General features: G+C 33.3%; 1 pseudogene; it reads right to left on the bottom strand.

Moving 5' to 3' along the window:
- Window positions 1–17,708: 17,708 nt before the first annotated feature.
- LOC105786949 (uncharacterized) lies at window positions 17,709–66,195 on the bottom strand (annotated as a pseudogene).
- Between the last annotated feature and the right edge of the window lie 5,894 nt (window positions 66,196–72,089).

Genomic DNA, 72,089 nt, shown 5'->3' with positions numbered 1-72,089 from the left:
GCAAAATATGAAATGTGGACTGAATTGAATAATAGAAGTATTAAATGGATTTAATTTATCTATTTAGATAAATATAAACCTATACGGATTTAGATCAGGGAAAATTGAAAGCCTTGGATTGATCGACTACGTTTTGACGCTTTGTTTATCGAGGTAAGTTCATATGATTAAATATCGTTTTAATTTTATAATGATCTATATGTTAATGTATTTTTTTCCATGTAACCATATGATGTATATCCAATGATTTCACGATGATTATCGAGCCTCGTTTGAACCTTTGGAATTCGTAGGATACAAATGACATGTCATTAGGGTTTTCATGTTTCGGGTATTGGTCTTGAATGTCCTACCGATGGCTGAAGTCCTACATTTGTTGCGGATACTCCACAACTCGTGTCAACAGCATCGTGCAGCTTACATTCTGACCCACAACTCATGTGAGTAGGCCCATTTTACAGCTTGTGTGAGCAACGATGTAAAGCAAAAGGAAAGGTTATGGTTATATGTTTAGCACGCTTCGTGTGAGCTTTCCCGCGTATTCGATGTTATTCTAAATGGTTCAACGAGCATGAAAAGGAAAGGAATGGTAAGTGTTCAAATGAACTATGTCATAAATCTATGAAAAGGTTTGAAATGAAAATGTTCAATGAAAGCATATCTATAAGGATGAATTCAAAACTAGTACGTTCATGTACACTTGGCTTACCTTATGATAGTTCAAGTGAATTATGTGTTAATGCACTAGTATGTGTTGTTGATGGTGCTTAGGCTTGTGCTAAGCTTATGGTTGGATTATATTATGCTTAATCTTAATGTTATACATTGAAAAGGTAAGTTATGTTCATGTTTTATGAACTTACTAAGCATTATGTGCTTATGTAGTTTTCTTTCCTATGTTTTATAGATAATCGGAAGCTCGATCGGTTTGGAAGCTCATTGGAGATCTATCACACTATCCAGTGATTATATCTATAGTTTTTGGTATTTTGGCCAAGGTTATAATGGAATGTATAGGTGGACTTGTGTTTGATGTTTAGTTGAATGTTTAGTTGAATGCTTAGATGTTGAATTTGGTATGTATATGTTGCTTTGGCATCATGTGCTGTGATGCCTATTTAGTATGTGTTAATGTAGCAATGGTTTGATGCATGTTTCAATGACCAATATGGTATGTGATGGATTAGTTTAATGTAGTCAAGATAAGGTATATTTTGAAATGGTATTGGACATGATGTGTATGGTTGAAATGTGGTAATGTTTACATGTTTAGGAAGGATTTGAATGAATGCATTTGATGTGCCTTGTTTGGCATATTGGTTGGATGTATTTTGGTCTATTGAATTGGTCATTTCATTCATGTTTTGGTAAGGCTTTGAAATTTTGAGGTTTTGCACAAAATGCTTTTAGGTACATGTTTGAGTTGGTCATGGAAATGGCTTGATTTTGGCCAATTTCATGTCCACACTCCCTGAGATATTGGTGTGTGACTTAGCCGTGTGAGACACACTACCATGCGACACGGCCATGTGTCCCCTATAGGTTTTAAGGCATGCAAGTCAGGCTGCTACACGGGCTAGCACATGGCCTGGAACACTGGCGTGTGTGGCCATTTTGAGAGTTACACGGCCTGGCACACAGGAGTGTGGCTTGGCCGTGTGACCCAACTTAAAGAGTTACACGGACACGGTCTGGGACATGGCCGTGTGTCCCTATTTCATTTGTTACACGGCCTGAGACACAAGTCACACGGCCTGGCCACACGGCCGTGTAACCTCTATAGTTTAATTTTTCCAACTTTTTTTCTAAATGTTCCAAATGTTTCCAATTTAGTCCTGAATTGTTTCTAACGTGTTTTTAAGGCATCCAAGGCTCGATTAAGAGACGATATGCATGTAAATGAATGATTTAAGCTAAGTTTATATTAATGTATGAGATTTATGTTTTAAAGTTATGTTTTTACAATAATGCTCTGTAATCCTATTCCGGCGACCGATATGGGTTAGGGGTGTTACAAGCTTAGTAAAAGCCTATACAACATCATCAAACTCACAGATTAGTACTTGTCCATGATACAAATGAAATCAACCAAAAGATATGTAGTTTACCATATATAAACACATCACTTAACTCATCAATGTTACTATAAGATCATGATTCATTCCATTTGCATACTTATCATTTCATTTCCTTTTCATACCCGTTGAACCATCTAGAATTACATCAGATACTCGGGAATGCTCACACATAGTATGCCTTTCGATATAACTGTAATCTTTCCTTTACATTAATGTTCACATGAGCTGTGAAATGGGTGTGCTCACATGAGCTGTGGGTCAGAATGCAAGCTACACAATGCTGCTCACACGAGCTATAGAGAATCCGCAACAAATGCAGGACCTTAGCCATGGGTAGGACATTCAAGACCAACACTCGAAACATGAAATCCCTAATGACATGTCATTTGTATCCTAAGATTTCTTAAAGTTCAAACTAGACTCGTTATTCATCAATTATCTGTACGTCGATACATTTACAATTTTAGGTTCATTTATATTACAAAACATAGGAAATAATAAATTTAACTAACATCAATATGATCATAGTTCATACGAACTTACCTCGATAATTAGGGTCGTAATAATAAAGTTAAACTAATCCGAAGCTTTAGCTTTTCCTCGATTTAAGTCCAATTATGGTTTATCTTGATCTAAATAGATAATTTCAATCAATTAAGTACTTCTAGTATTCAATTTAATCCACAGTTCATATTTATGCAAAATTAACAAATTAAACTTCAAAATTTCTTAACGAAACTTTAATACGACCTTAATAAAATCTCGTAAACATTAAATAAATATTAAAATAATAATTCACTCATCAAAATTTTGGTCTCGAAACCACTATTTTCGACACTAGTGAAAATGGGCTATTACACAAATGGATATTGAGAACAACTTTAATTTTTTTTCTGAAACATATTGTAACACCCTTACCCGATCCGGTTGCCGAAGTTGAGCTATAGAATGCTACAATAGTTAACAAGATCAAACACATACAATTTTCACTTTAACATTCAATAAATTAACAAATTAATTCATAATCCAAGTTTAGCATGATTTACAAACAATTCTGAGTCTTAATCGAGCTTATGAAAGCTCTTACATTGACCCGAATGCAAATAAGATCTAAATTGCAAACTTTGAATCAACTAGGAAAAAACACACTTTCAATCAACTAGGAAAACACAAAACAGGGTCACATGGTCGAGTGCCTAGGCCGTGTTTTAAACTTCAACTGTGTAAGCTGGAGTCACATGGCCGTGTATCCAGACTATGTAACTCACTAAAATTATGTGGACCAAAGTGCAAAAACTTACAAACAGTTAAACGACAGTGTGAGTGGGTCGTGTGAAAAACCATTGACCATATTTACAGTACCACACGAACGTGTGGCTAGCCTTTGTAACAAACTAGGACCGTGTTTAACCAAAACCTCCCAATTTATCAAGAGCAGATGGTCGTGTCACATGCCCTTGTGTGACACACGATCGTGTGTTTGCCCGTATATGCTAATAGGTACCTTAACATGCAAGTTACAAAACCAATTTTTTAGATAAGACATACGTATGTACTTAACTAATCTTTAGACCTATTCAAAATGCACAACAACATGCCAAAATATATCATTTTCCTGCTTCTAACCAATATGCCTCAAGGCATTATCACAAATATGAATCAATACTAAAGTTCAACTCCATTCATGCCAAGATAGAAAGTAACCATACATGTACCCTCTACACAAACAAAATACAACTTTCAATCATCTAACATTGACCAAAAATACCAAATCTATAACCTATAATAGACCATATTACCATAACCAACAAAATCTTACCTATTCAAACATTCCATATCATCTAAACATGCCAAACATCCATATAAGTCTATCACTTTACCCATGCCTTATAATCTTCTTCAAATTACCATATCAAGCCATAATTAAACATACCAAAATGCCACCAAACACATATGCTTATACATTACCATTCACACTTTGTTTCCACAAAACGTTTATATACAATTCAACCCCTATTTACTTGCCACATAACTGAAATAAATGATTAAAAGTCTACCAAGATAGGGGTTGCTATTGTGATCTTCAGGTTGATTTGATCACCGAGTTCCTCAAAATGATAACAACATAAAATAAAAAATGAAACAGAGTAAGCTTCTAATAAGCTTAGTAAGTTCATAGGTTGAAAACAATGCAACTTACCTAAATTTCCACATTTACATAACAAAACAGTTAACTAAACATTTTACCATGTTACCACAATTCATGTCAATAGGTGAGTTCATCACATTTGTAACATCCCGATTTTGGGCCTAGCCGGAATAGTGGTTTCGAGACCATAAATCCAATGAGGAAAAATTTATTTTACTATATTTTTATGGCCTATAATTTCACAGAATATTTTCGTGAAAATTTCATTCAAAAATTTTGACGTTTGGGCACTCAATTTAGTCAAAAGGACTAAATTGTAAAAAGTTCAAAAGTTGAGTTCTACGTGTTAGAGGTGTCTAATTGTTATAAAATTTTAAATTGGAGGTCTTTATATGGTAATTAGACCATTATGAACATGAGATAAGTGAAATAGGAAAATTTTAAGTTAGGGGCATTTTGGTAATTTGGTAATTAAAATGAATTAAAAGGGAAAAAGATGGCAAATTGTGCTCATCTTCTTCATTTGGCCGAAATTAGAAAGGGGGAAGCATATTTAGGGTTTTCAAGCTTCCAAGCTCCATAGTAAGTGATCCCAAGCCTCATTTTTAATGTTCTTTACGTTTTTGGAGTCCCGATAACTTGATTTAGCTTATTCTAACAATAATTTAACCTAGGGTTCATATTTGGAAAAATACCCATAGGTGAAATGTGTTTATTTTGATTTTTTATGGTAGAATATGAAGCTTGGAGTTATGTGAAACAACTTTTGCTAAGCGATTTTAAGTGTAAACGAGTAAAACGACATAATCGGTAAAAATACCTAAAGTTCATAAGTAAGTGTTAGAGTGGGAATTTGATGTTGCCATAGAAGGGGAAAATGTTCAGGATGTCATAAAACATTAGAATAATAGATGAAGTTTAATTTCTGAGCTTTGGAGAAAAAGTGTAATTAAGCAAAAGTTTAGGGGCAAAATTGTAATTTTTCAAAAGTTTGAGTCAAGGATTTTTTTTATGAATGTGAGTATTAAATGAGATAAATTTCCTATTATAGATCAAGAAGAATGAAATACAGAGTTAGAATAGGGAAAGAAAAAGGTTGAAGACTAAAGTGCTAGATTTGATCATATTTTGTACCGAGGTAAGTTTACGGTAAATAAATGAAATATTTTGATAATTATTATTAATGCTGTTATTTTTCAGAAATTATGTATTTATTCCATGAAAATATCTAATGTTGTGTTAAGTATGAGGTGATAGAGAATCAATGATAAAAGCCCCGTTGAAACATTGGGAATGTATCGGATACAAATGTCATGACATTAAGGGAATGAGATCCCATGTAAGACCATGTCTGGGACATGGCATTAGCACTGAGATGAGAGGTCCCCGTAAGACCATGTCTGGGACATGACATAGGCACCGGTATGAGAACTCCCATGTAAGACCATATCTGGGATATGACATTGGCAGTACATAAAATATCCAATGTAAGACTATGTCTGGGACATAGCTTTGGCATGTATTATTAGACAAGAGACCCGAGTATCCTTAGTATTCCTAGTGATTCAACGGGCTAATAAATAGACCATGTTACTTGAAAGTTCAGTTAAAAGCATAATAATAAATTCAGGTGAGTTATAAGGATTGAGAATATCTCAGTTATCAGTTGAGAAAGAAATTTCAGCAAGGGAGGAGTAAGTTATAATCATGAGTTATTTAAGTAAGCAAGTAAGTAAACAAGTAAGTGAGTAAGTAAAGAAGCGAGTAAAGATTCTAATGTTTAATGAAATTTATGAGTATGATTATTTATGATAAATGTTGTTATTTATTTACTTGTAAAATTACTAAGCTTTATGCTTACTTTCTTTATTTTCCTTATTTTTATAGTATCGCCAAGTCAGTTCGAGGATCACAAGGACGTCGGAGTTCGTCTCACACTATCTACAGACATCTCGGTATTATGTGATTTCGAAACGTGTAAAGCTATGGCATGTATAGAGACTTAGTCATTTTGAGTGTGTTTATATGATATGGCTAATGGTTAGCTATTGAAATGTCTAATTAAGAACATGTGTGGTGTTATGAATGCCTAGGTGATAGTTTATACATAGAAAATATGAAAGAGTAAAAATTTGCAATGAAACAGTTTTGGGACATCAGCGGTGACGTGACTTTGAAAAATCGCCAAGGAAAGTATAAAATGAATTAGAAAGTGAATGATATATATAATTAAATCTTATCGAGCCTATTTTCATAGAAAAATAACGGTGTGGGTAAAGGAATTTTATATTCTGAGATATTTGAATTTTGGTTAGACAGGGCAGAATGGTCTTTGGAGTCCCCTATTTTGACTTTAGAAAATAATTAAAAATTGTACAAAAATAATTATGAGTTATAATTTATATGTCTAGATTCCTTAGTGAGTATATTTTTGTAGAAACAAGTGAGAACAACATATGAAAATCATACGATGAGAAAATTGATTTTTAGTGAATAAAGGTCAGAACCGTCAGACAGTGAAACAGGGGAGACTTTAATGAATAAACTGTACTAATTGGATAATCAAAAAAATACTAAAAATTTTATGGTAAGATACTATATGAGTCTAGTTTTAGGGAAAATTTATGGATCTAAATTTTGAGTTTCGTAACTCGAGTTATAATTAAATTAGTGACTGCTGCACAGGTGCACAATATTATGGTGAACAGTGAAATAAATTTGAAAAGCAAATTTTTATGCTCTGAACTGATAAGTTAAATCAGATAACGCCTCGTGCAAGACTCCGGCAACGGTCTCGGGTAAGGGGTGTTACAACATTCATATCATATAACCTTACATACTATACAATTTTATCCAAAACCATATCAAGTCATCATATCATTGAACATAAACATATTTTCAAATAATTCATCTATGTTTTACCACATTATACCCTTTTACGATTCATCATATCTATTAACAATAACAGTTTAACCCGATGAACTATAATGAATAGATACGGATACGCGGGTAACCACCCAAAACACACCTGATTGCTTAAATGAGCAATACCATCCATAAACACACTTGGGCACTAAGTGCCAAGCCTGTAGGCTGCATAACCTCCTTAGAAACGCACCTGGTCACTATAAAGATAACTCGATAATCCGCAACAAATGCTGGATCTGGTATGAGCAGTAAACAAATAGTACATCATCATTTCATTTCATGTCAAACCTATATAGCGTGCAAAATAACCTTACTGGCATGCCAATTGTATCCTATCCTATGTTCATCTGGGCCAATACATATAACAATATAACAGTTTTCAATTCAGTCATTTTTCTCACCTTAGAACCAATTTGTAACGTTTTAATATACATTCAAACATTATAAGATAAGCAATTCAATATAAACAATACAAAAATACTCATAACTATACCATATAAACTTACTAGGACAAATAACAAAAACATAAATGTCAAGGACCAATATGCAATTTTCTCTTTTCCTTAATAATCTATCGATTCCTAATCTATACAGTAATTTATTTCCAATTATCAATTCCAAACACTTTAAATCATATCATTTAATGTATCGACATCTTTTATTCATTTTCACAAATTTTCTAAAGTTTTACTTTTTATTCAATTTAGTCCTTAAAATCGCAACAAACATATTTTACACATTTAAACCCCAAAATTTTAAAATCATCCTTATAAAGCTCCCAAGCATCTATATTTATAAGAATTTATGACAATTTTAACATATTTTCATTTTAGTCCCTAAGCTCAAAACTAACAAAATTCACTTTACAAAATAGTTCTATTTCATATCAAAGTTTCAAATCCTACCATTTAACATCAAAACCTTGAAAAATCATCAATTTTAACTTTTGAAAACTTTGACAGTTTTACGATTCAGTACCCGAGTTAGCTAAATTAAGCTACAACGATAATAAAAACACATAATTTATGAAATACATACTCTGAATTCACTTACATGCAAGGACTTAAGCTTGGTCAAATGCTGCTGAGTTAAAAAAAGGTGGTTTCAGGTGGGAAGAAAAAGAAATGGAGAAGATGACTTAGGATTTTTATGTTTTAACTTTTATTATTATTACGTTTAACATTATTTTACATATAATTTAATCAAAAACACACCCAATAACCGTCCACTATAACAAATATGGCATAATTTTCAATTAAAACCATTCAATTTTACTTTTAAACTCATTTAGCACATATAAATTAATAGCGATTAACTTTGCAATTTTTACGATTTAGTCCTTGTACTCTAATTAGCTAGCCGATCAATAAAATTACCAAACAAAAAATCATTATAACACTATAAATGAATCTTAAATATTAATAAATAGTATTTACTGACTCGTCCATCAAAAAATAGGGTGCCAAAACCATTATTCTGGTACCACTAGAAACGTGCTTTTACAACTCTCTACCTTTAAGAAATTTCTTCCTCGAAATTTTTACCTGAGAATAAATTTGGGTATTGAGATTTCATCGATTCCTCTATTTCCCATGTAGCTACCTTAATATCTTGTTGGTGCTTGATTTGACGCAATTTGGTGTTGCAGATTAAACTAGTTTTCACATTATGTTTTAGTTAAGTTTTCATTTTCTTATTTACATTCAATAAAATGTGCAAATTGAGTCTTTTATTGACCTTAGAAGCCGAATGAGGCCTAAGGTTGAGCTAACACACTTTGTGAATATGTAGTAGACCATTAGAAGGTGCACTAAATGGATACTGGTCGCTGTGTTACAACACGGATGACTCGACACCGCAACATAGGGAACATAATAGAGAAAACTTAAGACTACCTTCGATGTCGCGACATAGATTAAGGGTTTCGCGACATCGACTCTGTGACGGAAACAACACATGAAGCAGGGGCATTTTGATATGCACAATCAAACTTTAAGCTCGGGAACATTAGCTAACCTAGGGTTAAGGATGACGACCACCTGAAGGCTATAAATAGGCTCATTTGTCACTTGTTATGGACATTATTCCTTTGGCCTAGATTCTCTATTTTAAATTTAGTTTAGCTTTCTTTCTTTCTTAGAGTTTTAGATTTATTTCAATTGTTTTTGTTGATTTCAAGATATTTGAAATGTGGAAGCATTCAAACTCTATGGATTCGTGCTTAATTTCAATACAACCAGGCTCTTTTATTTACTTTATCTTGTCGATGTAATTAGTATGCTTTCTCTTTGCGTCGATTATATATTGTCTATGGAAGCCATGAGGAACTAATCCCTCTATGGGCGATTAGCGAGTGGAGGTATGATCTATTAACTATTTTGTAGGGTTACTCAACGGGTCAACTATTTGGGAAAGGAATAAAGTGAAACAAGCCTTAGGCCTGACAACCCCTAGAAGTCATCAGGGTGAGAATTAACCCAAAATTGGTATTGCCTATCTGTGAACACCTTAACCCCAAACCCGTTTGAACTATGAGGTCAGAAGATAAGTATTTGTTGCTGACTCATTATGTTAGTGGAAGATCGAAAGATCTTACTGGGGTAGCAACTAGTTGATTGACGAGGAACCTGAAACAATAGTTGATGGAGATTATCGAAGCAAACTAATCACCCATAATCAGATTTTATTTATTCTCCCTTTTTAATCTCTTGAATTTTATTTTTTATGTTATTTTGTTAGATATTTTAATATTTAGGTTAGAATTGACCTGGCACTAGCCTCCCTTGGGTATGATCCTTGGAGTACTCACATACTTTGTTGTAAAACTATATTACAACTCGACCCGTATACTTGCTGATACCGCCTTGTCTTTCTATATTTTATTGCAATATTCACACTCTGGATGTTAGTACATCTGGAGGTGGTTAAGTTGGCTCTGTTGCTGTGGAGGCAACATCACTAGGTTAATTTTAGTTTTTGCATGTAAAATGATAATTAGGAAATTTCTCATTTATAGATACGATTCACACATAAGTTACTAACAATATGTAGGTCTTGGGGACATTATTTGATGTACATTGGCTAAGGTCTAGCATTTCCCAGCCTGTTATCCATAGTTCACATTTTGAATTAAATCTTGCTCTACTAACATGGATCTATAATAATGTTAGATTCCCCCCAATCATGTCAATGAAGATCCCATAGCATTCTTGCAAAAATTTGACCTTATATGCAACACTATTAGTTACGCAAGAATTTTATCCGAGACTATCAAGTTGTTATTGATTCCATTTGTGTTAGAGGGAAAGTAAAAAATGTGGCTAGAGACACTTCCTCTAGACAGCATCACGACGTGGACCGACTTCGTGTAGTTATTCCTTTGCCGATTAAGGTACTAAGCAGTTACATGCAGTTATTTTACTTCTAATAGAGTATCACTGAAAGTTTGGGACAAGCGTGGGAAAGGTTCAAGGCAATCCTTAGATCTATATTAGGTGGAGGAATACATTTCGCAGTTCAAATACAACATTTTTACTGTGGGTTGGATAGTCAGAATAGACGAAAATTTGATATCATGGAGGGGGAAGTATTTGGATTAAAGCCGAGCAGGAAGTAATAGAAATATTGGAAAGATATAGCATCAATGAATCAACCTAGGAAGAATGTCCTGAAATAAAAAAATCAAGAACTAGAATCTGTAGGACATAAGGAGCAAGAATTTAACCAATTGGAGTTCAGTACAAAAGAATCAACGAGATATGAAATACAAGAAGAAGGGACAGTGCGTAACAAGAAAACCATCATATGGTAACTCAATTGGACTGGTAGAGACAGAATAAGGAACAACCAAAGCATATTATCCCAAACTCAGTGAAAATGGTGCCATCTACTGTCAAACCCCTAGAATTAGTACTAAAGCCATTTCCCAACCATTTAAATTATGGATATCTGGGGAAACACAATACTTTACCAGTAATTATTACAGCAAGTTTAGATGCAAAACATGAAGAGACCTTATTAAGTGTCTTGAAAATGCATAAAAAAGTGATAGGATGAACAATTGCTAATGTTAAAGGAATCAATCATGCGTTTTTTCAGCACAAGATCAAATTAAAAGAAAGAAAAAGACCTGTGGTAGATGCTCAACGTAGACTTAATCCAGTTTGTAAGCTACAAGACCAATTCTCTTGATAATTTCATACGGCCCAATAAACAATAGAGTAAGTTTCCCTTTTTCACAAAATCATAACACATTTTCCACGGGGAGACTTTTAGAAACACTTTATCGTCAGTCTGAAATTCAATTTCTTTTCTTTTCATATCTGCATATGATTTTTAATGATCAGAGGCAACTTTCAAACAATAACGGATAATACAAACTTAACCTTTAATTTCTCGTATCAAATCTATCCTGACTAATTTTCTTTTACTCAATTATGACTAGTATAACGGAGTACTACATTTTCGTCCGTTTAAATCTTCAAATGGTGTCGTTTTATTACTGGATTAATAATTGTTATTATAGGCGAACTCGACCAATGATAAATATTTTTCCCAACTGCCTTTAAATTCGATAACACAAACATCGTAACATGTCTTCTAGAATCTGAATTACTCATTCTGTGTAACCCCTCAAATTGGGCTTAGACGTTACATCCCAATCTAAGTGATTACATGGGCCATAGGTATGGTGAAAACTTGAGTTGAAGTAAATTGGGTTAATCTTTGAAAAATACGTATTAGTAATTCTCTTAAATACGATGTTTTTAATGTAAATTTGAAAAAAAACCTTGTTTAATATTTGTATGACAACTTGATGATCTTCAAAGACAAATTCGATAATTTGAGTTTGTAGAAAATGATTTTATTAGGAAAAATACCAAATTATTTAGTCCGTAATAAAGAGTCCATGCAATTTTTCCAATGTTCAAAGTTTAAAAATCTCATGCCATAGTTCAATAGTCTATAACAAAATAAAATCCCAAAAAGAAATCATAAAGTCCATAAAAGTCCAAAACATAAGAATAATCCATAATCGTAAAAGAAACATTTTCGAGATCATCACCAACGACCGAATCTGAGTTTTAACCACAAGGATTATCTAAAAACACATAATAATATGGGTGAGCTTTAAAAGGCCTAGTGTGAGATTGACACAAGTGTATTCACATACATACCAAAATATATCAATAACATCATATCAAAGATCAAAATATTTAAAAATTATAACACTGATATTTATGCATGGACATATTGATGCATATTTTAAAATGATGCACATTTTATAAACTTTCCTACCCATCTCCGCTACACACCAAAATTGAGTTCCCTAAAACTCGTCCATCTGAATCACCATTTGTGGACAAGCGACCACTGATTTACAGATAAATTGCCACTGATAACACTTTGTGCACAAACCACCACTGGTATGTAGGTATACTGCCACTTATAACACTTTATAGACCAACCATCACTGATATGCAAATATACTGCCACTTACTTCCACCTTTCCCAAAGTCCTACCCCATGGATATGACATGGCAATTTCACTTTTAAACACATGTGAATCACTTTAAACACTTAGGCATGTGGACATGCTTACATAATCACAATTCTCTAATCATCACTTTAACATGTTTAATCATGCTTGCCACATTAGATCACAGGTCTCAATATTCACATACTTATATATATCACATACTTGAATCACCAAATATATAACATAAGCTATGCAACACATGTCATGAGAACGAGATCTACACGTACATCATTATTTATAACAATAATCACATCATATCACATATCTCATGCCTTTCACAAAATGTATTTCGGATAGAGTCACTTACTTGGGTCCTTTGTAATGAGTTTTTCAACTCTTATGTGAATACTTAGGGCATGTTTGGTTTGACAGAATGGCCATTCCATTCCGTCCTTATTCTACACGCTACAGTGATACATTTGTTTGGTTAAAATTTTACAATCAAATCACTATTTCGTACAGGCTCTATTACGCGTAAACACTACATATCTATTCAGAGGGTCGGGCTCTGAATGCCTATTCAATGCCTCTTGTAATAGCTTTTTCAGACGAAAATCTTCTCTCACCTCTGCTCATCATTCTGGTCACAATAGCAAGAAATCTTCTTGGGTTTTCCATCAAATGCATAGAAGGCTCTCTGTTTTTGGATTTTGCGTGTGGCGAATTTGCGTGTGGTGAAAAATATGGAGAAATTGATGTTGAAGGTGGAGCTTTCCAAATAAATGCACGTGTCTCCCACCGTGCATCCCAGCGATTGCGGGAATAGCGATGCTCCGATCAATTATCAACGATTGTTGTTAGTCTTCTTCCCTTTGCCATCATCTCTGGATTTTTTAATAAACAAAACCTCTGAAATATTGGATTTGAATTTTTATCCTACCAAGCTTTTAGTGAGTTTGCCTTATCTTTCCTTTTAATAAACAAGAAGTTGAACTTTGATGATCAAGATCTTTCCTTTTCCAGTAGTTTATGTTTTGCCTTTGTTAAATTGAATACCCAAAGTCATGATATTTAGTCAAGAATATGTTGAATTGCCTGTTTGGGTATGCTTTTTTACATAAATCTGAAGCTTTTCAACTAGATTTCTGTTATCATGAATAATTATCCATTTGGGTCAAATAGTTCTAAGTCCTTCAATGCCTATCCAGTGGGTGACTTTGATATTGAATCAGGTAATACCAAAAGAACCAGAAGGTATAAGGTTTCTTCGTTTTACCCTATTTGGAATGATTAACTCCTTAGATAACAGGCTTTACTACTATTATAAGTTACATCCACTCTTTGTTTTATTTATTTCTTTGGCATAGGTTTATCACCATATGAGCATCATTATAGGATGTTGAGAAATTATGGGAAACTTGATGAGGGGTTCAATAATTACTATCCGTATGCCAAGCTTAAGAATCTTGTAATGGTTGTTAAGCATTCAATTTATACAAGCAGTAGTTGAAAGAAAGTTGATAAAGAGGATTCTTGATTTTTGGAGCCATAAAATGGATTATGTAATATGGCTTCTTGAATTATGTGTTCATTTTATAGTTTATGTGTTCCTTTGGATTCTTCTATTGATTTGGGGCTTTTTTTGGTAATTTTAATTTTTAATTTTGCCTCTTTTTGTTTGTTTTGGGTTTGATGTTCAATAGCATTTCATGTTTGTAATGAAAAATGTGTACAGATATCATTGTAGGCTATCTTTCATTTTTCTAATGTTAAGGGAGTTTTTGGGGCTAACTATTCATGGGTATCACAGAACTGGAGATTAAATGTGTTGTTACTGAAATCCAAAAGGACAGAAACACTCCTCTTGTGCCAAAGGTTTTTCTTTTTCCCTTCCATCTGTAAATGCATACTATCTAACCTGCAAACTTGTTGTGCTATTGTTTTTTCTCTGTTTATTTTTATTTTTAATTTAATGTTGTATTCTTTACTTAAAATTAAAACATTCAATGTTTCTTTCATTGATAACTTATATCTTGGCTTAGAGGGCGTGATGTATAGCACATTATAAACAAAAATACATTCACTCTCAAATATGATTTAGGTTGAATTTTTTACCATCTTAATCACAAATGTTTGCAATTTACTAAAATCAAGCCAACGCACAAGATGTCTATTATGTTAGTCCAAACTTGGAATAAACTCTTGCTGTGACTATGATACAATTAACCTTCCAGAAACTTTTATGATTGCTCATATCAGTGCCAATAAAGAACTATCCTTTACTTTTTTTCTGGAAAAAGGAAAGGAGTCCGATTTTACTTGCATGCTTTTCAGCTTGAAGCCCTCACCCGTTTTCTATGTTATTTTTTCTCCTAGTACTAATTGCATGCAATTCTGATATCCTCTGTGACACAAACATTCAAGATGGTTGGGATCAAATAGTTGTACGTAATGTGAGACACTTTCTTTTCAGAGAGATGGGAAAGGAAATCTTTGACTGTAATACAACTTACATAATGTATTAATAATTTTTGCCTCTATTGGTTATCAGATGAAATTAACTTTGCATGTTGCATATTACCATGCCATCAGAAGTTAATATCTTTATCTTTTGTTCTTTGTCCATGTTTTCACCACAGAGAATTCTCTAATATGTAAACTTTCAGATTACAAGAAGCTTTATAGAGAATTCTCTATATTGGGTATAGTTTTTAGTTATAGTATGTATTTAGTATTTAAAGATAAAGATATTCACTGATTCTATATGTAAAAGTAGGTTTCTCGACTTCCTAATGAAAAAGAGACAATTTATGGAGCATTGGACAAATGGGTAGCTTGGGAGATTGAGTTTCCATTGATTGCAGCTGCAAAAGCTTTACGAATTTTTAAGAAGAGGAGCCAATAGTTGCGCGTTATTCAAGTATATTGGTATTCTTGCTTTGTGTTTTCCAACTTCTAAAATACATTTATTGATGCAGGGAAACTTTATATGTTCAATAATTTTCCATTAATATATATTATTTTAAAATGGCCTTGTATTATCATATTTGATTCTATAAAATACTCTCAATTAGTATTATAAAGGAGCTTTAATGCTATTCTTTGTGAATAGGTACTTTCAATCAAGATTCTTTGTGAAGTTTGGCTCATGTAAAAATGAAGTTGCATGAGAGTTTGTGATTACATACATTAAATCTATATTATCCATTTTACTTTTATATGAGATTCTTATATTATACACATCTAGTAGCATAAATAAATTAATAAAAATATGTCAAAAGCATATATACAATGAACAAATTCATTAGTTCTTTTCTTTGAACTTCAACATCTGTCTTATGAGTAAAAATATTTGAGACAAGATATTCTTTAAATTACTCTTTTAAATTATTCTTTAAGTAATATATAGATTATGGCATATATGCTAAATTATTTGTTTCAGCGATATTTTAGCACATTAAATATGCATTATATTTTAAAAATAATAAAGTAGGCTATATATTATTTTTGTAATATTATATATTATTTTATTAATTCATATTTTAATAATTGTTATATTAAGAATATTATTAAATTATATATTATTATTGTTAAATTATATTTAATAATAAATTTATTAAAATATGATTAAATTATTTATTTTATTAAATTATATTTGATAATAATCCTATTAAAATTAATAACAATAATCATCCTTCTAACAAAATTTACGCTAAGGGTACTCGGTCATTTCAAACTTCTTTTCTTATGCTATTATAACTTTATTCCATTCAACCAAACACAAGAATACTATTATAGATCTATTTCATTCCATTCAACAAAATAATTGAATTGCTATTAAAGTTCTATTCTATTACGGTTTTATTCCATTACAGTGAACCAAACGTTGTGTTAGTGTACTCATAATTAATTATGTTTAAGTTATTAATATAACGAAAATAATTATATAACATATAATAAGTAGAATCGATCCCACACCTTTTATTGAAGATTCTAAATACTACAATCCTTAGTATCGATTTTGCTTTGATCTAACTCGAAAGAGCTATCTAATACATGAATAATGCTTATTGGTTAGGATCCGTTTGAAAATAATTTATTACTAATAAATTGGTTACTAATAGCCTCACCAACACTTACCGCATAGTTTTGGACTCTCAAAAAGATGATTTCCAATGCGAAATTAGGGGTCTCCCCTATGATTATAGTTTGGTCCTTCAAAGATGGTAAGAAACAGGATTAGCACAAAAATAATTCTATTTTTTTTCCCAATATCCTTTTTTTTTCAAGTTTTAATTTAAAATTAATATAATATTGACGTCACTTTTTTCACTTAAACAAATTACATTATGCTACATTATATGTTTAAAATAATTTTAAAAAATCTTTAATTAGAAAATGAAAAATTTTAAAATAGATAAATAAATAAATAAACAATTAATTAATTAAAAGTTCATTAGATAATTTAACATTATTTAAAATATTAAAATAATACAATTTACGCTTAATATTAAAATATTTGTTGCATAACGGTAAAATAGAAATGATAAAATTCAATAGTAAGTAAAAAGAACTCATTTATCTGGCTTAAAGTTAAAATATTTTATTAAAATGCACCAATTAAGTTATTTAAACATGAAATAATAATTACAACACATAATTTAAATATAATAATTTTAGAAATCAGAAAAAATATAAATTAAAAATATATTATAATTTTTAAAATGTGTTAAATAATAAATAAAATATAATTTTCAATAAAAATCATTGAAAAAGATAAATAAATAAATAAAGTATATTGAGTCAATTTATGCTTTAATTTTACCCTTTAAGTTGCAAATCAATCTACAATAACTTCGATGAACTGTTTTTATTATTAGTTTGGAAATGGTTAAAGATATAATTGTTTTTAATTTTAAGATATGATACTTTTTATATTTAACACTTTCTCTTTTACAAAAGATTTTTTATATTCAAATTAAAATTAATGGTAAAAATATAACATTTACATTTATCACATTAAAAATTCAACAATGTTTGCATTGTCAAAAGATTAATTAGAGAATAGAAATAATTAAGTCAAGATTTTCTTGCAAGTATAGTCGAAAATAGCCTGTAAAACGCCTCTGGATTCTTGCTCTTGGGGCAACTTTAGAAGGCGAGCAACTTTGGAGAATCCGGCATGGTGTTTACCTACAGAATCTGCCTCTACTTCCGGTTTCGGCTCTTGCTTCGGGAGTTTTGGTGTGGATAAGGCCCATTGCATTGCCCATATGGCGAAGGGGCGCATGTACAATAGAGATCTGTATTGATCATCTATGTTCCAAGCTTCAGGAGTTTGAAATGAGTAACTGTTGACAGAATTGGTAAGAAAAAGAAGATTATTCAACCAGCCATTAAAAGGAGGAAAACCATCTTACCCAAGCCCTTCTTCAGACCAGGCTGCTTCAAAGATTCCACATGCAGTATGAAATGCCATATCCACCAAACCTTCATGGATCATTGATGCAGCCACTGCATATGTAACACCAGATCATATTTCTCTTGATTGCATTGATGACATATCAACTGTTCCATCAGGCAGCATCCCATTTACAGTCCCCCGCTTTCCACATTTCACTTTCAATACATTATAATTGTAAACCTTGTCCAGTGTTCTTCTTGCTTTATCTTCATCAACTATTGGCAATAGACCACATGCCCTTGCATACCTACAATCATCTTCTAATTTATTCCCGCATTATCAAAATAATATGAAAATGATTTAGCTGGGTGGAAAATGCACATGCAACAAAATGAACAAACATATGTCTCAGGCCTACATGGTTCCATTCCAATTAATCAAAACCATCTGAAAGTAACTGCTGAAAGTAGAAGTTATATCCATCATGACACACTATTGTCCAGCCAATTGATCAGACTGTATAGATGAACTTGTGCGACTGCCACTGTTATCATAATTGAAGTAAGAGCCATTCCACAATTTCTGATACACATCTTTTGCCTTGAGAAACTTGTACCAAAAGTAATCTTCAGAATCCTTGTCTCCTACTTTGCATGCTAGGGCAGATGCAGCCTGTAAGGCTGCCACCCATAGCCCACCACTATAGGCACTTATACCAGATACAGACCATGTGTCATATGTCTGATCAGGAAAGCCTTCATTCTGAATCATCCCATCACCATCCTTGTCAAATTGATCCATGTAAGCCATCGCAACATAAACCGAGGGCCAAACAGCTTGCGCAAATTTCTTGTCACCAGTGGCAACAACATCCCTGTAAACTTGGAGAACGAATTTTGGATTCAAGTCTTTCCATCGATCGGTGTTGTAAAGGCAATATGCATTTACTTCAAACCATGGGTCATCAATTCCAATATCATGTGGAACAGCACCAAGAACCTTCCTTGAAACCAATTGTCCATCGTGTAAAAGTTTCATTTTATTAGAATCATGCATCAGTACAGCGGCTGTAAAGTCTCTCTGGATGCTAAGCTGAAGTTTTGGAAATAACATGATTAGAGCAAAAGACATAAAAATGAACGTCATAGGTGTTCCACATGTGATACTCAGTTCCTTCAAGATAAAAGGAATTGACCAATGTTATCTTCTCCTTCTTGTAGCAAATTTGTTCCAAAAGCAGAATTCGACGCATTTGGAGTGTGCATTGTTTGCTCAAGTATAGAAGTCACCCTTCCCAGAATGTCAGTGGTAGTATCATTTTGACAGGGAGTATCAATAATGCTTTTCAAACCTAACTCTGATCTGTCAAGGGAACAATTACTTCCTCCAATGCTTACGGAACTACGGACTGGAGGTGATCCATCTGCACAACTAACAAAAAGGGATTGAATTAGTACAAGTCCTTCTTAAATTAAATTCCAACAATTGAGTGCAATATCTAGGCACCTGTCCATATTGTTCACCCAGAATTAAGATAATAGACCTCATTGAATAATGTGACAGGGTACCTGTTGAGGGGATTCAGAAATACTAGACCATGTTAGCATAAGCAATTGCAAATAGTAAGTCTGAGCTAACCATTCAGGAAGCCTCTTGTTTTCAAGTGTAGGCCTTTGCCATGCTTCTATCAGTGACTCCCAGTTGCTATTCTCTATGTTTCAGGGAAGAAAATAAAATGCCAAAATAAGTACAACAAGCAATTAGTTTGTGAGAGACTGGTAAACTAAAAATTTGCTAACAGTCTTATTTTCTAAAACTTTATAGAAAAATAATTACTCTTATAAAATTAAAAACCATGACTAACATAGTGAGAACAGAGAATTAGTACCAAGAATAGCATCATGTGCAATATTTGCTACAGCATCCCCATCAGTTCCATAGAATTTCGTATAACGCCTGTATATACATACACCTATTCAGTATGTAGCTAATTGCTCATCTTCGTTGCACAAGTATTTGATCACACCTGTGATAAGTCTTTCCACCTAGAAAGTTTGCTACAGGGCAGTCCCATGCCAAAGAAAAAGTAACAGTACGTACAGCATTAGATGGAATTATCATAGCAGCTGCTATGGCTGCCCCAATTGAGGACCATGACTTTGAATATACTGGCTCTTCAGTGGACTCGAAATGCTTGAAGGAACCATGCTATAAAGAAAGTTTGAGAACTCTCAACTTAACTGAAATTATACCTAAGAAACTCGGAGCAATTGGGAAAAATGCAAGCAGCAAAAAGCAACCAAAGAGAGCCAAAACATCTTGCTGGCCTAGTAATTTTAGAACCATGCTCAAGTATCTCTTAGGCTTTGAATTGGAAAGATAGAAAAATAAAAAAAAATGTGAAAAATATTTTTTCTAGAAAAATAAAAAGATGAAAATATTTTTTTTTCTTTTAATAGGTGTGTTTGGCAGAGAAGATGAAAAAATAAAATGTAATTTTCTTTTCATCTATTGCAAGAGTTGAAAAATAAGAGAAAAGAAAATGAAACCTTCAAAAATGCGTAATTTCAAATACACACTTCTCTTATTTTCTTCCCTCTTATCATTCCAATTTGAAAGGATTAATTTTTATGCATTAGAATAGAAAATGATCATCTTTCTTATTTTTTTTCAAGCATATTTAAAACTTATTTTTTTTCTACTTTTCCACTCAACCAACTTACACCCTTAGACACAGGCATCACATCCACAAATATTTAAGAACATAATTATTGTAGGGCAGCAACAATGTCAAGAAAAGCTACGCATGATTGTATCATTGCTAAGCAATGAGCTTGTGGACTATATTGTTTACAATTAGGGATTTAATTTGCATTTGTGGTTGTGTTTTCGGTCACGTCACGTTTATCGCGACCGTGAGTATAACGGATGCTATTGTGATTGTGATTTTTTTAAATTTGCACAAAGTTCAATAAAATATAATAATTAATATTTCAAGCATATTTGAAACCCTATTTACAATGCAAAAATAGGGGAATACGTATGCTTCTAATATTGCATAGACATAATACAAACTTATGGCACGTTTGATTGGCATGAATAACCAAACGATTCTTGGATGATTTGACGATAAGAAATTATTCATTAGTTTATGGAATTTCATTCATCTCCCATTCCACCTTCTCTCGTAATAGCCATTTCCCACAAAGCTTCCATCGAATAAGGAAAAAATCACAACCTCCCATTCTTGCCCTTTACCACTCTCCCTCAGCAAACACCTCAAGCCACCACACCCCAACCCTGTCTCTTTGTTCTCGTTCGATTATTCTTATCCCACGACAATCACCGACAGAGATCTCGACATTGTAAAAAGCTTCCCCAAAGTTGAGCAAGTAAGGTTATTATTCCCTTCAATCTCACTTCCATTGTGAGAATTTCATCTCTTTGCTTCTCTGCTTGTATTTCGCTCGTAGAGAGCTGTGAAAAAAATGAGTTTTTGAAAAAAACTTTTGGTCGATTGGTTGATCGGATTGTTTTAGGATAATTTAGGGTTAGAAATATAAGCTTTTTTTAAAATTGTTGGGCATTTCTGTTTACTGTAAGGGATTTCAGGTTGCTTGTCTCAATAGCAAGGGATTTCAATTTTAGGTTGGAATTTGTTGCTTGTGGTAAATGGGTAATTGGGGTTTTGGATTTTGAGTTTTAAATCAGTTACAGAATTTTTGAGAAAGAAAAAGAAAAAGAAAACAGAGGCAGAGGAGATGAAAAAATCGTTCAAGGATTCTCTCAAGGCTTTGAGCTAATATTCATTTTGCCAATACCCTATAATTTCTTCTTTCTTTTTTCTTCCTTGATTTTCTATAGATGAGCATGGTCAGTATTGATTCATGATGATTCTCTTTTTTTCTTCTCTAGATAGCAAGGGATTTCAATTTCAGGTTGGGGTTTGTTGGGATTGTATCTGCAAAGACTACAATTTTCTTCTATTCGTTAATTGCTCTATCAGTGCATCAGTGATTTCCCTTTGGATTCTTCTCTTGATTTTGATTTTCCTTTCTTTTGTAAGTTTAATTTTTTATTTTTAGATTTTTGGTTTGTTTTGGTTTTGAAGTTAAAATTTTAACAATAATGAAGTTTATTATTCTGCTGCTTGGATTTGCTTGTTTGCTTTTTTGTTTGTTTGGGTGGGAGTTGTTGGAACTAGTGTTTTTGAGGTTTGGTCTGATGTGATTTTGGTTCATTTCTTCTAAATAGGTTGTTTTATATTTAGATATAGAGTTTATTTTTCATTTTATTGGTAAATTTGCCTTTGCTTTGCTTTTTTTTTTTCAATTTTGATTCTGAGATGTTGGGCTAGTTACAGTGTAAGTTGAACAAAGCATTTCAGTTGAGAAAATCATTGAAGTTAAATTAAAGAGAAATTCGACATATGTGCTAATATTGTTTGTTTATTTTTGAATCTTAATGCTTAGAGAATCATAATTGCATAGAGATTTAGCTATTGTTTCAGGTTTTTGAACAATGTTGAACTTATCTTTAGCTTTAAATATGTAATGGCAATTGCAGTACTAGATTGCTTTAAGATTGTCAATGTCTGAATGCCGCTCTTCACTTCTTTTGGTTTCATGTAATTTCAAGCTTTGCTGCCTTTTGCATGCTTATTTTGAGGATGATGTAGGTGATTGTGGTTGTTTTTGTCTTCTTTTTCCCCCTTACAGTTACAGTTTGAGTTATTTTGGGTGGTGTTATTATTTGTCTACTTATTTTGTTCATGATGTCAATTATCAAATGTATGTGAAATTTATAAATCTGCATAGTAATGAAGTAATCAATTTGCCTTTTTCCCTAAATATTGAGAATGTTTATGGGCTTTTAGTTTATCTTTCTTTTGCTTCTAAAAAATATTTCATGTATGTTTTGTTTAGCCTCAAGTTTGCTTCTATTTGTATTTAGGTTCTTCAATTTTGATCTTTTTTATATCCTAGGAAGGTTGTTGAACTATGGATAACAGAGTGGATAAGGCTGGATCATTGTGGAACATGGTTTTACATACACACAGTCGCTCTATCTCAAAGCGGTTGTTTTCTAGGATAATTTATTTATTTGATCATATAGCACGCTAGATAAGATAATAGAGGTATGCCAGTCACCATCTCGAATGCCATACACAGCCAATTTGATGTGTTTACTTGATATTACTATTTTGTTTGTGAGCATTTGTATCAAATGAAGCACAATTATGTTGGTTCTGAGTTATTAGTTTTTTTAAAGGTATTTGCAGACATGGAGGAGTTATGTGTCATACAAGATGAAAACACAGTCAAGAAAGTAGCTTGTGCCTTTCAGGAACTCGACCAAGAAGACAAGTAGAAGTTGGTTCTTAGAAGATACATGAGCAAATAAAAATACATCCACTTTAATGTCGAATGAGTTAGAGTGAAAAGATATACATCAGATGAAGATTGATGTTCAATTCAATGAGTGTATTCTCTTGGCATCAATGACATAATATGAGTATGTAACTGTTGTGTTGGACCTTGCCAATTAGGTATTGCAGCAACAAGGAATATTATTCACTTTCCTTGAAATAGGCAGCATACACTTGAATGCTATATGAATAGTTTATCATTCCTGGGGGTTGTTCCCTATATATAAATGTAACTTGGATGTTGTAAACCTCTTCTTTAATTTCTAGGGATATATATGTTGTGAGATGGTCGAAAAGGGTTTTTGCTGTTAGTGTAGGATATTGTTTTGAGATTTTTATCCTTATAAGAGCCTTATGTCTTTAGATCATCATTGATTCAATTGAAATATTAAATAGTCTTTGAAGAAGTCTCCACTATGAATTATTAGTTATTTTCTAGGTGTTATCATAGTGTTTCTAGAGTGGCATAACACAAATTGATGACTATGATGAGTGCTTGCAATGCTAATGCACTAATGGTTGATAATGAATGTAACACCTCAGATTTTGGGGTTAGAAGATTTGAGGTTTGAAGTAAGGGTTAGTGAGTAGGTTGAACAATTGGGTTAGTTTCCGAGTTTTAGTGTCAGAATGGGCCTGCTGGTCTGGTGGTTGGTTGTGTGTTAGTTCGCCTTTGGGTTCTAGGTTTGAATCCTCGTGTGTGTTTGAGGGAATAAATTTATTTCAGATTTAGTTTTTGTAAGTTGCTAAAATATCTATTTATTTTTATTTTAATTTTTTTAAAAGAAAATCCCAAAAAGAGTTGCACGTTCTTTTTCTTCTCCTAGATTTCCTTTATCACGTTCTTGGTTTTTTCTCCTTCCTTCTCTCTCTGTCAATTGGAACTCTGTTCCTTAACTTCTACTCCATTTCTTTTGCTTTAACTTGAAATTTTGTCGACAGTGGTTCTGGAACTGGTGGATTTGAGGCGTTGATTGTGTGGGCATTTTAATCGTGTACCAGGTGTAGGTCCGAAAAATTTTCCTTTTCATTTTTTGAAATTCTAATTTGGTCCCGTGAGATTTAGAAATTACGGGTCTATTTTTGAATGGTTTAGTTTCGATGACAGATTGTTTGGAATTTGGTTATATTGTAACATCCCGAAATAGGGCCTAAACAGAAAAGTGGTTGCGAAACCATGAATTTGAGATAGAAAATTTTATTGTGATTAATTTTTATGATTTACCGATTGATTTGATGCATGTGTTAGAATACCGATAAGAAATTTAAGCGATTGCATGTGTTAATTGCATATTAGGGTTTAATTGAAAAAATGGGTAAATATGAGCATTAGATGATAAAGGATTTATTAGAACTGCATAATTGAACTAGAGGTCCTTAAATGGTAATTAGACTATTAGATTTTCATGGACAAAAATGGGCATGCATAGATAAAAATAACTAAAGTTTTAATGAAGGGCGTTTTAGTCATTTGGTAATAAAAAGAATTATAAGGGAAAAAGATGGCAAAATGCACTCATCTTCTCCATAAGGGCCAAAATTTCAAGGGACTCCATAGCTAGGGTTTCTTCACTTTCTCAAGCTCATAGTAAGTGCATCCAATCCCGATTTTTAATGTTTTCTACGCTTTTGGAGTCCTCGTAGCTCGATTTAGCTTATTCTACCATTAATTCATGTTAGGGTTCATATTTAGAAAAATGCCAATAGGTGAAATGTGTTTATTTTGATGTTTTATGGTAGAATATAAAGCTTGAAATTATGTTAAACAACTTTTTCTAGGCGATTTTAAGTGAAAACGAGTAAAACGACATAATCGGTAAAAATACCTAATGTTCATCAGTAAATTTTAGAGTGGGAATTTGATGTTGCCATAGAAGGGAAAGATGTTCAGCATGTCATAAAACATAAGAATAAGGGATGAAGTTTAATTTTCGAGCTTTGGGAAAAAAATATAAATATGCAAAAGTTTAGGGACAAAATCATAATTTTGCAAAAGTTCGAGTCAAGGACTGTTTTGATGAATGTGAGTATTAAATAAGCTAAATTTGCTAGTATAGATCAAGTTGCTAGATTTGATCGTATTTTGTACCGAGGTAAGTTTACGGTAAATAAATGCAATATTTCAATAATTATTATGAATGTTGTTATTTTCCAGTAGTTATGTACTTTTTTCAAGAAATTATTTAATGTTGACTCAAGTATGAGATGATAGAGAATCAATGTTAAAAAGTCCCGTTGAAACATTAGGAATGTATCGGATACAAATGTCATGACATTAAGGGGGATGAGATCCCATGTAAGACTTGTCTGGGACATGGCATTGGCATTATTGAGGTTATGAGAGGTCCCACGTAAGACCATGTCTAGGACATGTCGTTGGCACCGAGATGGGAGGTCCCCCGTAAGACCATGTCTGGGACATGGCATGGGCATCGATATGAGTACTCTCATGTAAGACCATATCTGGGATATGGCATTTGCAGTACAGGAAACATCCCATGTAAGACCATGTCTGGGACATGGCTTTGGCATGTTATTATTAGACAGGAGACCCGAGTATCCTTAGTATTCCAAGTGGTTCAACGGGCTAGTAAATAGACTATGTTACATGAAAGTTCAGGTAAAAGCATAAGAAGTAGATTCAGGTGAGTTATAAGGGTTAAAAATATCTCAGTTATTAGTAGAGAAAGAAATTTCAGGAAGGGAGGAGTAAGTTATAATCATGGGTTATTTAAGTAAGCAGTAAGTAAACAAGTAAGAGAGTAAGTAAAGAAGAAAGTAAAGACCATGATACTTGATGATAATTTATGAGTATAATTATTTATGATAAATGTTGTTATTTAATTTCTTGTAAACTTACTAAGCTTTACGCTTACTCCCTTTATTTTATTTTTATATAGTATTGCCAAGCCAATTCAGGGATCGTAAGGACGTCGGAGATCGTTTCACACTATCAGCAGATTATCTCGGTATTTTGTGAATTGGAAAGTTTTAAGTTATGGCCTGTATAGGGACTTAGTCATTTTGTGTGTGTCCTTATGATATGGCTAATAAATAGAATGTAAATACTCGATAATGATTAGTTATTGAAATGGCTATTAAGAACATGTTTCGGTGTTATGTATGCCTAAATGATAGTTAATACAAAGAAATTATAAAAGAGTAAAAATTTGCAATGTAATAGTTTTTGGACAACAACATTGGTGTGATGTTGAAAAATAACCAAGGATAGTAGAAATGGAATTAGAGAGTGAATGAGATATAGAATTAAAACTTATCGAGCCTATTTTCATATGAAAGAAATGGTGTATGCAAAAGAATTTTATATTTTGTAATATTTGAATTTTAGTGAGGTAGGGTCAGAATGGTTTTTGAAGTTTCTTGTTCTGACTTTAGGAAATCATTTAAAATTGTAAAGAAAGAATTATGAGTTATAATTTATATGTATATATTCCTTAGTGAGTCTATTTTCAATAAAAACAAACGGAAGCACCATATGAAGCCCGTACAATGAGATAATTGATTTTTAGTGAATAGAGGTCAGAACCGTCAGACAATGAAATAGGGGAGACTTTAACGAATAAACTATACTATTTGGTTGTCCTAACAATTCTGAAAATTTTATGATAAGAAGATATTTGAGTCTAGTTTTAGGGAAAAATTACAGATCTAAATTTCGAGTTTTGTAACTCGAGTTATAATTAAATGAGTGACTGTTATTGAAGTGGACAGTTTTATTGTGAATAGTGAAATACTTTATTTTGAGTTGTTTAAGTATTCAGAAAATTTTTAATGCTCCTGGTTTGGACCCGAACCATTTTCGTTGCATGTTTTAGGGTCTCAAGGGTCCTTTTTAGGGAGATATTGATTGAACGTAAGCAAATTAATTTTAAAAGCAAATTTTTTAGCTCCGATCTAGTAAGTTAAGTCAAGTAACGCGTCGTGCTCGACTCCGGCAACGGTCTCGGGTAAGGGGTGTTACATTATTGGTATTAGAGTGAGAGTTTAGTCAGTTTTTAGAATAATTAGTATGAATAAGAGTCTAGCTATACATGCCATAGTTGTATTTTGATAGTGTGACAACTCTTGACGATTTTAAAATGTTTTTCTTTTATAGTTATGGATCCTGAACGAGCTGGTGCAGATGATGTAAAAAGTAATGCGCTCGCTCCTATAGAAGGGACGGTGCCACTAGATAGTAGTGAAAGGCTCGTTACAGTTAGTCAGGGAGGAGGGGCTTGAGAAGTCTTCTTCCAAACTATGAATGAATGGTTTGCCGAGTTCGTTCGTACGAATTCGGCTGTCAGAACTCCATCCCCTCATGATTCTCCGATCCCCCATGTAGCTCCTCCAATCACAGGTACAGTTATAAGAGAAAGGCTACCAGTTGATAAGATCAGAAAATAAGGGGCTGAAGAGTTTCAGGCTACTAAAGATGACAATGCAGAGAGAGCATAATTTTGGCTCGAGAATACTATCAGAATCTTTGATGAGTTATCTTGTACACCTGAGGAATGCATGAAGTTTGTTGTCTCACTCATTAGAGATTTGGCCTATCATTGGTGGAAGACTCTTGTGTCAGTTGTACTGAGTGAGAGAGTTACTTGGGATTTCTTTCACGAGGAGTTCCGTAAAAAGTATATCAGCCAGAGATTTATTGACCAGAAAATAAAAGAGTTCCTTGAGTTAAACTAGGGTAACACGACTGTAACCGAGTATGAACGTGAATTTATTAGACTCAGCAAGTATGCTCGAGAGTGTGTCTACAGAGGCTATGCTTGAGAGTGTGTCTACAAAGGCTATCATGTGCAAAAGATTTGAGGATGGGCTCAATGATGATATCCGATTGTCAATTGGCGTTCTAGAGATAAAAGAGTTTGTTGTTCTAGTTGAAAGAGCCTGTAAGGCAGAGGAAAGTAAAAAATAGGGCAAAGCTGAAATTGAGGTTCAAGACATGAAGAAAAGACAGATGAGCAGATCATTTCAGTCTACATCCAAGAGGCCTAGAGAGTTCTCTATTAGATCGAATTTTTTAGCCAGGTATCCTAGCCGAAACAGAGGTAGAAGATTTGTGGGTTCAAGAGCTCAGACTACTACAGTCGCAAGTGTGGTAGTACTCGACCACCTAGACGAGAGTGTGCTCAATGTTTTAGACATCATCTCAGTGAGTGCCGAGCAAATGAAAATTCTTGTTTCAGATGCGGTGCACTAGATCATTTTTTTTGGGATTGTCCCGAAATAGTTAAAAGAGAAGTAATACCGAGTGAAAGATCGAGAAATGCTCCCACTAGAGGTAGACCACAGAGGAATCTGGGAGTTGGAGCAAATGTGGGGTATGTCCGAGACTCAAGACTAGACCAGATGTTAGAGCACCCGCAAGGACTTATGCTATTCGCGCTCGCAAAGAGGCATCCTCCCTCGATATGATTACGGGTACATTTTCTCTCTATGATACTAGTGTTATTACTTTGATTGATCCGTGTTTGACCCATTGCTATTTTTGCATGAGATTGATGCCTAGTATGAACATGCCCATAGAATCTATCGAATTTGTGATTAAAGTATCGGATCCATTAGGCTAGTATGTGTTAGTAGACAAAGTATGTAAAAATTGCCTTTTGATGATTAGAGGTCAGTTTTTCGGCCAATCTTATGCTATTTCCATTTGATGAGTTTGATGTGATTCTTGGTATGGATTGGTTGACTGCCCATGACGTGATAGTGAATTGCGAAAAGAAATACATTGAGTAGAAATGCAAAAATGGTGATATTATCCAGGTTAATTCAGATGAGTCAGATAGTTCTCTTGCCATGATTTCTATTATGTCTGCTCAGAAATGTTTGAGAAAAGGTATGAAGCTTATCTTGCTTTTATATTGAATACTAAGGATCCAGAGTTGAAAATTGAATCTGTTGGATCGCCGGCACCCTTATGGCGCAGCGAAAAATAAAAATCCGGCGATCCTAACCAGAGATCCATGTGTGAGGAACGAATCAGGGTGAAAGAGGTTGCGAAATTACCTAATGTTTATTCAGAGTAGACAACAACACCTCAACAACGAGTAGTCGATCTGTTTGTCGAACCAAACCGCAATCTATCGTGATTCCAAATTTCACGTAATCCACCCAGTTGACTACTTAACGGAAGGAATCCCCAAAAGCAGTTTTGAGAGTTATTTTTCTTTGAAGGTCGCTAGACTTAAACAAAGAAAAACGAGATTATATATATCCTTTTGTTTTAGGGTTTTGTTTTTAAGAATTAAATAAATATAATAATATTTTAATCCAAAATTATAATTACATTAATTATAATATAAGTTCGATAAACCATATATTTATTTGAATTCTTATGCTAACCAAATTCATGTCCTCACTATACGTACAACAACCTTGTACATAATGTGTTGAAATTTGATTACCAAATTAAATTAATTCTATAATTAATTTAATTCAAGCGACCCAAAAACAATACCAACTATGGTTTATTCCGTTCATTTCAACTATAGGTGTGACCACAGAGGTTCTTGTAACGTTAGCGTAACACTAGAACGATTCTAATGCTACGAACAATGAGTGGCATCTAGCAATGCATCATTGCTACCTAAGTCACAAGAGATCATGATTCGACATAACCTTTTTATGATTAACCTTTTATGCAATAATCCTTAAGTCCTTTATCTCTAGATTGGACACAAGTCATGGAATAGTCACACTTGCATTGTCCATTCCATGTTCCTTGATATCTTAAGCAGACTACGATATACAAATAAGTATGACATCTAATATCAACTTATTTGAGCATGGCCATGCATTTCTAGTCTCACTTAATCAAGTGGCCTAAGATATTACTCCCATTATGTAGGAGGGACTTATCTTATATCGACCAACCATATCCCTCTACATAGATTTGGTATATCCAACATCAGTCTTTATAGAACAACCAGTTACGGTGTACGTTTGACTGTATCAAAATATACAACTCATGATGTTGGGATTATGATGATCTCAAGTTTGAGGATCATATAAATATTAATCATTATGAGTAATGTCGTGACAATTACATAATAATCCAAGAAACATACTCATAACGGTCACCCAATATGTTGTTCTCTAACACACATATTCATGTAATGATTCGACATTCCATATCAATGACAACTATTTATCATCAATCAACTACACGTTAGTCTTAATGCATTATCGTTGTCCTATCCAACAATAATACTTGACTAAGGAACTTTTAAGAATAATCATATTATTCTCAGGATATTATTATAAAACAGTTTATTTATATATACACAGAAAAGAAACTGAAATAATAATGGTAACGCCTTATATTAATAAACATGATAAATCAAGTATGTTATTACAACCATCTCATGATTGATCTTTGGGCATACTCTAACAGAATCAGTGCCAGTAGTTTGTGTTTTTTCGATGTGTTTCCGGAATAATTGCTAGGTTTGCCTCCTATTAGGGAAGTTGAGTTTGGTATTGAGCTTGTTCCAAGTACCACTCCCATCTCTATTTTTCCTTATAGAATGGCCCTGTTGGAATTGAAATAATTGAAAGCTCAGTTGTAGGAATTAACTGATATAGGTTTTGCAAGGCCTAGTTGTTCTCCATGGGGTGCGCCAGTACTTTTTGTGAAAAAGAAAGACGGTTCGATGAGGTTGTGTATAGATTATTGCTAGCTTAACAAAGTAACAATAAATAATAAATATCCCCTACCTAGAATTGATGATCTGTTTGACCAATTGAAGGGAGCCACTGTGTTCTCCAAGATAGATTTGAGATTCGGTTACTATCAGTTGCGAGTTAAAGAGTCAGATGTTCCGAAGACTGCTTTCCGGACTAGGTATGGTCACTATGAGTTTCTTGTAATGCTATTTGGCTTGACTAATGCTTCTGCCATATTCATGGATTTAATGAACCGAATCTTTCGGTCGTACTTGGACAAGTTTGTAGTTGTGTTTATTGATGATATTCTGATTTATTCTCCTGATGAGATTGAACATGTCAAACATTTGAGAACAATTTTTCAGATTTTAAGAGATAATCAGTTGTATGCCAAGTTTAGTAAAAGTGAGTTCTAGCTTCGAGAAGTCGGATTCCTTAGACACATTGTCTCAGGTGACTGTATTAAAGTTGATCTGAGTAAAATTTCAGGAATTGTTGAGGGGAAACCACCAAGAAATGTGTCAGAGGTTAGAAGTTTTCTTGAATTAGATGGTTATTACAGACGATTTGTAAAGGGATTTTCCATGATAGCTACCCCGTTTACAAGGTTGTTGTAGAAATGTGTCAAGTTTGAATGGACTGAGAAGTGTCAGCAGAGTTTTGACAAGTTAAAGGAATTGTTGACTGAAGCTCCTATTTTAGTACAGCCAGAATCGGGTAAAGAATTTGTTATTTACAGTGATACATCTTTGAATGGATTGGGTTGTGTACTTATGTAGGAACGTAAAGGAATAGCTTATGCTTCCAGATAGTTACAGCCACATGAGAAAAACTACCCGACGCACGATTTAGAGCTAGCTACCATTGTATTTGCGTTGAAGATTTGGATACATCACTTGTATGGTGAGAAGTGTCGAATATTCACTGACCATAAAAGTTTGAAATACTTGACGATCTAGAAAGATTTGAACTTGAGGCAAAGAAGATGGCTAGAGTTGATTAAAGATTATGAGCTAGTGATCAACTATCACCCGGGTAAGGCAAACGTTATCGCTGATGCCTTGAGTAGAAAGTATTTATTTACATTGAGAGCTTTGAATACTAGTTTGGATTTATCAGATAAAGATTATATTTTAGCTGCGTTGAGAGCTAAGCCGATGTTTCTTGAAGAAATCTGTAAAGCTGAGAAAGATGACAGTGAGTTGCAAGCTAAAAGAGTTCAATGCGAATTAGGTGTAGAGTCTGATTTTCAGATAAGTTTTGATGGTTGTTTAATGTTCAAAAATTAGATATGTGTACCGAAGAATGATGAGCTTATTCGAAAGATCTTACAGGAATCACATAGCAGTTATTTGTCTATTCACCAAGGTAGTATAATGATGTATAATGATTTGAAGAAAACGTACTGGTGGGCAGGAATGAAAAGAGATATTTCAGAATTTGTTTCTAGATGCTTGATTTTTCAAGAGGTAAAGGCCGAACATCAGGTCCCTTTAGGTTTATTACAGCCTGTGTTTGTTCCTGAGTGGAAATGGGACCGAGTTACCATGGATTTTGTGACAGGGTTTCCGTTGACACTGAGAAAGAAAGATGCAGTATGGGTTGTGATTGATAAGCTAATGAAGTTGGCTCATTTTATCCCAGTTCGTATGGATTTTTCACTTGAAAAATTGACCGACTTGTATATTTCAGAGATAGTCAGACTACATGGAGTACCATTATCGATTATCTCAGATAGAGATCTGAGATTTACTTCGCGGTTTTGGAAGAAATTGCAGGAAGCTTTGGGCACAAAGTTGAATTTTAGTACAACTTTCCATCCTCAGACCGATGGTCAATCAGAGAGAGTTATTCAGATACTTGAGGATATGTTCAGATGTTGTGTTTTAGAATTTCAAGGTAGTTGGGAGAAATATTTTCTGTTGGTAGAGTTTGCCTATAATAATAGTTATCAGTCGAGTTTGAAGATGGCACCTTATGAAGCTTTGTATGGACGTAAGTGTCGTACGCCTTTGTATTGGACAGAGCTTAAGGAAAATAAAATTTATAGGGTTGATCTAGTCAAAGAAACAGAAGAGAAAGTAAAAGTCATTAGAGATTACTTAAAAGCAGCTTCAGATAGACATAAATCCTATGAAGATTTGAAAAGAAAAGAGATTGAGTTTTAGGTTGGTGATAATGTATTTTTAAAAGTATCCCCGTGGAAAAAATTTCTCAGATTTGGCAAGAAAGACAAACTAAGTCCACGTTTTATTTGACCGTTCGAGGTGGCTGAAAGAATTGGGCCCTTAGCATATTGGTTAGATTTGTCGAATGAGTTAGAGAAGATTCATTATGTATTCCATGTGTCTATGTTAGGCCGTTATCGTTCAGATTCGTCACATGTGATTTCTCAGACAGAGGTTGAGATTCAGCCAGACATGACTCACGGTGAAGAATTGATAAAGATTCTAGCTCGAGAGGCCAAGTAACTAAGGAACAAAAGTATTGCACTTGTGAAAGTATTATGGAATAGACATGGGGTAGACGAGGCTACATAGGAGTCCGAAGAGGCTATGCGAAAACAGTACCCAAATCTCTTCACATGTAAGATTTTTGGGGACGAAAATCCCTAAAGGGGGAGAAATGTAACATCTTGAAATAGGGCCTAAATGGAACAGTGGTTGTGAAACCATGAATCTAAGATAGAAAAGTTTACTGTGATTAATTTTTATGATTTATCGATTGATTGGATGCATGTGTTAGAATACCGATAAGAAATTTTAGCGATTGCATGTCTGAATTGCATATTAGGGTTTAATTGCAAAAGTGGGTAAATATGAGGTTTAAATGATAAAGGATTTAATAGAAGTGCATAATTGAAGTAGAGATCCTTAAATGAAATTAGACCATTAGATTTTCATGGACAAAAATGGGCATGCATAGATAAAAATAACTTAAGTCTTAATGAAGGGCCTTTTAGTCATTTGGTAATAAAAAGAATTAAAAGGGAAAAAGATGGCAAAATGTGCTCATCTTCTCCATAAGGGCTGAAATTTCAAGGGACTCCATAGCTAGGGTTTCTTGACTTTCTCAAGCTCATAGTAAGAGCATCCAAGCCCCGTTTTTAATTTTTTTACATTTTTGGAGTCCTGGTAGCTTAATTTAGCTTATTCTACCATTAATTCATGTTAGGGTTCATAGGAAAAATACCCATAGGTAAAATGTGTTTATTTTGATGTTTTATGGTAGAATATAAAGCTTGAAATTATGTTAAACAACTTTTTCTAGGCAATTTTAAGTGAAAACGAGTAAGACGACATAATCGGTAAAAATACCTAATGTTCATAAGTAAATGTTAGAGTGGGAATTTGATGTTGCAATAGAAGGGAAAGATGTTCAGCATGTCATAAAACATAAGAATAAGGGATGAAGTTTAATTTTTGAGCTTTGGGGAAAAAGTATAAATATGAAAAGTTTAGGGACAAAATTATAATTTTGCAAAAGTTCGAGTCAAGGACTGTTTTGATGAATGTGAGTATTAAATATGCTAAATTTGCTAGTATAGATCAAGAGGAATGAAATCCGGAGTTAGACCGAGGAAAGAAAAAAGGTTGAGGACTAAGTTGCTAGATTTGATCGTATTTTGTACCGAGGTAAGTTTACGGTAAATAAATGCAATATTTCAATAATTATTATTAATTTTGTTATTTTCCAGCAATTATGTACTATTTCAAGAAATTATTTAATGTTGACTCAAGCATGAGATGATAGAGAATCAATGTTAAAAAGTCCCGTTGAAACACTAGGAATGTATCGGATACAAATGTCATGACATTAAGGTTGATGAGATCCCATGTAAGACCATGTCTGGGACATGGCATTGGCATTATTGAGGTTATGAGAGGTCCCACGTAAGACCATCTCAGGGACATGGCGTTGGCACCGAGATGAGAGGTCCCCCGTAAGACCATGACTGGGACATGGCATGGGCACCGATATAAGAACTCTCATGTAAGACCATATCTGGGATATGACATTTGCAGTACAGGAAACATCCCATGTAAGACCATGTCTGGGACATGAATTTGGCATGTTATTATAAGTTATGGCATGTATAGGGACTTAGTCATTTTGTGTGTGTCCTTATGATATGGCTAATAAATAGCATATAAATACTTGATGATGATTAGCTATTGAAATGACTATTACGAACATGTTTTGGTGTTATGTATGTCTAAATGATAGTTAATACAAAGAAATTATAAAAGAGTAAAAATTTGCAATGGAACAGTTTTGTGACAGCAACATTGACGTGATTTTGAAAAATCACCAAGGATAGTAGAAATGTAATTAGAGAGTGAATGAGATATAAAATTAAATCTTATCGAGCCTATTTTCATATGAAAGAAATGATGTAGGCAAAAGAATTTTATATTTTGTAATATTTGAACTTTAGTGAGATAGAGTCAGAATGGTTTTTGAAGTCTCCTTTTCTGACTTTAGAAAATCATTAAAAATTGTATAGAAATAATTATGAGTTATAATTTATATGTCTAGATTCATTAGTGAGTCTATTTTCAATAGAAACAAGCGGAAGCACCATATGAAGCCCGTGCAATGAGATAATTGATTTTTAGTGAATAGAGGGCAGAACAATTGGACAGTGAAATAGGGGAGAATTTAACGAATAACCGTACTATTTGGCTATCCCAAAAAATTTTAAAATTTTATGATAAGAAGATATATGAGTCTAGTTTCAGGAAAAATTTGCGGATCTAAATTTTGAATTTCATAACTCGAGTTATAATTAAATTAGTGACTATTACGCAAGTGGATAGTTTTATTGTGAATAGTGATATAATTTATTTTGATTTGTTTAAGTATTCAGAAAAATTTTAATGTTCCCGGTTTGGACCTGAACAATTTTTGTTGCATGTTTCAGGGTCTCGAGGGTCTTTTTTAGGGACATATTGATTGAACATAAGCGAATTAATTTTAAAAGCAAATTTTTATGCTCCGATCTAGAAAGTTAAGTCAAGTAACACCTCGTGCTCGACTCCGAAAATGGTCTCGAGTAAGGGGTGTTACATATATCTTGTATGTTATTGTCATTAAACCATATATTTTTGGGATTAAAGCATATAGGAATCATTTTGATGATGGTTACACTATTTTAATCGGTTTAAGAGTGGGTTTTAAAACTACAATTGTTAGGAATTCATTTCAGGGAATAAAGGCTTATTTTACAACCTGATTTGGTGTGGTTTCGTGACCACATGGGAGGCCAAACGGGCATGTACTGCATACGAGCGGTCCACATGACCGTGTGCAATTGAGAAAGTAGGGATTTTGACAAATTTTGGTGCCACACGGCTGTGTGGCTGATTTTGGTGATTTTAGTCAATTTTAACACGGATGTGTGTTCTGGACACACAGCCGTGTCACGTGGGCAAATCGGCGTATGAGACTTCTACACGGCCGTGTTTGCTCTTCACCTTGTTTGAGCCAATTTGGACAGAGAGTTACACGGGTTGTTCACACGGCCATGTCCTGCGGACACATGAGTGTGTGCCTCCTTCACATGGGTGTGTAGAGCCCCATATGGCCTAGGCACTTTCACACTACCATGTGGCCCAGTTTCGCAAGTTTTCGTTCTATGTCAGATTTTGACCTGTGTGAGTTTCTTTGTGTTCTGACCCTTGGCTAGGTCTTAGTAAGTGTGGTTGGAACTCTGTTTTGGCCCGAACTTATGCGTTACTTGTATTCGTAACACTAATTTAATGGTTTGATTAAGTGTTAAGTTATGTTATCTAGTGATTAAGTACCGTTAAAATTGATTCTGAATTTGGTCAATGAAAAATGTGTACCTTTGATCCTGTTTGACTGATGTACGACTGATTGTAAGTTGTGTACATTGTTTCTGTAAGTTTATTATTGATCTGTTCGTATACATACATTTGCATAAAATTTTGGGTTTGGTTGCGAAGAAAAGGAAGTCTGATCTGATTTGGCAGCTTTAACTGGAACATATTTGTAGAACAATTTACCGTAATGTACTGTACATATGCTAGCTTAGCTGTATATTGATACTTCAGTGGCTTAGTTCCACATATATGGTGTGTAGGGTTGGATGGGTCTTTCAAGGTCATTTGTGGTGTGCAGGGTTCTTGATATAGCTCATATGTTTTGTGCTGTGTGGTCGAAGTGGTGTTCGGTTGGTTAGGCGGGATTTCTAATTTTTTCATAATTCACACTTCTGATTCTATGTTTGTTTGTTTGGTTAATTAGCATCTTAATGAAATGCTCTGATTAATCCATATCTGTATGGGTACATGTGTGCTTGAAATGACAACATATTTGAGTTAGGTTTGTTAATGTTAACTTTCAGTTTAACAGATTATTTTTAGTTATCCGTATGTGATTTGTAAGCATATGATTCGTTTTCTGAACCATTCGTTGGACTACCATTTTTTGTTTTAATCTATTTCGAACTCACACTGAGCTCGTGTAGCTCACTTCCCTTAATTTTCCCTTTCAGGTACTCTAGCGTTTTGAAGCTGGACTTGGCATTCCGGAGGCCTCAGAGTGATAGGTTTTTAGACAGGCTAATAAAGTATTTCATTAGTTTTGAGTTTAAATAAATGGTTTTTGAGTGTAAGTACTGTTTTGAAAACTATGGTACGAATTTTATGTCATATACATGTAATGTTATGTGTACCAAAGTTGGGAATTAGGGATTTTATTTTTAAACATGTTTCATCGTATCCTAATTATCATTTTGATTTCAGCATATTTTGTTAAATGATTGAGCTCGATTAAAGTAACGGTTTTCTGACGAAGTCTAAAATAATTCGTTTTGTAAAAACTTTCTACGATCACTTCGGTGATCAATGTAACCTCCGAGATTCGGTCTAAACTTCTAGGCCTGGTTTTGAGGCATTACATTTTATGGTATCAGAGCCAGGTTTGTAAAAACTCGACTTGTGTATTTAAGTATTCGTGTGTGCGTGTTTTCATTTTTAAATTTTTTTATTTTTGATAAACTGTACCATAGTGTTTTGAAATGATTTGTGTCTTAGAAAAAGTTTTTGTGAAAATGAAATGTCCAAGACTCTGATGCCGGTTCATGCGAAACTAAGGAAGTTGTAAGACTAATTCCGTACAATTAAAACTTTACTGTTTAGGTATTTATTTGTGTTCAATGTTGGAAAATGTAGACTTCTTTAAAGATTGTTACGAGGTTTGATATGGATTCTGATGGTAAGTCAGATTACGAGGATCAGTCTGGTGAGACTTTCGAGGGTTTATCAGCTTCTCTAGGACGTGTGCCTCTTTAGGAGTCAGAAGTCAATATGGTTCCGCCAGCTTCAGGTAGCGATAACCCGAAGGTTGGTATCGAGGTGTTGACTCTAGTAGTGAGAGTGGTTCTAGAAAAAGTTTTTGAGGCTAGTTTAGAGGGAAATAAAGAGTTGGTTCAAGGTAGGTGTGTGGATTGAAAGAAGAAAAGGGATTGTAGTCCTTCGAGGTTGGAGCCTCGGTCTGCGAAGTGTGTAAGAACGCAATTAAGTGTCAGTAACGGTAATGTTAAAGGTTCAAGTAGTGGCCCAGACGTTCTGATTTGTAGCCACTGTAAAAGGTGCCATCTGGGTTGTTATTGGAAAAAGTCGAGAGCGTGCCTAAAGTGCGGGTCTAGGGGGCATCGGATTAGGGAATGTCCTTGGCGACGTTGAGGCAAGTATTGTTGTAGGTTGTTGTGATTCTGTGTGTGTTATTTATTAGAATGATATTGACTGTTTATTCGTTGGATAATGTTTGTAAGTGTGTATTCAGGTGATGAGTATCTACTTCAGTGGTTAAGTGTTTGGGCTATATGTGTGAGTTTTTAAGGTTAGAATATAGTATGGTAGTTTTGGGGTTTAGAGTGCGCGACGGGAGCATTATGGTAGACCCAGGGTTAAGCGTCTATTCTTTTAGTGGGAAATTTTGGGGACAAAATTTCTTTAAGGAAGGGTGAGTTGTAACACCTTGGATTTTGGGGTTAGAAGATTTGAGGTTTGAAGTAAGGGTCAGTGAGTAGGTCAAACAATTGGGTTAGTTTCCATGTTTTAGTGTCAAAATGGGTCTGCTAGTCTGGTGGTTGGTTGTGTGTTAGTTCACTTTTGGGTTTTTGGTTCGAATCCTCGTATGTGTTTGAGGGAGGAATTCTATTTCAGATTTGGTTTTTTTTAAGTTGCTAAAATATCTATTTATTTTTATTTTAATTTTTTAAAATAGAAAGACCCAAAAAGAGTTGTACGTTCTTTTTCTTCTCCTACATTTCCTTTATCACGTTCTTTTTTTTCCCTTCTTTCTCTCTTTGTCAATTGGAACTCTGTTCCTTGGCTTCTACTCCATTTCTTTTTCTCTATTTTGCAATTTCATCGATAGGGGTTCCAAAATTGGAGGTTTTGAGACATCAATTGTTTGGGCGTTTTAATCGTGTATCAGGTGTGGGTCTGGAAACTTTTCCATTTCATTATTTGAAATTCTGATTTGGTTCTGTGAAATTCGACAATTAAGGGTGTGTTTTTGAATGGTTTAGTTTCGATGATGGATTCTTTGAAACTTGGTTATATCTTGTATGTTACTGAAATTAAACTGTATGTATTTAGGATTAAAACAGATAGGAATCGTTGTGATGATGGTTACATAATTTTTAATTGGTTTAAGAGTGGGTTTTAGAACTAATATTATTAGGAATTAATTTTGGAGAAGAAAGACATGTTTTGCAGCCTGATTTGGTGTGGTTTCGTGACCATACGAGTGGCCACACGGGCATGTGCCGCATACTGGCGGACCACATAGTCGTGTGCAATTGGAAAATTAGGGATTTAGAGGAATTTTGGTGCCACAGGGCCGTGTGGCTGATTTTAGGGATTTTAGTCGATTTTCACATAGGTGTCTGTTCTGGACACACGTCCGTGTCCTGTGGGCATACGGGCGTGTGAGATTTCCACACGACTTTGTCTAGCTTGCACCTTATTTGAGCCAAGAGAGTTTCAGGGTTGTTCACATGGCCATGTCCCCAGGACAAACGGGCGTGTGCCTCCTTTACATGGGCGTGTAGACCCCCACATGGCCTAGGCACTTTCGCACTATCGTCTGCCCTGTTTACAAAGTTTTTATTCTATGTCAGATTTTGACCTGTCTGAGTTTATGTATGTTTCGACCCTCGACTAGTTCTTAGTAAGGGTGGTTGGGACTCTGTTTTGGCCCAGACTTATGCATTACTTGTATTCGTAACACTAATTTAATGGTTTGATTAAGTGTTAAGTGATGTTACCTAGTAATTAAGTACCGTTGAAACTGATTCTGAATCTGGTCAATTGAAAATTTGTACCTTTGATCCTATTTGACTGATGTACGGCTATTTTTAAGTTGTGTACATTGTTTCTGTAAGTCTGTTATTGATCTGTTTGCATACATACATTTGCATAAAATTTTGGGTTTGGTTGCGAAGAGAAGGAAGTTTGATCTGATTTGGAAATTTTAACTGGAACATTTTTGTACAACGATTTACTGTAATGTACTGTACATATATGCTAGCTCAGCTGCATATTGATACTTCAGTGGCTTAGTTCCACATATGTGGTGTGTAGGGTTGGATGGGCCTTTCAAGGTCATTTGTGGTGTCTAGGGTTGGTTGGGCTTGATATAGTTCATATGTGGGGTGTTGGGTGGTCGAAGTGGTTTTCTGTTGGTTGGGTGGGATTTTTGATTTTTTCATAATTCACACTTCTGATTCTATGTCTGTTTGTTTGATTAATTAGCATCTTAATGAAATTCTTTGATTAATCCATGTCTGTATGGGTACATGTGTGCTTGGAATGACAATGTATTTGAGTTCAGTTTGTTAATGTTAACTTTCAGTTTAGCAGATTGTCATTTGAGTTATTCGTATGTGAATTGTAAGCATATGATTCATTTTCTGAACCATCCGTTGGACTACCATATTTTGTTTTAATCTGTTTCAAACTCACACTGAGCTCGTGTAGCTCACCCCGTTAGTTTTCCCTTTTAGGTACTCTCTCGTGCTGAAGCTGGACTTGGCATGTTCGAGGCCTTACAGTGATAGGTTTTTAAACAAGATAATAAAGTATTTCTTTAATTCTGAGTTTAAATAAATGGTTTTGGACTGTAAGTACTCTTTTGAAAACTGTGGTACGAATTTTGTGTCATACACGTAAGTGTTATTTGTACCGCAGTTGGGAATTGGGGATTTTATTTTCGAACATGTTTTATCATATCCTAATTATCATTTTGATTTTGGCATATTTTTTTAAATGATTGAGCTCGATTAGAGCAACAGTTTTCTGATCAAGTCAAACAACTCGTTTTGTAAAAGCTTTCTACAACCATTTCAGTGGTCAATGTAACCTCCGGGTTTTGGTCTAAACTTCTAGGCCAGGTTTTGGGGCATTACAATGACGACTGTGGTGGTCGGCGACTCCTGGTGGTAGTTTGGCCTCAAAGAAGTATATATCGTTGTATCTGGCTTAATTTTATTTTCAATGAAAGGTGGTATAATTGGTAACTGCTGTAAAAATCCATTTCCAGTTACATCAGAACAGTGGTTTGGAGACCACAAATCTAACAAGTAAATTTTTATTTTATTATTATTTTAATGTCTATGGGATATTAGAAAGGTTGTATTAACAGTTCGTTAAGAAATTTTGATGTTTGCATGATTAATTAAGTGAAAAGGACTAAATCGTAAAAAGTGTAAAAGTGGATTTCTATTAGTTAAAAGGGCTAAAAGGTTATGGAAATGAAACTACATGGACTTGGTTGGTAATCATACCATATATATAATGATAGTGGATGTTTATGGCATGGTTTAATTGAAATTAATAAAATTTTTAAAGGTTAAATAGGTAATTAGGTAAATAATGTTAAAACAAAACAAAACAAAAATGATATCATCTTTATTTTCCTTGCCCTAACCGATTTTTAAGAGTAAGAAACCTCCATGGATGAGTTTTTGTTCAGTCAAGCTTAGATTGGTGCATGGTAAGTGTTTTTAATCTCGTTTTTAATAATTTTTATGTTTTTGGGGTCGTCGCTTAATCAAGCTAGCCCGGGGGTCAGTTTGTAAACTGTTAAAAGTTGAGGGTTATGCCATGAATGTTCTTGCATGATTCTTGATAGATAAACAATTTTTGTAAAGTGAATTTTTGATGAAATTTACATTTAGGGTTTGATTTGTAAAAATAATAAAAGTTCATGGTAAATTTATGAAATAATGGTTTTTATGGGTTGTTATAAGTCCCTAATAGATTCGGTTAGCTTGAATGGGGGATCAAAATGCTTAGATTTATTTGTATGAGCTTAAAGACTAAATTGTAAAAAGTTAAAATGTTGGGGGTAAAATGATAATTTTGCATAAATTAGAATTGTGGACTGAACTGACTACTAGAGGTATTAAATGGATTGAAATTGTCTATTTATATCAAGATAGACCACATACGAATCTAGATCAGGGAAAAGCTAAAGCCTCAAATTAGTTCAACTTTGTTTCTACCCCCTTAGTCGTTGAGGTCAGTTCGTATGAACAGTTATCGAATTAATTTTGTTTAATTTGAATGTTTACTATGTTATTTTAATGTAAATGGATTAATGTGTAATCGTATCGATGTTATGATGAAATGACAGATGCTGAGTTTCGGTTGAACCTTAGGAATTTGTAGGGTAGAAATGACATGTCATTAGGGATTTCATGTTTCGGGTGCTGGCCTTGAATGTCCTACCGATAGCTGAGGTCCTGCATTTGTTGCGAATACTCCATAGCTCGTGTGAGCAGCATCGTGTAGTTTATGTTCCGACCCACAGCTTGTGTAAGCAGACCCATTTCATAGCTCGTATGAGCAATGATGTAAAGGAAAGGTTACAGTTATATGTTTAAGCACACTTCATGTGAGCTTTCTTAAGTATTCGATGATATTATAGATGGTTCAACGGGTATGAAAAGGAAAGGAAATGGTAAGTGTTCAAATGAAATGTATCATGTACTTATGAAAAGGAAATGGTGACTAAGTGAGATGAATAAATGTGTAAGTTACTTATTATGGATGAATTCATTTGAACCATGTATAAATGCACTAACTTATGTATTTGGTGATGTTGTATAGGCATTGTGCCAAGCTTATGGTATTAGTTGGTGTTATTATTATGCTACTTACATTATGAAAACGAAATGGTAAGTTGTGTTTATGTTATACGAACTTACTAAGCATTAACTGCTTACGTAGTTTCTTTCCTATGTTTTATAGATTATCGAAAGCTTGACCGATTTGGAAGCTCGTCGGAGATCTATCACAATATCCTGCATAAATATTGGTAGTTTTTGAATGTTTTGGTCATTGTTATAATGGCATGTATAGGTGGACTTAAAATGATGTTAGTTGAATGTTTAATGGATGTTTTGGTATGTATAAGTTGTGTAAGTTTTCTTGGTTGGTACCATTTGATACCTTGTTGGTTTGTGTCATTTTGATTAACTTGTGATGCATGTTTGGAAAGGCTCATATGGAATATTTTGAAATGGTATAATAATGGTCATTTTATGGCATGTTTGGTAAGTTTTAAGCTAGTAAATGATGATAGAAATGTGTTAAAATATGCATGTTTAGGTAAGTGTTGTTGTGTGTGTTTCAGGTTCCTTGAATGACATAATAGTTAGTTGATTTAGGACTCTTGAAATGGTCATTATATGTATATTTTGATATGATCTTGATGCCTTGATTATATGCACAAAAGACTGAAAGGTTAATGCATGAAGTGGTATAGGAAATGGTTTGAATTTAGGCAAATTTATGTCCACACGGCTTGAGACACGGGCGTGTAACTCAGCTATGTGTGACACACAGCCTGGCAACACGACTGTGTGTCATCTGAAGCTTCCTTTGCATGCAAGTCAGTGAGTTACACAGCCTTGCACACGGCTTGTCACACAAGCGTGTGGGGAAATTTTGAGAGTTACACGGCCTGGCACACGGACGTGTGATACGGCAGTGTGACCCTACTTAGAGAGTTACACGGGTGAGGACACGGGCTGGGACACAATCATGTGTCCCTAGTTCGAAGGTTACACGACCTGAGACACAGGTGTGTGCCTCAACCGTGTGAGGCACACGACCTAAGACATGGGCGTGTGTCTTGGGCGTGTGCCTTAGCCGTGTGAGGCACACGGCCTGGCCACACGATCGTGTGACCCATGTAACCAAATTTTTGTAACTTTTTCCTAGACTTTCAATATATTTTCAATTTAGTCCTGAATTGTTTCTAAGTTTTTTCTAGGGCATCGAGGGCTCGATTTAGGGACTATATGTATGTGGATGATTGGTTTATGATATGATTATGATAATGTATTTATTTATTTTTAAATGTTTTATTTGTATGGTATTGGTCTGTAACCTTATTTTAATGATGGATACGGGTTAAGGGTGTTAAATTTAGTGGTATCAGAGCTACGATTTAGTCGGTTTTCAGACTGAACGTAGCATGTATGAAGTCTAGAAATACATGCCATTATATAACCTGTGATAGTGTGATAAATCCTGACTCAAATTGAACTATGTTTTTATATAGATAAGATTCCATCCAACCGAGCTTTCTGACGAAGTAGAAAGTAATGTGCAAGCCTCAGTTCACTGGACAACTTCTAGTGGTAGTAGGCCTGTATCTGATGGCCAGGGAGGAGAGGCTAAAAAAGCCTTCTTCTAGGTGATGTTAGAGTTGTTTTCAGAGTTCGTGAGAATGAACCCTATAGCTCAATGACCTCAACCCCCACCTGTACCCCAACTGATCCCAGTAGTTCCTTAAGGTTTGGAACCAGTGCGAGTGAGTAAGCCTCCAGTTGATAAAATCCAGAATTATAGGGCTGAAGTGTTTCGAGGCACAGTTGAAGATGATCCCAAAGAGAGCCAAGTTCTGATTAGAAAACACGGTGAAAAGTTTTGATAAATTATGGTGTACTCCAGTTGAATGCTTGAAATGTGCTATTTCTTTGTTGAAAGACTCGACTTATCAATGGTTGAACACCTTGGTTGTGGTAGTATTGAGAGGTCGAGTAAACCGGAAATTCTTCTAGATAGAGTTTAGAAAGAAATATGTAAGTTAGATGTTTCTAGATAAGAAATGCAAAGAGTTTCTTGAATTGAAGTAAGGTCGTATGTTAGTAGCGGAGTGCGACAGGGAGTTTTTGTGACTCAGTAAGTATGCCTGGGAATGTGTACCAACAGAGGTGGCTATGTGCACTTGGTTCGAAGACGGTCTAAATGAGGATATTAAACTGTTAGTTGGAATTCTAAAATTGAAAGAATTTGTAGTTCTGGTTAACAGAGTGCACAAGGCTGAAGAACTCAGCAAAGCAAAAAGAAAAGCCGATTTGGAGACTCGTGATACGGGAAAACGACCTATGGGAAAATCATTTTCATCTCCATCGAAGAATTCAGAAGAATATCATAGTCATTCATCAACTTTGGTGGGTTATTCTGGAAAAGATAGAGGAAAACAACATTCGAGCTCGAAACCTCCGGTTATGTCTGTAGCGAGAGTGGACAGTGTCGGAAATAACAAGCCTGAATGTCAGCAGTGTAATAGACGAGACTTTGGTGAATGTAGACTGAAAGATGGGTGGTGTTTTAAATATTGTTCCTATGATCATTATCTTAGAGACTGTCTTGAAAGGTCCGATAAAGAAAAGGCTCAAAACACTCGTTTAAGTAACACGACTGTGAGAGGGAGACCACCCCAAAACACTAGAAATACGGGTAATAGTTGTAGTGGGACGAAAGATTCTGCTTTGAGATCTGAAGCACAAGCACCAGCTAGGCCTTATGTGATTCGTACTCGATAGGAAGCTTCAGCGCCTGATGTGATCATCGGTACATTTTCTATATTTTGACTCTAATGTTAATGCTTTGATTGACCTGGGGTCAATGCACTCATATGTATGCACAACTTTAGTGTCAGATAAGAAAATTCCTTTTGAGTCTACTGAGTTTTTTTTTCTTTCATTTAATTTTTTTACAAATATGACTAGATTCAATACCAATAAAGATAAAAGTGTGTCTGACACTAAGAAAGGGGATTCCATCCCCTTATTAATTGATTCCCTCGCAGGTCAAATGACTCATTTACAAAAATGAGAGATGAAATTTGAAGAGAAAATCAACATAGTTCTAATAGAGCAAAGGGAGCTTTTGGCTAAGTCCCTTAGCCAGCTTGAAAGGACCATTGTCGATAACTATCAAAAGTTAACATAGGCTTTCTCTAATCAAGCCATTTCAGGGGGACAATCTTCTAAAAGAAAAGAGGTTGATCTAGATTTTCAAGATGAAGAAGAGTTTGAGACTCAACCTGTTCACAAAAAGAGGAAAGCAATCAAAATGCTATCAAGATGAAACTGTCTCCATTTCAAGGACTGAAAATCCAAACTCCTATCTAGATTGGGAGCAAAGAGTTGAGGTAGTATTAAAATTCCACAACTATTCTAGAAAAAAAAGTCACATGTTGTCGTTGTTGAGTTAACAAATTATACACTAATTTGGTGATATCAGTTGTGTACTAGCATGGTCCTAAATAAAGATAGACCTACTCATACTTGGGTCAACATGAAGAGTATCATGATAAAGAGGTTTGTGATTCCCTTTTACATTAAAAGGCTTCATCAGAAACTCTAGTTCCTTACTCAAGCTAATAAAGTACTATAACGAAATGAAGAAAATCATAATCTAAGCCAATCTAGTTGATGAGTAAAAAGGATTGTGGCTAGACTCCTTACAAGTTTGAATTGTGAAATTGCAAATAGAGTTGAATTGCAAATAGATTCCTTCACCATTGAAAAGTAGTTGCGAATTAAAGGAGTACTAAAGGGTGCTAATTCTATTTCAAATCTTGCATAACAAGGAAATTTGCAAAGAAGAGATGATAGATCATGGAGTAGCAAAGATAAAAAGCTTAAGCCAAATTAGCCTAGATATATAATCTAAGAAAAAGGTATGCCTAATTCATTTCAAAGGTACTACTTCTACTAATAAAGTTACATCGAATTTTTTTTTCTCCAAGTGCCACTAAGAAGCTTAAGGACATCACTTGCTTCAAGTGCCAAGGAAGTATCACAGGGCTAAAACTTTAACATAGAAAATCATGTGGCTTTAGGCGATTTCTTGGGTTTAAATCTACCTAGGTCAACATTACTCTTGAAAAATGAGAATTCTCACAAAAAATTCTCTAAGACGCCAAAGAAAAGCGGAAGCAAACTCGAAAGAGAAAAAAAGCAATGAACAATCATAAATGCCACAAGAAAAATAGCACACACCAAGGGTCTGAGTAAATGCTTTCAAAAATATTCTATTGCTTTAAAGGTTTACAAATGAGCCTATATAAAAGAGAGGGAATACCTCTATTTATAGTTGAACCCTCCCAGATCGAACGATACAGATCGAATTACATCAACAACTGATATTAGTGCCGATATACAAGATGAGAATCTTAAGTGATTTAAAATCTATATATCTTTATCCCTTAGGATTTACAATAATTACCCTAGTAAATCTAGTTTTGTTGGAGTGTTTCATTGGACCACCAAGGCTTTAAATAAATGGGCTTTTCCATCTGTTCCATAAATTGGGTCAATTCAAGTGGATTAAATGAGCCTTATTTGATTAGTTTACCTCTATGGGACATTTCGTGTGCATTCATCATGGGCTTAGATTAGCATCCCTTGACATTCTCCCCCACCCATTCTCACAACACCCTCGCTGTGTCCTCGAAATGACACTAGGTTGACTTGTCTTGGAACTGCCTCAATGCCTCGACTGACTCCCAACTAGTTTCTTGCTAGGTAATTTCGCCTCTTAAAATATTTTCCTTGGTTTTTTTCTATGTTTTCATCTAAATCGAACAATATCTTTCTCTTGTACATCTCAATCGTAAGAGGGCACCGCTCTTACTTGTCGTCACCATGACTTGCCTCGACTAGGATCCCCTTGATCCTCACAAACATGCTTTTGCACACCCACATTGAACATTGGGTTAACCTTGAGTCTTGTCGTTAAATCTGGTTTGTAATCCTCTTGACTTATTCGCTTCAAAACTTTGAAAGGGCTCTCGTGTCTTTATCAAGCCAACAGCAAGTCAATGGAAAATACTAGTAAAATGTTTTAGATACACCATGCTCATAACATTTAATCTGTTCAACTGTCTAGTTTACATCACTACTTTTCCCCGAAGGTTTGATGCACAACCCATCTCTCTCATAGGTGGTAGCCTCACTGATAACTCAACAGTCTTTACATACTTTTTTGCACTTCTAGAATTTCTAAGAGGGTCTCCTTAGCACTTTGATCTATCAAGTCAATTTTCTTCCCACAATGAACATCATCGGCTAGCTGGATTGTCAATAGTACCTTGGTTTCGTTTTTCATGTCTAAACTCATTGACACAACGCATTGTTATTTCTTGTTAAATAATTTTACTTGAAAGAATTAGTAAAATTGTTTTCACTACAAGAATTCTTCAAGAATCTAAACTTTTGTTCTTTTCAAATTCTTTCTAGAGCAAGGTCTACTACTTAGGGATAAAAGTACCATGGAGGTTCTTATGTCAGAGGCTGCAGTTCAAAGCTCGTGACCATTGCTCATAATGTATCCCATGAAGGTCTATCATTTAGATGGAATCATTTGACCCATGAGAGTTGACCCGATTTAAAGAGCTGTTGAAGAAGCCTGTCCATTTGAAGCCTGGGTAGCCTAATGATGTGAATATGGAAAATTATGCTATATTGGTAATTAGGGAAACTAATCTTAGAAGATTGATGGGAATAATATCTTGTAAGATTAGATTAGATTTGATTATGTAATCTTGTAAATCCCTTGATTGTAGGGATAGGCTTAATCTCTTCTGTCAATATAACTTGATCTAGATCGTCGATTTTAGGGGAGCTCAACTATAAATAGAGAGTCTTGCCCTCTCTTGTAAATCATCCATTTGTATCCATTATATCCTTGTATTCTTTGAGAGTGAATACAATTTGGAGCATTACTCAAACACCACTCGTGTATTTTTTTTGTGGCTATTCTATACATTAAGCCTTCTTTTGATTTGTACTGCTTCCACTATATAAATTGGTGCCTTAAAAGAATTCTTTGTGTATCCTCAATTATTTGGTTGTTAGGATGACTTACGCATGTTTGAAACAAAAGGATCGCCTAAGGCCACACGAGTTGCGAGACTAAAGTTCTAACCCCTAACAGTTGGTATTTGAGCTTGGGTTATGAAGGCACCGTCGAGATGTCGAAAGAAATTTTCGATCAGAGTGAGTCAATGGAGACCCATGGGAGGGCCAGAAAAGCAAGTCGAACGAGAGACAAGTTGTCAACTTTGAAAATTTGTGTGGTTGATCTCGAGGAGTCCATTAGGGATGTGAAGGAGACACTCAGGGAAGTAGAGGGAGGACTCACCGAAGGGTTGCAATCCATGAAGGAGCAGCTCAAGGATTATGTGTGGGATTCTCTTAGCTTCTTAGAGAACAAGCTGATGGGAAAAGATGATGCTCTCGAGGTTATGGTGACAGTTTTGAAGGAGGAGATTGCTAAGCGTAAGGGGGAGCTCAAGATTTACAACGCTACCTTGGGTAATGGAATGTTGGCTTCGAGGCCGAAGCAACAAGCAACGGATGTGCAAAAATTGAAAGATTTCAACGGGGAAAGGTCCACAAGCAAAGTGAACAACTTTCTTTGGGAATTGGAGCAGTACTTCGAGCGATGAGCATCAAGGATGATGCTACTAAAGTAAATATTTTTGCTATGTATTTTACTGACGTTGCTTTGTTATGGTGGCGTTGTAGGTTCACGGATGCGAGACGTGGTGGGACCAACATTGGGACTTGGGTGGAGTTTCAAAAGGAATTCAAGATAGCTTTATCTAGAGTATGTATAGGACGAAGCTTGAGCAAAGTTGTGGCAGCTTACGCAACGAGGCACAGTTAGGGAGTATGTGTGGGAGTTCAGTGAACTCATGCTCCATATTTTTTATTTCAGTGAGTAGAAATAATTTTTCTCCTTCATGGATGGGTTGAAACCATGGGTGAAGTAAGAGTTGCAACGCCGAGGAGTTCAAGAACTTACCAAAGTTGTGATGGTAGCAGAGTCCTTAGTTGAATTTGTTCCAAAAAGAGACAAGTTCGAGTCTTCCAAGCCCAATGGAAAGGGAAATAGTGGAGGAGACCATGAAGAAGATGAAGAGGTACACAATGGTGATGGCAACGATAATAATAGCGACGGTGGTAATAGGAAACCACAAAATGGGAAGTGGATCCCAACAACCCAAGAGAGAAGAGGAGCAAGATGAGATGCTATCTTTGCAATAGACTGTATATGATAAAAAACTACCTAAATATATCTTTGTTTTCGGCTAACAAGGGAAATGATGAGCTGGAGGAAGCGCCCATGAAGCTTGGTGCAATCGTGATTAAAGACGATGCTAAGAGGGCTAAAGAGAGCGAGATAAAGCCATTGACGTGCTTCTCTTGTTGTGGTCCATATGAGAGGCAAAACTATTCAGAGCGAGTTAAGTAGTCCGCGACCAGTGAAGGGGAGGAAGCAGAGCCTGATGAGAAAACGGCATCGAAGCTTATATTAATGATAATCATTCTTGTGAAGAGGAATGACAGGGAAGGGTTGATTGATAGGGGGTTGCGCGTGGACCGAGATTAAGTTGTCAAGTCACGGGAAAAGTCCTACGAAAACTACAGACACTTGGATCTGAAACGAAAATAGAAAATGAACATTAGCATCAAAAGATCTATAAAGAATCACCCCAAAATAAGAAAGAATCATCCAAGAGTCAAAACACTTATTAATAGGGTTTCTTGGAAGCAAAGAAACAGAAATTTAACTCAGAAAGACTCCCAAAAATTGAATGTTTATTGACGCTAAAGAATGTTGCCAAAACAGATTCTTGAAGCTTGGAATGGCTGAAAACGCAACAAGAACATTCATGCCAAGTTAATCAACAATTCGGCACAAAATAAAAATAATTAAAGAAGAACAAACAGCAAGAAAGATAATTAAGTCCTAAGAAGCCTTGAACTCAAGAAAGATTTCACAACTCCCTTCAAACGGCTCGAATCTACCCTCCAATGTAAAAACACGGCAAGAAGAAGGTTGAAGATGGCTCCCATAATAAAAAAATTGTTAAAACTACTTCTAAAGAAAACTCAAGAGAAAATTCTTGGAGAAACTCAAAGAGGATTTTCACTCAACAAAAATCTGAATTTAATGTGATATTCAATGTAATCCTCTTAAGGGTGGCCGACCAAGCCATACATATAGGCCTTCCAACTACTTTCCTAGTCCTACTAGGAAAACTAAAAAAAGCCTAATTGTTGACTATCAAGGGAATTTCGTCCAAGGCCTTTAAATGGGCCTCTTGGACTGAATTTTTACATAGAAATTTATTCATAGGTCTAAAAATTAAAACTAAGTATTTAAAGAATTAAAATTTAACAAATTGGGCCACTTTGACAATTTGGCCTGATTTTCAACTAAGTTTAATTTAAACTTTTTGGTTGGGCTTGGAACATTTTATTGGGTCGTATCTTCAAGAACTTGGGCTTGTAATCCGTTCTCTCCCGAAATTGGTTCGTTGATGCGTGTAACTGAGATCCCATGCGCCTTAACTGCAAGATTCGGTTTCTTGGACCAAGATTTCCAATATTTGAAATCTTGATTTTCTTGATTCTTGAAATTGCTCAAAACAGCAAAATTGGACCAAGATTCAGTTTCTTGATTTTCTTGAAAACAAGAAAGTGAATCTTGATTTTCTTTTTCCTTTGTATATGCGTCTAAGTCTTTGCTAATGAAGTCTTGAATAGTTCCATTTAGTTTCATACGCATTTGCCTGGCCTTTGACCTTGTTATTGAGCCTTGTGGTAATTTGAGCCCATCACGTTCTTGAGCTTGAGTTGGGCCTTTGTGACTCGTACCATTGATATTTGTAGACATCAACATTGCAGGCCAAAAGAGGAGTGTCTTGTTGATATGGGAGCATCGTACTTATTCATATCAGAAAAAGCTGCGAGGAAACTTGGTCTCTCAATTAGGAAATCAAATAAAAAGATCAAGATGGTAAATTTCAAGGAGGCCTTAATTGTTGGAGTAACTCGAGGCTTGGAACTACAAATTGAAAAATGGAAGGGTAAGGAAGATTTTGAGCTAATCTAGTTAGTTGATTATGGTTTTGTACTTGGCTTAAACTTCCTTGGTAGGACTAAGGCAGATTTTTTCCATGGGTCGATCAAATTTATATTATTAATAGTTTGTTATCACGAATCATGTGTAGGTGAATTGAGATATGAAGGTTGAGACCAAGGTGTTGTCATCAATCTGACTAGTTGAGGATGTTTTGTATGACAGGAATATTGACTCGATAGAACGAAGTTCTACGAAAGGCCATTTGAAAATACTTGTAACAACCCATTTTCAGTAAAATCAAAACAATGGTTTCGAGACCACAAATTCGAGCCCGAAAGGAAAATTGTTTTAATATTTTTGCATGGTCTGCATTATGATAGGAAAGACATATGAAAATTTTGTTATGAAAATTTTATCGATTATATGTTTAATTTTATAAAAAGGACCAAATTGCATAAAATGCAAAGGTTGAATTCTAGTAGCTAGAGGGATTAAATAACTATGTAATTCAAAATTTAAGGTCCTTATAAGGCAAATAGACCATTAAGAGTAGTTAGTAGATATTTGAAATTCAATAACCTCTTCTCTTCTTTACTTTAATTCAATTTTTGAAATTTTCATAATTCATTGGGGGTTTTTGCAGAAGAAAGAGCTTTCTTACATTTGAAATTCAATAACATCTTCTCTTCGTTACTTTAATTCAGTTTTTTGATTAATTTCTCTCTTAATTCCATTGTTTTAATTAAGTTTTCTTTTTGGAAATTTCCAAAATTAATCAAGGCATCTTGCGCACCAAGTTATCCTATCAAGGTTCAATCTTTCGAGTTTGATTTATTTGGGTTTTGATTTGATCTCGGGCTTCTGCGTCAGGAATTGAACATTAAATTGACTTTGTACGTATTTCAAGAATTCTAAATAGACTATTTTATTTAAGCAATCTTGAAGAAACTAAAGAATAAAGTTGAAGGCCTCTTTGAGAAAAACCTCATTCGTGATAGTCTAAGCCTATGTAGTTCTAGTGCTTCTTGTGCCAAAGAAAGATGGTTCGTGGGTAATGTTTATTGGATTGTCATGTGGTCAACAAGATTATGGTAAAGTATAAACATCTAATTCCTAAGTTATATGTCATGCTTGATGAGTTAAATAGTGCACACATTTTCTCAAAACTTTGACTTAAAAAGCGGTTTCCATCAAATAAGAATATGGAAACTAGCTTTTAAAACTAAATATGAACTTTAGGAGTGGTTAGAAATGCCATTTTGTTTCATTAATGCTTCTAGAAATTTCATGAGATTAATGAATCATATACTTATACCCTTTTTAGGTAAATTTCTTGTTTGATAACATACTAATTCATAATATTGAACATATAAAATTAGTATTAAATGTGTTAATACATGAACAAAATTTTTCTAATATTGATAAGTGCCTTTTTTATGGATAAGCCTGCCTTTTAAGTTTTATGATAAATTCTTCACGACTTCAATTGGATGAGAAAAATGTAAAAGCTTCGAAAAATGGCCTACTCTTAAACCATTTTTGTAACGGCCCGATTTTTAATGATACCGGAAAATACAATTTCAGAACTCTATTTCCGTAAATTAAGTCTAAATATTTAATATGAATATTTATGAGGATAATATAAAAATATATTAAAGATTGGTCCAAAATTTTTGTCAAAATAATAGTTAATTAAGGCCGAAGGGCTAAATTGTAAAAGTTCAATCGCTATAGGTTTTTAATTGGTCAAAGGTTTAGGGACCTAAATAGAAATTAACAAAAGGCCGAAATTAGGAATTAGACCATGCATATTTGAGAATTAGTGGACGTGAGTTTCAAATATTATTAAGAATAAATAATAGTTAAATTAAAGTTAATTAAACCAAGTTAAGTTAATTAAAGTAAATTACCTAAGACTAATTAAAGTATAAAAAAGTTGAGATAGTGGAAAATTCTACTATCTTCATCAACAAATCACCGTCCACCATTAATGGAAACAAAGAAAAACCCTCCCAAGCTTTGTAGCATTTGACCACAGAAAAACTAAGGTAATTAGGTCCTTTTTCATGAAATTTTTATAGATTTATGGTAATGGAATTTGATTTAGCTAGCCCATGTACCAATTTGTAAAACTGTTAAAGTTTTAGAAAGCTATCATTGTTGATTTCTTGGAGAATTAAGCTTGAAATTGATAGATGTTAAGCTTATAATTTGAAACTAAATTGTAAAATTAATTTGGCTTATTATTAACTTTGTTACATTAAAGACTAGACTGATTGAATGTGAAACTTGTCATGAAATTATGTTAGAAATAGGATGTATAAGGCCCTAATGAGAATACATGAAATCAATTTTAATCCAAAGCTAGGAATAAAAAGTTATGCTTATCTCGAGTTCAATGACAAAATTGAATAAAATATAAAATTTGGGAGAAATTAAAACTAAATTTTTATAAGATCATGCATATCATAACATAGTATGAAAATATTTGGTATTAATTGATGACATAAAATAACTGTATAGATCAAGAATTGGATCAAAGTGAAGTTAATCGGGAAAAATTAAAATTACAATTAATCCTCAAGTATCCTCTGCTCACATTTTGAATGATAAGTTCATGTGGAACATACTATCTTGTTTTATATTATGTGTGAATTGTACTTCATTTCATCTATATGTTTAGCTATAAGTAGAATTTAGTGAATTTGACATGTTTAGCTTAAAATGGACTGAATTAAAAAGTCATGTGAATATTGGCTATTATGAAATAGTACAGGGTGAAAAATATAAAACTTGATTGATTACAGAACTTGTAAATGAAATATGTAATTGTGTACTGGGATTGGTAATGACATATGCGAAAACGATGCCTGTGTGAACTTAGTGAAATGTTAGGATATGTATTACATGCCATTAGTGTTATATGCGCGCTTGATCATAGATTTTATACATCATAGGTTTAGCCTAGACGGGTAACCCTGTTATAATGTCTGCTTGTGCGAACAACCCTGATATTTTATCAACTTGTGTGAGCAACTTACTCTTGTGTGTCCAAGTCTTTTTTACAATAGTTGTATCGCGCGATATTCAATTGAATGGAAATGGAAACTTAAATTCGAATTGGTAATGAGATAGTATATATGTTGATATTTGATAAGTGATTGGCATGTGATTCCATTAATGTATTAATATTACTCATGATATGGAAACATGACTGACACACTTGATTGGTAATGTTGCTATGTGACTAGTTATGTCATTATGTGCTAAGGATAGTCATGTTGAATGTCAAAATTATTAGTTTAATTATGATTAAAATGATCAAGATATGTGTAGTGATTATATTTGAACTTACTAAGAATTCTTAATACTTACTCTAATTGTTTTCTTTCCTTGTAGATTCTTACCTTGCGAAACTTATCGAGTCGGATTAGCGAGGAGCGCACACTATCCAAAGATGATAATTATATGTTTAATTTGAGTCTAGGCTATGTGACATGTACATAAGGGCTCTTAGTGTGCAAATGGTCATTTTGGAGTTGATAGTCTTATGTTAATTGTGGTGATGATTGATTTTGAATATTCTATTCGGTATAAACCTTAGTGGTACATATTTTGGTTAAGTTTGATACTATGTGGATGATTATTTTACACTAAGCATGAATTTCTTAAGCACCTAAGAGGGCAAGGTAAGTTGAACAAGCAACACGCGAAATGAGTCGAATTCATTAAATCTTTTCCTTATGCAATATGATACAAGAAAGGTAAGGATAATATAGTGGTTGATGCATTATCAATGAGCTACACTTAGTACTTTGAATGCTAAATTTTTAAGATTTGAGTATAACAAAGATTTGTATGAAACTCATTTTGCTTTTTCAAGCATTTATAAGGCATGTGAACATGATGCATTCAATAAATTTTAGAAGCATAAGGGGTATCTTTTTCGAAATAATAGACTTTACTTACAAAGTTGTTCTATACGAGAATTGTTAGTTAGGGAAGTCCATAGTAATGGGTTTGTGGGACATTTGGTGTTACTAAGACTTATGACATTTTACATGAATATTTTTTTTGGCCTAATATGCGAAAAATTGTTGAAAAAAATTGATCTATTTGTATCACTTGTAAACAAGCTAAGGCTTCCTTTAGATTCAAACGTATGTGATGGAATCCACCTAAATTTCACCTTCATTTTTTCTAATCTCACCATAGCATCAATTTGGAGGCTGTTTGGCACTCCTCTAGTGAAAAAAAGCCAACTTTACACACCCCAATTTTCAATAAGAGCACAATACCTCTAGTGGAGTCATCGCCAATCCAGTGGAAGATGTGATTTCTATTTTACCCCTTCCTCTCTTTTTCTCCTGAATTACTATTATTTTTTATCAATTTTATTATAAATATAATATTAATTATTATTTAATATTAAAAAATTAATATATTTTTTAGTATTATATAATTTAAATAATTTTAATATGAATATAATTTTAATAACTTTTAACTATTATTTAATTTTATTATTTAATATAGATATGATTTAATAAATTTTTATTATGTCCTTAAATATCATTTTCAATTTTCATCTCACCACTACGATTGTGTTAAGATTCAAACACATATATCACTATTGATTTTAATTTCACTGTAACAAATACTTAATGTCATTACTACAATAATTTATTTCAATGACATTGTTATTCTTAATCTCACTCAAACCAATCCCACCACCCATCCAAAAGGAGTCTAAGTCCATTGTGATGCCTCGTGGTTTGTAACTCTTCTTCTTGTTCTTAATTCATCTTGAATTGACATTTCGATAAATTTTGTGTTAGGTTTGCCAAGGACTAAGTGAGAATTGATAGCATATTTGTGGTTATGGATCAACTTTCCAAAATGGCACACTTCATTCCATGATATAAAGTTGATGATGCAACCCATGTTGCCATTTGTTTTTCTGCGAAGTTGTGAGATTACATGTAATCCCGAAGGCTATCATTTTAGATAGAGATGTGAAGTTTCTTAATCACTTCTGGAAAATGTTTTAGGATAAGTTAGGTAATAAATTACTTTACTATTTGTCACATTCTCAAACATATGGTTAGAATAAGGTAGTTAACCAAGTTTTGGGATCACTTCTTAGAGCCATAGTGGCTAAAATTATCAATTCATTGAAGAATGATTACTATTTGTTGAATTTTCTTATAATCACTCTAATCCTTCTTCCACTAGTTTTAGTACTATTGAATTTGTATATGGATTTACCACACTTATTGTTTTAAATTTAACCCATTTACCTTCACATGAAATTGTTTAGGTGAAAGAAAAGTTTAATTGGTGAAAGTGATTGATGAGAAGCCTTGAAAGACTAGAAAAAGGAACAAGTCCAAGCAAGTTTTGTGCAAGTCCTAAGACTGGGTATGGGTGTATATGAGAAAGAAAAAGTTTCCTTCCAAAAGAAAAAACCAACTTGAAGCCAAAGAAAGTGGACCTCTACAAATACTTGAGAAGATTATTGACAATGTTTATTGCATTGATCAACCAGGTCAATATGGTGTTAGCTACACTCTTAATGTTCTAATCTCACTCCTTTTGAATTTGATGCAAGTTTGGATTCAATTACACCTCCATTTTAAGTGGGGAATAGTAGGAACTCAATTGGCTAAGGAAGTTAAAGTGATGAGACTCAAGGGTTTGTTTTTCCTAATGATCCAAAGAGTAAGGCATGACAAATGAAGAATGTCCAAGATTGTTGGAACATTTTCAAATATTTATAGTGTTCGATAACTATAAACGAATAGGTGTAATTAATGAAAAGATAAATCTTTTGGTCATTGGTCAAAAGTTATATTATTTGATTTTTGAAAAAGAATTATAACTATTCAAATAATATTATTTGAATTGTTATAATATTAAATGAATAATTATACGTTTTTTTAAAGACATTATTATTCAGAAAGACACTTGTTGAAAGATGTCTTTATGAAGAGATATGAAAATTCCTATAAATAGGAATGAGATTTCATTTGGAAATCACACCAACAAGTTCTAAAAGTTCTTTCTATCCTTCCTCATTTTCTAATATTATTAGATTGTTCTATAAAGAGTTACTACAAAAATTCTTTGTCGAAATTGAGTTTCTTGTTATTCATTGCTCAATGCTTAGTGGACTATTCCCGTCAGTGCAAAACGTAAATAGTCATTGGCTTCATTTTTATCCTCGATTTTAATTTGCTTGAAACTCTTTTGCACACCGAAAATAGGTGGGGGCGAATATAACCTTAACGATAATGGCTTGATACACGCCTTGGAGTCTTGTCATAATTTTTCATTTTCTATTCAAGTTCTGTTCGTGTGTTCGAGGTTTTCCTCACTAGAGATTTGTACTAACAATTTTAAGTTATATTATTCATGATGACTACCACAACATATGAAAACGGAACACTAAGGGAGTTGGCTTCCAACTTTGTCAAACTTGATTGTTTTGATGGTGGCAATTTCTGACGATAGTAGAAAAAGATGCACATCTTATTAACAACTTTGAACATTGCCTATGTTTTTGATACACCAATACGGAAGAGAATGAAAATGAATCTGATGCTGCAACCGAGAAAGGAAAAAATGGAACAATGCTGATTACATATGCATAGGTCACATATTGAATGGTTTATTCGATGGTTTGTTTGACACCTACCAAAGTGAGGTTACCGCCAATGAATTATGGGACAAATGGGAGACAAGATACATCACCAAAGATGCAACAAGTAAGAAATTTCTTGTCAGTCATTTCAATAGTTATCAAATGGTTGACGGTCGTTCTGTTATAGAACAATTTCGTGATATTGAAAAAATGTTGAATCAATTTAAGTAATATGATATGAAAATGGATGAAATGATTGTTGTATCCTCCATAATAGACAAACTTCATCCATCTTGGAAAAACTTGAAAAGAAGTATAAAACATAAGAAGGAGGAAATATCTCTTTGAGACTTTGGCAAATCATCTTCATATTGAAGAAAAATATCGAAAGCAAGATTGGAACTGAAATTTTAAAAATGCCAAATTGCATGTTATGGAGGAAGTACAGACTACTAAACCATTCAAGAGAAAGTTCAAACAGACTGATAGAGCACCTAAGTTCCAAAAGAAGCAAAAGGGCTCATGCTATCATTGTGGTAAGCCGAGACATTTCAAGAATAAATTTTGACTTTTAAAGAAGAAATCATTTTCTAAGGCTGATAATAACGAAAAGTTCATTACAATGATATCTGAAATTAATATGGCACAAAATGATAATGCATGGTGGATTGATACTGGAGCAACCAAACATGTGTACAAAGACAAAACATGTTCACAAAATTCACACAATGTGAAAATGACAATGTCTTGTACATGGGAAATTATTCTGCTGCAACAATCAAAGGCAAAGGGTCTGTTTAACTACAATTCACTTCTAGAAAGGTTTTAACATTGGATGATGTACTTATGTACTAGAAGTTAGAAAGAATTTAGTATCTGGAAGTTAGTTGAATAAGTTTGGTTTCAAACTTGTTTTTGAGGCAAATAATTTTATTTTGTCTAAGGGAGGAATTTTTGTAGGAAAATGATATATGCATGAGAGTATGTTCAAACTCAATATTATTAATAAGAATAAAAAATACTATTTCTACTTATATGATTGAATCTTCTTGTTTATGGCCTTATAGATTAGGTCATTTGAATTATAGAAAATTTAATAACATGCATAAGTTAGATTTAATTCCTATTTTTAATAATAATATTGAAAAATGCAATACATATATGTTGACTAAAATTACAAGAAACCATTTCCCTAAGGTTAAAAGGAAAACAAAGATGTTTGATTTTGATACATAGTGATTTATGTGACATACATAATACTCCTACATTAGGTGGAAAGAAATATTTTGTTACTTTTATTAATAATTGTTCTAGATGTTGTGATGTATATTTATTGCATTCAAAAGATGAAGCACTTGATAAATTTAAATTTTATAAATCTGAAGTTGAACTTAAGTGTGAATCATTTATCAAGTGCTTAAGATCGGATAAACGTGGAGAATACTATAATCCAAGTTATTTTGAATCCATTGGATTATCCATCAAGTTTCAGCCCCTTACACACCACAACAAAATCTAGCTAAAAGAAAAAAATAGAGTCTTGACTAAAATGGTAAATTCAATATTATCATATTGTGGTCTTGAACAAGGTTTTTGGGGAGAAGCTGTTCTAGCAGCTTGTCATATATTGAATAGAGTTCCTAATAAAGAAACTAAAATAATCCCTTATAAAAAATGGAAGAAAAGAAAGCCAAACCTTAATTATTTGAAGGTTTGGAGCTGTAGAGCTATTGTTAAAGTTCCAACACCTAAACGTAAAAAGTTAGGTGAAAGAGGAATTGAATGCATATTTATAGGATATGCTCATAATAGCAAGACATATAGGTTCGTGGTAATTGAACCAAATGATTTTATTTCAATTAATACTGTTATTGAATCAAGCGATGTTATTTTTGATGAAAATAGATTTAATTCTATTTTAAGACAATTACAGCCACAACAATTGATTCATCCTTCAAATGAGAATGAGATTCCATTGGAAAAAGTTGATAATAATAATGAATCTTGTCAAGAATTAAGAAAAAGTAAAAGGATTAAAAGAGTCAAAATTTTAGACCAGATTTTATTATGATTCTTGTAGATGGAAAATGTGAAAGTATATGCAATAAGATAGCTTATTATTATAATGCGAAATCTGATCCTATTACATTTGAAAAGGAAATGAAATCTCAAGACTCTGCTTTTTAGAAAGATGCAATAAGTGATAAGATGGATTCAATAATGGAAAACCAAATTTGGGTTTTAGTTGATCTTCCACTGGGTTCCGAACCAATAGGTTGTAAATGGATCTTCAAAAGGAAAATGAAGGTCGATGGAACCATTGATAAATTTAAAGCAAGGTCGGTAGCCAAAGATTTTACACAAAAATAATGTATTGATTACTTTGATACCTATGCTCCAGTAGCAAGAATTGCTACAATTAGACTCTTAATATTACTTACCTCAATATATAATTTGGTTGTTCACCAAATGGATGTTAAAATTGCATTTTTAAATGGTGAATTGGAAGAGGAAGTGTACATGGAACAACTGGAAAGGTTTATTGTTCCAGGACAGGAGCATAAGGTATGTAAGCTTGTTAAATCTCTATATGGGTTTAAACAAGCACCAAAGCAATGGCACTAAAAGTTTGACAAGGTTATTTTAGCTAATGACTATAAAATAAATGAATCAGATAAGTGCATTTATAGAAAATTTGAAAATGGAAAAGGTGTCATAATTTGCTTATATATAGATGACATGCTCATTTTTGGCACGAATTTGGAACAAATAGAAAACACAAAGAAATTCTTGTCAAACAACTTTGCTATGAAGGATATGGGTGTAGCAGATGTTATTCTTGGGATTAAAATAACCCGAGAGGAAAGCACTATAGCTTTATCACAATCACATTATATTGAAAATGTGCTCAAAAAGTTTGATCTTTTCAATTGTGTACTAGCATCTACACCCATGGATCCTCAAATAAAATTAGTATCTAATGCTAGTAGGAAAATTGATTAATTGAAATATGCAAGTCTAATTGGTTGTCTTATGTACATAATGACTTGTGCAAGACCAGATATTGCATATGTTAATGGAAAATTGAGTAGGTATACAAGTAATCCAAGTAGTTTGCATTGGCAAGCTTTAAATAAAGTACTTAGGTACTTAAAGAAAACTATTAACTATGGATTGTGTTGTAATAGATATCCTTCAGTTTTAGAAGGGTATTTGGATGCTAGTTGGATTACAAGTTTGGAAGATCATGCATTTAGTAGTGGATGAATCTTTATTCTTGGTGGAGGAGCCATTTCTTGGGGTTCTAAGAAACAAATATGTATTACTGTTCCACCATGGTAGCAGAATTTATTGCATTAACCGCTGCATCTAAAGAAGTAGAATTGTTAAGAATTTTGCTTTATGATTTACCTTTATGGATAAAGCTAATTTCACCTTTTTTTTTCGTTGTGATAGTGAGGCTACTCTAGCAAAGGCATATAGCCAAGTATATAATGGAAAGTCTAGATGCATTGGATTAAGACATAGCTATGTCCAACAATTAATCTCTGATGGAGTGATCACCATTAATTATGTGAGATCAAGTTAAAATTTGGCAGATCCTTTGACAAAAAGTCTTGCTAGAGATGCAGTAAAAAATACCTAAAAAAGGATGAGACTCAAGCCCATTAATTAGAGTCACCCATTATGGAAACTTGACTCAACGCTTGGTATAACATCAAGACTTGAGTTTAATGAAACAAAGTACATCATTAGTATGTGACTGTTAGCACTATAAATAAATTCATCCTAAGATTAAAGTGCTAGTTACCCGTAATGATAAGGGAAGGATGAGTAATGTACTCTTAATGGACCCATAAATAAATATGTTAGAGTGTTATAACTACAAGAACACTCTTGATGTGATCTACTTAAGTGAGTGGAAGTGTGGCCGCTTTTAGGAGCTCAAGGGCTTGGCTCTGACAGCACTCATCAAAAGAGGACACAGACACATGGCCATAATAATTTCCCTAGATACTATTAGTGACCGATGTTGAAATCATTGTGTGAGATGTGTTCAATTAATAAATGGAATAGTTGGTTCAAAGCTTAGTTTTCCATACAATTTCAATTAACTTTAACATATTTTCACTAAGTGAAGGTTCAATAGTAAGACACATTCATTTATGCCAATCGATTTCCAAGAATATTAAAGTCTAAAATATTTTGAAAATGGGGAGATTGTTGAAACATTTTCAAATATTTATAGTGTTCCAATAACTATAAATGAGTAATCAAAAGATAAATCTTTTGGTCATTGGTCAAAAGTTATATCATTTGATTTTTGAAAAGAATTCTAACTATTCAAACAATATTATTTGAATAGCTATAATATTAAATAAATAATTATGTTTTTTAAAGACATTATAATTAAGAAAGACACTTTCTATGAAGAAATATGAAAATTCCTATAAATAGGAATGAGATTTCATTTGGAAATCACACCAAGAAACTCTTTTGTATGCCAAATATAGGTAGGATGAATATAACCTTAAAGATATTGGCTTGATACACGCCTTAGAGACTTATCCTATTTCTTCATTTTCTATTTGAGTTCCGTTCATGTGTTCAAGATTTTCCTTACCAAAGATTTATACTAACAAAAATTTCATTTCTAGCCATATTAAGTTGGCTTATTACATTTGTAATGTTAAAAAGTGCAAGGATGAAGTTCGTCGAAATCATTTTGAAGTTGTGAACAAGCTTCCATTTTAGAAAACTTCCATTCCTAAAAACTTTCTATTTTTTGAAAACTTATTATTTTTAGTAATTTTTCATTTTTGGAAACTTTAATTTTTAGAAAACTTTCATTTTTCGTCATTTTCTATTTCTTTTAAAGTTAACCATTTAGGAAACGTTCCATTTTGGTGCAAAATCCCATTCCTATATTTTAAGAATTTCCTTTCTGAACAATCCTAAAACTTTTATGGATAAACATTTAGCTGGTAAAAGATGACATAGCAATATCTAACAACATTTCAAGTCAAATTCAGAATCAAGGAAGTTGTCGTTTTTGCAATTTTAGTGAGAGTGCAACTCTTCACTCATTTTTATTTCTTTCTATTTTAAATTTCTTGAACTAAAATTATTAGTTTTTAGGACAATGAGAAGCTATTTATTTAATTTTCCAATTGGGTCATGATAGATGTTGTACTTAGTTTTAATGGTGTGTTTTGGGGTTTGGTAAGTTCATTACAAGGCGACACTCATGTTGGTTGCTTTCACTTATTTTGGACTAATTTTATTTGTTAATTTTGTAGGCCATTCAAGGGAACTACCTATGAAGATTTGGACGTTCAAGCAGCTCACATCCCATGCAAATTAGGCCTTCACAAGTCCAATAGGTGGCCGGCCATATGAAGCTTGCTTGGGGGTTTAGTCTTGAAGAGTTATGGTTGAAATAAATCAAAGGAGGATAATTGATGCGAAGCACTTGCATAGTCAGCCATAAGATTGAGATTAAATTCTTATTTTATATGTAATATTTACATTAATGCTTTAATTCTATTGGCTAGAACACAAAGTTTTTAGTGGTTAGAGAGTGCTTTTTTTACATGTTTGTTAGATATTAATTAGGCGATATTATTTACATTAAACTCTTTGTAATTTGACACGTTGGCTGCCCCTCATTCAATAAAGTGATGTTTTTCTTCCATTTGCGTGAAGCATTTGGTAGAATTGAGTGATTAAATTCTTAATTATTTTGGAGTTTTGCTTGCTTTCATCCATTCCAAAGAGATGTAAACTCTTCAAGTCTCCAAGTCCAATTATTGATGTTTTTGGATACGAGTTATCTTAGGGTTATATAAGGCTACTTTTTTTTCCTATTCCTTATTTTTCTTTGAACTTCTTTATACTTATTTGTTTAATTCAAATCTTGCTTCTTTTTTATTTTTATTTTTATCTTCAATCCATCACACTTGTAGTCTAAAACATATTCAGTAGCTCTATTTAAAGGTGTTCATGAGTTAAGTTGAGTTTGATCATGATATTAACATACATTATGGTTGCTCAAGCCCAATTTGGCTTGAAATATGAGTTTAAAATTTTACCTAAATCATCCATATTTATAAATAGCTAACTCAATCCCATTTTAGATCCACTTGTTTTATTTTTTTAAAAAATTATATAATTTTAATTTCATATTTAATATTTTTAAGGAATATTTAATAATTATATATATTTTTATGAAAATTTTATATATAGTCATCTTAACATTTTTAATAATTACATTATAGTAGTATATAATACTATTATAAATTTAATTTTTAATAATTTTTATAGTAATATTTTATATTATGTTGTTTTTATATATCATGTAATTTATTATACATAAACACAACATAATATAAAATATTACAATTGAAAAATCTCGATCGAGTGGAGCTTGGATTTTGAATGTTCAAGCTCAAGTTTAGCCCATATTTTAAATGAGTCTAATTTGTTTGCTGAAACCCAAATTTTGAGAACTATTACTTTTGTCCTAACCCTCCCAAATTTCAAACGGGTTTTTAGACTAGACAAACAACTCGACTTATGGACAAGTGTAGCCCTAATTACTACTTGTTTGTTGTCTAACTTGGTGTTTCTTATTCTATCTAGATCTGAATTCAAATCAATTTATCCTAATTAGAAATTATTCAAGTCTCATCAATTACCGTAATCAAAATTTAGTAAATGATAAGCAAAGTGAATGGGTGAATCATAAATGCAAGAGTTAATGATCCTATTGTATGTTGATAGAGGGAAAAAGTAAAGAGATCTATTTTATTTCTTGCCACATTTGTTTTGCAGTTATGCCTGGTGAGTCCCCGGATATAAAAAAGCAGGGGCACTCTGAAATCTGAACACCTTCACTCTCCTGTGCTGCAATTGCAAAAGTGAGAGGAGGTTGTGTATCTGCAGTCTTGTTCTAGTAAATACATGATGTTACTTAACAAACTTAAAGTCAGCAACACAAAGCTATTCAAATAATCAAACCAAGTTGAAAATTTTTTTTATCACTGATGACCTTATGATGCGACCCAGCCTACGAACCTAGCTAACACCAAACGAGATCCCCTCGAGCTTCCCATTGGACCAATTACTTGAGCTTGAGCTAAGAGCTTGGGAGAAAGCTACAAAGGAGCTGGACGAACCAACAAGATGCATCTTCAACTTGCTGGAAGCTGAATTCAAATCAGCTAGCTCACTTAGCTAGCTAGACTTTGGACGTCTTATTTATTTCTACTCATTTAATTATATTTAAGTTTGCTACAGCTTAATTACATCTATTAAATGTGTTTTAGTTTATTAAATATTTATTTGTGTAATTTTTTATTTAAAGATTGTTTTTAATTTGTCTTAACATGAATTAAAGCATTTGGCTGGAAAAATACATGCACAATCCTGATTCATTGAAGCACATTCAATATGGTGCATGTACCTGAAGATGCATGAACGTTGGAGCTGATTATTAGCTGATCATACATGTATCTTCCAAGTTCATCAAAGTTAGTTAATGTGGAAATATGTATTCGACTATGCATGTACGGAGGACACTCTTTCTTCAGCTGAATATACATGCATCTAGCCGATACATTGTAGCTCATTAATGAAGAATTCATGCACCTAATTGTGTATGTACCTTGAGCTACTAGGTGCATTTCCCAGTCGGATCATTCATGTACTCTTTCCAAAGATTATGAGCTGATCAGCTACCTTTTCAAATGATCATTTGTTTCTTGCTGTTCATATTTACAAAACCGAGTGTTCACACATTGAAGACCATTCGGTTGCAAGCAAGCACATTCATCAGCTACTTTTCATTCAGTGCACCTCTTAGATATTACTTCCATTCAACGAATCCAGCTCCATTCAACTCACTCATCAGCACCATGAACCAAGGCTATTTCGGCATCTTACTTAGTTAAATTCATTGGATTATTCTACCTGGAAATTAAATCACTTTAGCACATGTACCTACAATTAAATCATGTCCATTTAGCTGGTTGTATATTAGCTTATAAATAGCCCAATTGTAAACCTTTTGAAGGTTAACTAAGAACTTTTGACATATATGAATTATAACTTTGTGAGTTATTCACTCTTATATTTCTTTAAGATTCAACTTGACTTATCTAGTTAAACTAGTGGCGTCATCCTTGTTTCTTTTTCGAACTTACCACTCATCCGAGTGTGGCGTTCAAACTTATATCGTTGGTTCCTATCTTGCTAGATAGTGGGTCACGATCCTATCCAGCTATCCATCTTTTCACCTTGAAACTTGTAAGATTTGGGTCCTTAATTGCTATTGAGGGTTTTTTCTTGTTTTGAGTAAGAAAGCTCTTTCTTCTGGAAAGTATCCCCAATGATACTAAAAAAAAAAGATTAAATTGTGAGTAAAACAAAATTTAAACACATAAATATAACAAGTAAGAATACTAATAAAATACAATTTTTATCATGACGTTACCATCAATCTATAGTCGGTGTCTAGTTAACTTGTAAAATAAAGTGTGCATAATAAAACTAAAATGTAAAAAAAATATTCAAAATAAAGCTATAGTTGAGTGGTAAATTTAAAATTTTACTAATGTAATTGACTTGGGGTTCAAATCTCACCATATATATATATTTATTGGTCTTTTAAATAAAAAACTAAAGCACCTTTGAATAATACAACTTATTTTATTTAAAATACGATATTTCTATAATTTCTAAACACTAATTCAGTTAGGGACTTAAATAATAGTAAGTATAGATATACAATTGATGGAGATAATACAATGTGTATAAGACAACAAAATTGTGAAAAGTAAAATAAAACTTTGGTTTAATGATAAATGGTTTAATGATAATTTTTTTATTTTTTAAATAAAAGACTAAAATACCCTCAAATAATATAAATTTTTAATTACAAAGGATATTTTCATAAGTTCTCTAACCAAGTTAATGTCCGATTGACTCGTGACACTAACTCAATTAGAGACTTAAATACACGTATGGATATAATAAACTAAAACAAAATGTAAATAATATATTAAAATCAAACTTTGATTTAGTAGTAAAATTAATATTTTATTGATGTAAATAGTATGGGTTCAAATTTAATCACATCCAAAAATTTTATTTAAAAAAAATAAAATACTAAAATATCCTCGAACAATATAATTTTTGTTTAATTACGAAACGTAACACCCTATACCTGGCCCGGTTGCCAAGCCCAAACATCAGGATGCTTGTAACGCATGGTTTGTGCAAGTGTACATAGTCGTTATCAAGTAATAAGTAAGTAAAAGAGTTATCGTCTCCACGTAAAATGTGTATGTTAATCAATTAATTGTAAAATTAAAGTTAAGAATTTGTAAAAAAAAAACACAATAATTTTTGAGTGGTGTGATATAAAAAATAAATAACTAATGCAAAATATTCCTTAATGCAAGTTAATCTAAGTATGATGAATGAATAAAATGGATGAGATAGACTTAGCAGTAGAATTCACAAGATTTCAACAATAGTAACATGAATAGGCTAGGATAATCACATCAATTAACTTAGTTCATTCTCATCATGCTAATAATGTTCTGGAGAAATATTCCCTGACAACTCGATCTTTCATATGCATGAAGCCAATATTAAGTCCTTTCGAAATATTTTACTAAGAAAAACATGCATATTACTGATCATATTTAACTAAAGATTTCTTAGAATTCATGTGAAGTAACAGGGACTGGGTCGGTTTGAAACAATTTAATCACATAAACCTAAAAGCTATGCAAGGTAATAGAGCTTGTTCAAGTTATTATGAACCTTAATTTATTTTGGGTCGGATATAAATTAAGCATGCACTTTTCAATTATTGTGTCTATTAGCCACCATCTGGGTCAGATTAAAGAACTAATTATAATGCATTCAATAACATATTAATGAATGAAATACATGCATGGTTTTAATTGAAAACATGATCGATAGAGGCATAGAACATCATAACATGATTTAAATAAACTTTATTGAATTGATGCAATCATCCTAGCTAAATAGAATTAAGCTACCATTGATGAAAAACAACAAAACAATTTGCAAACATATTGAATAATTAAGAAGGAGCAAAAAGGAAGAAGAAACTCTTTGGTAATTATGGTGACTAATCGTGGAGGCTTCCTTCAATTTTCACAGCTGCTCTTTCACAAACTACTCATCAAGGTTGCCAGCCAAGAGAGTAATTTCTCAAGGATTTTTTGGCTAAGGGAAATATGAATGTTTATGCATGGAAAAAAAGAAAGTAAATGGGAAAATGAAATGAGAGTGAAGGATGAATGATGCTTGAGAAGTAAGGAATGATTAAGGGATGATTGTTGAGGGGTGTAGAGGATAGTATTTATAGTGGATGGGCTAGTATGTCTGCTAAAAATAGCTTAAAATCCCTTAGGTTTCTCACTCCCATGGCCAACTATAATTTGTGGAGATAGGGGGTTATTTAGTTTCTTGATTCATGCATGAAATCATGCTTGAATCAAGCAAGGTGGTGGACGGTTTTAAGGGTAAAGTTTGTGTGCTGATTTTTGATTTATTTGCAATTGCAAGGATCTCCAATAAATCTCCCAAAAGTGAATTTTGAGCTGCCCAAATGCCCTTGCTGAATTGGGCTTCATTCTCTCTTATTTGGATGGGTTGATGACCCAAATGCTTGCTAGACTTGTTAATCAATTATACCAACTTCAATTGGATCAAATTAATTTCTTCATAACCCAATTTTCCTTACCTTTTCCGTCCATGTATAGTGAATTTGGCTCATGTCCATGTAGCTTTAATACATAAGATATGCATAAGTCTTTGGTCCAATTACAACAAATAAATCAAGATTAGTATGTATCATAAAATAATTAAATTATACATAAATTTAATGCAAAATAGCACAAAACTACATTCTTTATTAAATCATGCCCATTATCTTAATATGAACAAAATTCACCCAATTAATTATTAAATACTCAGAGTTAATATTATTTTAAGTAAAAAGGTGTCATAAACTACTAAAAAAACCTATATAATTTAGAGTTTACACATCCTAAACTTAATCCATTGCTCGTCCTGAGTAATGCAAAGCAAAAATTTAGGTAAAACAATCTCGCAATAAGTTTAAATAGAATCCCTAAGTAGAATCAACTTTTGCACATAAACATACATCAACAAAGTCATGCTCACAAAACTCTTTTTTGCTGATAGTCGCCCACATGCAAACAGTATTTCATAATTTTATACTAAGTGAGGGAAAATGCTAACATAAGTCATAAAGTGCATGCTTTTCAAGGTCATACATAACATTCACCAGTCAATCAAAGCTTCCTTATCAATTAGACAGAATAGTCACAAGATTTAATTAATGGTCTTCATATGTTGAATTTAGCATTTCCTCTCCACTAATGTAGTTAGCATAATTATCAAAATTAATAGGCCTTTTATAGTGTTGTAATAAGGCTAAGCTCAAGGTATGGATAAAAAGAATTAAATTTTTCGGTTCAATAATCTTAACCCTAACTTTTCCTTGGATCCTTTCGAGGTACATCCTTCCTACTAACAGGTTTTACCACCCCCAAACTTAATTTGAAGCTTTATGCCAAACAATACTCCTTAATACTTGAGTATTTATTTTACTCTTTTTGCTTGACATTTGAACAAAGATTTTTCTCTCTTTTTTTAACATACATAGAACATATACATCTTTTTGAATTTTTCCTCGATCTTTGCTCACCAGTACAAGAATAGTTAAGATAGGTGAAAAAATAGGATAAAACTTAAAAAGATGATAATATGACTTACGATGTATTTGAATAACAATAAAATAAGCTTAAAGGCTCAAACTAAGGTTTCAAGGGTTAAATTCATATGGTAGGCTTGAAAGGCTCAAATGATCCAAAGAAAATGTGCCTATATCATGTTTAGATTCTTATGCCTCCTAGGATTTTGCCTCAAGAAAGTTACTAAGTCAATTCTAAGAACTTAAACCTTCATGCATGTCTATTTTTAAGGAAATTAAATTTTCATGACAAATGACGACATAAGACCTAAGAACATAAAAGTATTCCATAACCTAAGATAACATAAAAAACTCAGATATAATCAGAAATCATGCTTGCATTTGAGTTAACTTATGAACAAATTTTTTTTGAACATCATTTTATTTCAACATACTTATGTGTAAACACTAAATCGTACTTAAGAAAAAATTAAAATTCATGCAAATTTTGCCTTACCCCCTTTAAAAAGAAGTAATGTCCTCATTATGTAAACAAAGTAATGAATGAGAACTAAACAACAGGTAGGATAGTAAGAAAAGAGAGGTGAGTCATGAACATTGCTTAAGTACCAAGTCTTTCTTAACAATCCAATCCTAGATGTGTTAATTCACATTATCACACTACTTCGCTTTTTATTAGAGAAGAGGCATTAAGTTTAATTTATTCATGTTTGCAAATTATTCAATTGATTTTATGCATAAATCAAAACATTCCTAAGTAAAAATATCCTAAAAATAATACCAAGAAAATGAAATAAAAGAAATCCCCCTTTTATTAGAGAAGAGGCAATGAGTTTAATTTATTCATGTTTGCGAATTATTCAATTGATTTTGTAACACCCCAAACCTGGCCTAGGAGTTATTGCCAAATGTGGCTTGTCACATTGAAGTGTCTTTCAAAAATCGAAATCATTGGTAAAAAAATTGTTTCTTAGTTTAAAATAAACCTCTTTATTGTTAATTAACAAATCAACTAGCCCAAGATGTTTGTCTTGTTATCTACTATTGTTATATAGGTTGATATAAAATCACGGAAGCTTTTGAATACTCTAAATTTTAAATTTCGTGTCTTTGAAAACAAAAATTATTTTGAAAATTCATCTTCTCCTAAACTAGCAGTTTAAAACAAGTAAGCAAAAACCCAATTAAAAATTTATACAAACATAAATGACCTTATTACATAAACAAAACCCAACACAAACTTTAAATTTAAACAAAAGCAAGTGTAGGACAACTGCAGTTGTGTGGCCACCTCCGAGTCCCTCGC

This window comes from Gossypium raimondii, chromosome 1 (assembly GCF_025698545.1).
Source record: "Gossypium raimondii isolate GPD5lz chromosome 1, ASM2569854v1, whole genome shotgun sequence".
Lineage (NCBI taxonomy): Eukaryota > Viridiplantae > Streptophyta > Magnoliopsida > Malvales > Malvaceae > Gossypium > Gossypium raimondii.
This window is presented reverse-complemented; position numbering and strand designations above follow the sequence as displayed.